General features: G+C 42.0%; 2 protein-coding genes across 2 annotated transcripts in view; both read right to left on the bottom strand.

Moving 5' to 3' along the window:
* RSPH3 (radial spoke head 3) overlaps positions 1 to 20350 on the bottom strand; it is a 23086-nt gene extending 2736 nt beyond the window's left edge. The window contains exons 1-8 of the mRNA XM_050949805.1: positions 20089 to 20350; positions 19166 to 19253; positions 15970 to 16111; positions 14538 to 14683; positions 13427 to 13630; positions 11767 to 11929; positions 5789 to 5875; positions 2715 to 2896 (exon numbers count right to left, since the gene is read on the bottom strand). Of these exons, the coding sequence (XP_050805762.1) occupies positions 2742 to 2896; positions 5789 to 5875; positions 11767 to 11929; positions 13427 to 13630; positions 14538 to 14683; positions 15970 to 16111; positions 19166 to 19253; positions 20089 to 20225 (1122 nt within the window). The 5' untranslated portion in view covers positions 20226 to 20350 and the 3' untranslated portion in view covers positions 2715 to 2741. The remainder of the gene's footprint in view (positions 1 to 2714; positions 2897 to 5788; positions 5876 to 11766; positions 11930 to 13426; positions 13631 to 14537; positions 14684 to 15969; positions 16112 to 19165; positions 19254 to 20088) is intronic.
* Positions 20351 to 39586: 19236 nt separating this feature from the next.
* TAGAP (T cell activation RhoGTPase activating protein) lies at positions 39587 to 49809 on the bottom strand. Its single transcript, XM_050949663.1, has 10 exons — positions 49699 to 49809; positions 49141 to 49225; positions 48984 to 49037; positions 48223 to 48289; positions 46742 to 46911; positions 45425 to 45586; positions 44827 to 44936; positions 43876 to 44071; positions 42976 to 43093; positions 39587 to 42124 (listed from the first exon to the last, which is right to left on the bottom strand). Exons 2-10 carry the CDS (start codon positions 49165 to 49167, stop codon positions 40830 to 40832), a joined length of 2199 nt encoding a protein of 732 aa, XP_050805620.1. The 5' UTR covers positions 49168 to 49225; positions 49699 to 49809; the 3' UTR covers positions 39587 to 40829.
* Between the last annotated feature and the right edge of the window lie 22280 nt (positions 49810 to 72089).

The following is a 72089-nucleotide window of genomic DNA, read 5'->3' as shown; positions in this document are numbered from 1 at the left end:
GGGCGGCTTCAGCTAAACATAGAAGCTGCCGCCGAATTGCCGCCACTGCGGAAACGCGCCTGCTGCCCTAAGGGTGCAGGGACTGCCCCCGCTGCCTGTGGCGGCAATTCGGCGCGCTGCTTGGGGTGGCGAAAACTGTAGAGCCGGCCCTGCCTAAGGGGCACACTAATAAATCTGACAAGGGTTCTCTAAGTAATCTCTTACCTATTTCGTGCATTCAGTAAGAGTATAGTTCATAAACCAATGTTAGCTAAGTCTAGGGAGGTTCTAGCAAAACTGTCACACAACTCAAAATATATGACAATCAGGAACAATACTATAAGAATTTTACCCTGAAATAGGCTGCAAATTACAACTGCTAAATTAATGTGTATGCAGCCTCAGCCATGCATGGAAACCAAAAAAGGAACAGAATTGATAGGAATGTGTATAAGAGAAAAATGTTTAACAAGAGGTAAAGTTTATTTTAGTTTCAATGATACTACTGACATCTAATGGTAAAACATAGTAACTTTCAGCAAAGGTGTTTAAGCTTTTTAAAAGATACGTATTATAAATTAAATCGCTAATACCTATTAAATGATATAACAGCATTTACAGTTTCATAACCTTTGTTTGTGACAAACACATTAAAAGTCAAAACACAAATGTAATTTACTCTTCCTTATTATTTTAACACTGGCTGAAAAATAGTTTTGTTTTCTACCTGTCTTGAAGAATCACCAATGAAATTAAGATTGCTCTCTACATAAATTATTAATTCCTATAATTTTAGCACTATGTAGCTATCAAAACCAAATGAAAATTAATATTTTGCAAGTTAGCATTTTAAAATTTGATCTTCATTTCCCTAGAGGATACTCTTAAGATGTTCTGACATATTATCCTCCAAAACAAACATGATTAGATAGTGACAACACACCTCTTTCATTACACCAAGGCTCTGATGTCAGGAGGGGTGGGGGTAAATCAGTTGTACTCTGGAGGTACAGTTCTTCAGGTTGGTTTATTTACAATATTTACAGAATAGACCCTGGGGGTTTCTTTAAATGAAAAAACAAAAACAAACCCCCCCTACCATTTCCTAACTTCCACTGGGGTATTGCCTCGTCTTATGCTGGCCCTTCCCCAAACAGAAATACAGGCAAGATTTCCCTTATAGAGAAAAACAGCTCTTTACCTAGGAGTAGCCTTTTCCCCATGCTCTACACAACCTTTCCACAGCTTGCTTCTCTTTCCTTCCCTCCTATCCTCTCTTTCTCTGGAAAAGGTTTTGAAAGGTCACAGGCTGCCCTTAATTAGTCTCAGGTGTCCGTAATTAACCTGAGGTAACCTCTTTCAGTTCATAGAAAACAGGGCTTTAACCACTCTAAGACCAATATACCTGCCCCGTTCCAGACTGTCAGGTCTGACTTTAGGGTATGCCTACACTTACAGAGTTTTTGCGCTGTCAGTTTCACCAGTGATAGAGAACCAGTGAAAGTAAAGCGCTGGTTTGTGTACTCACTCAATTCCTCAGGTGTCAGAGAGTGTTTACACTACAAGCACTTCCATCATGGATGAGAGCAGCACTGTAGGGCAGCTATCTCACAGTGCAGCTCTCTCGATAGGTCTTGTGCCAAGGGGGCAGAGGATGAGCAGAAAGCATTCTGGATCCCTGCTCAGTGCCCCGTGCTGCCCTGCTTCATGTCTCAGGAGCCCCATTACTTCCTTGTTGCTTCCGTGGCATTTTTTTTTTTTTTTTAAAAACTTCCTGCTGTCTGGCTGCTTTCCCCGCCACATCTACAAACAAAGGGAAAGGGAGCTTCAAACTTCCTGGACCTTACGGGGGAGGGGCGGATGTCTGTGCGTCAGAGCAGTGGAGATGCTGGCCAGAGTGGTCGCTTTTGGAACTGTGGGATATCCTCCGGAGGCCAAAAGGTGTTTACACTGCTAGAATGTGTCTTCACTTTCACAACAGCACAAAAAGAACAGCAATAAGAGCTGTATGCCTCTTGTGAAGGTGGTTTTCTTTTTGCGGTGAAACTTCTGAGTTTCACTGCAAAAAGTCATTGACAAATGTAGATGCTCCCGCGGTTTTAGCATAAAAAAGGGACTTTTTGAACTTCAAATGGTAAGTGTAGACATAACCTTAGAAAGATAATGTGGGTGAGGTAATAGCTTTTATTGAACCAACTTCTGTTGGTGAGATAGACAAGACACAGGTCTGACTTTATCATGCTGAGTCTTAAAGTGAAATAAATGTAGATGGATTGAAATTTGAGGAATTTACATTCCTGTTCTGAGATTAAAAATATTAGGATAATAGTATACTGTATTGTGGCATGAAAACATGCAAGTTACTTTTAGCAAATTAGTGTCTATTAGTGTAAAGTTAATACAGTCCCGTCCCCTCCTTCACCCGATTACAGGTCTTCGTATGAAGTGTCAGGCAGCACTACTTTTTTAATTTAAAGAACCTGCACTTGGGCTGGTTATATAGAAATGCAACCTCAATGCTGAACTGAACACTTTACAGAATTTCACTCTCATCCTTCTGTAGTTTGCTAGTAGTAACCTCTCTGCAGTCTTCTTTAGTCAAGTTAGCTATATCAATATTTTGAAAAATTATTTTAGGCTTTGCTAATCTAATTGTTTGGTATCCTTCACCAAGGCTAGTGTATGAGATTCGTGAACGCATCTTTTGACTAGGCCAAGTGCTTATTGGCCATTACCTGATTACTTGATGTTTGGTTTGGTCTTCACTTAGCTTCAGGCTCCTGAGTTTCTGTTTGATATAATGCTTCTATCTGAACAGAGCCTCGATGAGACGCTTCTGTTTGCCCAGCAGGCTGACCAGATGCTTCTGGATGATCAAACGCATCTAACCTCTTTTCAACCACCTCACGAATCAATGCTGAAATGACAAATGTAGTTACTATTGGGCAGAACAGAAATTTTTATAGATTAAAAAATGCAATATTTAGAGATGATTTTATACATTATTAGATTATTGATTGACTCACAGGGCAACAGTGAAATGTAATAGTAAATGCAGAAAATTTTACCTGAGATTGTGATATATGCTTAACCAAATTAGCTCTAGTTACCTCAAGGCAATTATTTTAAAAGGTTCTATTCAACTGTTTTATTATCATTCTTCTCTTATCTTTGTTCCTTCATAACTGCTGGAGCAGGTCACAATGCCAGAAACCAGTACTGGTGAGGGGACAGTAAATATTGAAGGCAAGGGATCCCTCCAAAGCAAAAAGAATCTAACATATCTCTGGAGAGCAGTGCAGTTGAAGATCACTTTAACTGAAACAAAAGCAGCAGCAAAATAATACTGTTTATTCCCTTAAAGATCAATAAATATCACAAAGTGTGGGATCCCACTTTAAAAAAAATTAATAAACATGACAAATGAAAATAGCCCCAAAAAATTAACCAAAAAAGGTTTTTATTTTTAAAACAATACAGAAAATGGAACAATATAGAGGTGACAGTAACAGCTCTATGGTTAAGACTGAGTTGAGTTTTGCACTTAAAGAAGATTCACCCTCTCTGTTATGTATCCTCCCCAAAACTGTAGCATTTACTCTTTGAGTACAGAATAAATTTTCTTTGAATTTACAAGTAAATCCATTCATTAATTTCCAACTTAAAATTAATTTAAAAATGGATTCCATGAGAAATTAAGCACTGTATTTGATCTTTTATTTTTGTTCCAAATGGTATCAGCTCATGCATTATCTAGCTAAACAAAAAAATGGGAGATGGATGATTTTTAGTAGATTTGATGCAATGGGCAATTTTTTAAAACAGACCTACTAAACACTGAAGGCAGGTGGAGGAAAACTAAGGTGGTGGAACAGAACGTAGAGGGTAGGAGGGCAAAGTACCTGTTAACCGGTGAGCATGCTCCAGCTACTTTGCACTGCTGTAGGATGGTGCAAAGCAGCTAGAACACATTGGTGAATCTGGCCCTAAAAGTTAAAAGCAAATCTAAATAAAAAAAAAAAAGATGGATATTACATATCTTCCAGTCATTAGTATATCACACGCTTGTTGAGTGTTCATGGATGAACTTTTTAATAATAATAAAAAAAATTCCCCAGACAAAATGTCATTAGTAAGGAGTTAAGTTTGAGAAACACATATGTATTTTACCCTAAATTACTGATAAGAAGAAAGTTGTAATTATCAAAGAAATAAGATCTAGATTATAGACCCAGAAAATTCAGAATTCAGACTAAATTTTAAAGAATCCAAAGTCAAGGTATAGAAATGCACAGTTAGGGTAGTCAAACCACCTTCCTGAGTCTGACTTGCAGTGACACCATGAGAAAGAGATATATGCAAAACAGGATGAATTTGTGTTTAAAAATAATGTTAATCTAATCTGGGACCACATATTGATATGCATGAATTATAACTGTAAGATTATTGCATGGTTTAAGATTGGTGCTTTAACTGCAGCCTGTAAAGGTAGAGATGTTTTAAAATACTGTTAAGCTCTGAGGAGCCAATCAAGAATCAGAGACTGGTTCATTTATCTGATTAATTACTGCTTTAGTTCAGGGGAAAGTACAGTATTATTGATTACTGAGGAGCCAAGCAGATGTCTCCATGAAAAATGTGACTGATTTACACTGTTCCAAACCACCACACTGATTATATCTAAAATTAATAGTGGAAAGTTGCTAGCCACATGACTTTTCAGCCAATCATGACCAAGAATTTTTCTTCTGTTCTTATTCTTTCATTTAGAATGACCTCATTGCTACATAGTTGGGATAATTTATACATGTGAGGCCACAGGCCTTTTGTTATATACCAATGGCCTTAAACAATGTATATGCTTTTCAATTTGAGGAACAAAAGAGCCTTCTGTTTGTTCAATGGAAAACTAAATACAGTAAAAACTTTGGTATCCAGCATGTTGCAGGCATGGGGGGTGCCAGTAAGTCAAAAATTTCAGTTAACTAAGAGGGAGGGAGTTTGGCTGCGAGAGGGGGCTCAGGGCTGGGGGTTGGGAGGGGTTTCAGGGTGCCATATCTGGTGTCGCTCACCTTGGGCAGCTCCCCACAAGCGGCGATATGTCTCTGCTGCTCCTAGGCAGAGGTGCAGCCAGGCGGCTCTGTGCACTGCCTCCACCCACAGAAGTCGCCCCCGCAGCTCCCATTGGCCGCAGTTCTTGGCCAACTGAAGCAGTGGAGCAAGCACTCAGGGCAGGGTGGGGGCAGCGCATGGAGCCTCTGTGGCCATTCCTGCGCCTAGGAGCAGCAGGGACATATCGCTACTTCTGGATATGGATATTAAAAGTCCAGTTGGATATCAGAAATGCCAGTTTCTAGAGCTTTCCGGTTGGTAAACTGCCGGATAACACAGCTTTCACTACACAAGAACATAGTTTTGTTGTCTGTGAAATAAATGAGGAATATAAACTATGTAAATAAAAAGAGAAAACAATTAACATTCATTAACCACTTCACTTCTGCTTAACATAACAATAACCTCTGTCAGAGACATTCCACATATGCTGTGTACTGTCAGCAGAGATGTGCTGCTGAAACACGCTTGGTATTTCTATTTCTTTTCACTTGACCAATAATTACAAATCACCAGCATAAAATGGGTCTGGGAATTGTCCAACAGTCAGAAGGTTAAAAAAAAGAAAATGGTAAAATACCATCCCATCTGGACAATTGCAACTGTTGTTAAAATATCATCTGCTTCTTTATTTCACAATAATCTGACTGAAAAAAGTTAAGCAGGGTACACTATATTCCATGACTTTGTAACTTACTGTCGAGCACTGCCCTTCCCAGAATCATCTTCTCCAATGTCTTATCTACTTCTGCCATCACCCATGGAAGGAATTCTTTCTCAACATCTGTAAGATTTGTGGAGAGGAAGCAAGATAAAGTATTTTTATTAATGATGTGTTATAGGATCTTAGGGTCTATTTTTACTTTATGTATGGTTGTTCCCCATTGTTGAATGATAACTGGTGCATTAAAGACACTTGTCCTGTAAAGACCCGATTTTACAAGGAATTGAGTCTGACTTTAGTGGTTGTTGAGAGTGCTCAACCTCTTGCTCAATCAGGCCCCAAGTTAGAAACGAAAAATTGCATTTAGTTAGATGAAAATAAGGTTCAGTAATTTAGGATAGTAACAGTTCTGCTTTTAATTTGAACATATCCTGGCCTCTGTCCTGTCCAAACTGTTTAATTATCTATGCCCAAGGAGTTCCTGCTTATCCTGGTATTCCAACATTACCTTATTTTAACAAGACAACCCAATGTCTTGCCATATTTGCAAGATATACACAGGTTTTGCTTGTGCCCAGTGACTGATGCTGTGTAAAAAACTTAGATTGAAAGTACTTTCAAGGCCCATGAAATGTCACTATGTTCAACATGATGTTTCAATGCAACATAACATTTGCATGTAATAGTTTTCTCACATTACTTAAGTCCTGAAAAGTGGCATTACTCAGGCAAAAATAAGTTGTACACCATAGCAGGCGGCTTGCAGCAAAAGGCCAAACAGAATTGTATTGGAAACCTTGGGGATGCTTTAAAGTCATCAATAATGGCAGCAGTTTACTTACTGGAAGTGCACTTAGGTTTTACTGGATTAATAAATTAAAAAGCAAGAATTACAGAATTGAACTCCTTGGACTTGACAGTACCTCTCTTCTTGCCAGCTAGACCTCTACTTACAAGTAGTCATAATAAGACTCTGAGTGTTTGTTTCTGAGATAGATAGGTCAAAGGGTTAGCCAAATTTACAAGTACAGTGTATGAATGACTGGACTGACCCACAAGAAGAATTACTGTTTGAGCTAAACATGTGACTGGGGTGATTTATTAGGCCAAATTGTTAAACCTTCTGGATTTATCATATGGGACCAGAAAAAAAGAGCATTCAAAGTTCAAAATTCTATTTCAGTAGTTTGAACTTCAGCCACTGGTAGTAGCCAAAATAATTCAGAGAGAGCATTTTCATTCAATTCTAAATATGTGATATCCACAGACATCCATGGTATCAATGTGCATAAAAATATGCCATAGAAACTTTGTTTTCAAGCAGGAACCCAAGGTAGTAGGAATTTGACAATACATCTTATCTGATTTTCTCATATCTTTTAATCTACCACTGTTTATCCCCATCACTCTCTTTTTTGGGGTAAGTGAATGTACTGTTTGTGAAAGATGGAATGATGGCATTGAGAAAAAGTCCTCTCCCCTTAGAAACCCAGGAAGGAGGGACCATTTCTAGAGCTGACCATCTGGCTCATTTCTATGGCTGTTCAGGCCTAGACCATTCTTCTTAGACTGCCATCAAGAAAGCCAAACATGATGATGTTTTCTGTGTCATGGACACCTACCACTAGATATTCCTCAGAGACCCACAACTCATATCACAGAAGCCGAAGAAGAGCCATTAAGTGGTAATGACCTTCACGGCCTAACTTTGAATCAAGAAGCAGAAGCACAGGTCTATATTTTGCATGTAATGCTGGATATACAGGTAGATGTGCATAGCTAAACAGATGCCCTCTTTTTCATGCATAGAACTGTATGCACCTACTTCTGGCAGAAAATCTGGCTCTCAGTCACTGTGATTCACAGGAGTGACCTAAAGATGATGGGTTTCATGAATTATTATAAATTCCTTGAGCCATCCAGTTCTGTCTCTTGCACTCCCTTTTCACATCCTTAAGGTGTCTCTCTAAGGTGACGACTACTGGTTTTCAGTTAGGAAGAAGGAATTGCAGTTTTATTTATAGCTGGCTTTCACAGGCACTCCATATGTAAGCTGCATGGAATTATAATGTCTTCACTACACTACAACTGTAAACATATTGTGGCAGCCAATTATAACATGGTTGCCCCACTCCAGTCATTGTTTTAATACTTTTTGCTTTTTCCAGTATAGAGGGAAACAAACTGTTATAACCATATTAAGAAAACCATACTACAGCTCTGATTTTGTCAGGTCTGTAGTATGGTTACAGCCAGGTGTGGTACACAGACTAGACCAAACTAAGTTATAATACAACCTGGGCATTAAGTTAGATAGCTGCCTGCTGGTACGATAAAATATTGTCATGCAGATGGTCCCTTGGGCAGCAGTTTGTGAAAGATGTTCACCTCACGAGCTGAGGAGCGTGACTGTAACATGCAATGACCCTGCTGACAGAGGGTGGAAAAGCAATTGTGTACTTTTTAAACACCAGTCTCCCTCTAGGCCAATAATTGCAGGTGTATCACAATGTTACTCTTCCAGGGACCTAAAAAGGTCAGACTTTGAAGCCACTGATTTGCATAACTGCTATTTCCTTTTTAACAAATTCTGAAACTTTCCATGCCAGAGAAACAATTCACTTTAGATTTAAAAATGTAAATTCTTGATTATCTTTCTAATAACATATCTCTTTGTGTAGTGTCCAGTTTGAATGGCAACAAGGTTTGCTCTGATTGCACTGGCCTGGAAGTCGAATGGTTATTTTTTTTAATACCATGTACCTAAGTTGCTGAAACTAGTAGGCACTTCGCTAACCTTTTCATGCCATAATCGCTGAGCTTCTAGGGTGATCCAAGCTGCCAGAAATGGAATATGCAATCAGTAGGTTCTCTTTTGTGGAGTTTTTAGTGCTCATGAAAGCTGCCAGACTGATAGCTATGGAGACTCAGTCTTCCATTTGTTTGAAAGGCAAAGCACAGGTGGAGCAGTGCTGTATCCTCATGTCACAGAAACCACGTTTAGTGCCACCGCCCATCACATGTGAAAGCAGGTGTTGGGGTAGGCAAAAGCCTATCCACAGCATCCTTCAGAAGTAGAATGGGAGGGTTTCAAGGGCAAGAGGTGAGGAATCAAGGAGCAAAAGATAGTATGAGACAGACTAAAGAAAAAGAGCAATTAGTGGAGTAAATCTAGGAGTTCTGCTCCCCACACTGTTTTCTCACTGTTTACTCCCTGTCATCCATTCTGCCTTCCGTCCTCTGTTCCCTGCTTGGCCCCTGCCTGTCTTCCATTCTGTCTCCACTTCTGCCCCTGCCTGATAGGCAAGATCCTTGTTCCAACCAATTTCTCCCCTCTTCTGATAATGTTTAACAGCATCAAATACCCCCAAAACATCTATGTGGGTGAAACCAGACAATCACTATGCTCTCGAATGAACTCACTCAGAAAAATGATAAAAGACAAAAACACCATCTCTCCAGTGGGTGAACACTTTTCACAAAGCAGTCACTCCATATTTGATCTTTCAATACTCGTTCTCAAAGGAAGCCAACATAACCACCTTCAAAAGGCAAGCTTGGGAACTGAAATTCATAACTCTGGTAGATACCAAAAACCATAGACTCAACAAGGACACTGGTTTTATGGCTGATTACAACAATCTGTAACACACTACACTGCCTGCTACCCCTAATTGCCCATTTCAAACGCCTTCCTTATGCATAACCATCTAACCCTCAATTGCCCACTTCATTTAGAGTGACTAACTACAACGTGTTACCCCTTATGCTTAACAATCTTTCCCACCTTATATCAGATACTGATTTCCTTCCCCAGACTTGAAGAAGAGCTCTGTGTAGCTCAAAAGCTTGTACCTTCCACCAAAAGAAGTTGGTCCAATAATAGATATTACTTCACCTATTTTGTCTCTCTCATATCCTGGGACCAGCATGGCTACAAGCAACACAGCAAACAAACAATCTTTAACAGGGTTTTTAAATGATTCTCAAAAAATCTGAACTCTTTGAGCGTCCCACCTACAGCTCAGCCTATTTTTGTCTGTGTTCCCATTAACTTTCCATTTAAATTAAGTTGCAAGTTTTTAATGCATTGAATTTAGCAATAAAACATAATTACTAGCTACTGGTGTAACAAATAGGATCTAGTTGTATATTAGCGACCAGCAATGTCAGTTTTAAAACTGACCTTTAAAAAAAAATACCAAATATGCCAGTCACAAATGTAAATAATGAATGAAATTTAATTTTATTGTTTACATCTGGATAACCAATAGGATTGTAAATGTCTTAGTTATTGTGAATTTTATGGTTATTTTATGTGTTAGATTTACGACTGTTAATTAATTGAAGTTAACTTATGTGATTAACTCCAAAAAATTCATCGCGATTAATTGCAGTTTTAATTGCACTATTAAACAATAGAATATCAACTGAAATTGGATGTTTTTCTACATTTTCATATAGTATTCTGTATTGTAATTGAAATCAAAGTGTGTATTTTTTATTACAACTATTTGTACTGTAAAAATGATAAACAAAAGAAATAGTATTTTTCAATTCACCTCATACAAGTACTGAAGTGCAATCCCTGTGCTGTGACAGTGCAACTTACAAATGTAGATTTTTGTGTTACATAACTGCACTCAGAAACAAAACAATGTAAAACTTCAGAGCCCACAAGTCCACTCAGTCCTACTTCATGTTCAGCCAATCACTAAGACAAACAAGTTTGTTTACATCGACGAGAGATAATGCTGCCCAATTATTTACAATGTCACGTGAAAGTGAGAACAGGCATTTGCATGACACTTTTGTAGCTAGCATTGCAACGTATTTATGTTCCAGATACGCTAAACATTCGTAGGCCCCTTCATGCTTCAACCACCATTCCAGAGGACATGCTTCCATGCTGATGACGTTCGTTAAAAAAATGTGTTAATTAAATTTCTGACTGAACTCCTTGAGGGAAAATTGTATGTCCCCTGTTCTGTTTTACCCACATTCTGCCATATATTTCATGTTATAGCTGTCTCGTATGATGACCTAGCACATGTTGTTCATTTTAAGAACACTTTCACTGCAGATCTGACAAAGCACAAAGAAGGTACCATTGTGAGATTTTTAAAGATAGCTACAGCACTCAACTCAAGGTTTAAGAATCTGAAGTGCTTTCCAAAATCTGAGAGGGATGAGGTGTGGAGCATTTCTGTCAGAAGTCTTAAAAGAGCAACACTTCAATGCGGAAACTACAGAACCCGAACCACCAAAAAAGAAAATCAACCTTCTGCTGGTGGTATCTGCCTCAGATAATGAAAATGAATATGCGTCGGTCTGCACTGCTTTGGATTGTTATCAAGGAGTATCTGTCACCAGCATGGACGTACGTCCCCTGGAATAGTGGCTGAAGCATGAAGGGACATATGAATCTGTAGCGCATCTGACACGTAAATATCTTGCAACACTGGCTACAACAGTGCTATGAGAACACCTGTACTCACTTTCAGGTGACACTGAACAAGAAGTGGGCAGCATAATCTTCTGCAAATGTAAACAAACTTGTTTGAGTGATTGGCTGAACAAGAAGTAGGATTGAGTGGACTTGCAGGCTGTAAAATGTTACATTGTTTTACTTTGAATGCAGTTTTTTGTACATTATTCAAGTTCAACTTTCATGATAAAGAGATTGCACTACAGTACTTGTATTAGGTGAATTGAAAAATACTATTTTTTGTTTTTATACAGTGCAAATACTTACAATAAAAAATAAATATAAAGTGAGCACTGTACACTTTGTATTCTGTGTTGTAATTGAAATCAATTTATTTGAAAATGTAGAAAACATCCAAAATATTAAAATAAATGGTATTCTGTTATTGTGAACAGTGTGATTAATCATATGATAAATCACTGTTAATTTTTTAATTGTGCGATTTATTGCGATTAATTTTTTTAATTGCTTGACAGCCCTAGTTACATTACATGCTTTCTGTAAAGAAAAAAATAGTACAAACCTCTTTCTACAGGATCATAGAAATATCCACTCTCACGAAGACTACTAAAGACTGAAGGAATGAGATCAGCCAGGTAACGCTGAGCAAATGCCCTTGCTGCAATTTTCTCTGAAGTCTCCTTCTGCTTTTGAAGCAATTGTGACTGTTGATTTTTGCGACGTTCCTGTCAAAAGAATGTTATATGTAAAATTTTCAGACTTTTAGCTGTTAATTCCAACTCCCCAAAAGGAGAACATTAATAAAACATGAACTTTTAAAACACACAACAGGCATTTAAACTGGGGGAGGTCAATTGTTCCTTGGATAAGTACACATAACTTATATGGGGTCCACCTGTGTGTACACAGACCTGTCAGATGGAAAAAAACGTTTTTTAAAATGGACAAATTATATTCAATACTGCTGAACGCCCAGAACCACATTATTCACAGCCATTTCAGCAAAATGGTTCCCTTCATTTACTTTTTTTATATTTGGTACATCTGTAAAGCAGTGGTTTTGCATTTGCTGACTTCATGCCCTTCTCTGGTGTCTCAGCATGAACTGGGCTGATGACATGGAAATCCCTATTGTTGATAAAGCAGAAGGTCTGCTTCTGGGGTGGGGAAAGGCAAATCTGGTTTTACTTAAAGATTTTCTAAAGTTTTCAGCGCTCTCATTTTCTGTTCTATTTAGTATAAAATGATAATATTAAAAATACAAATAAAAGTGCTGAATGTTAAACAGAAACAGTCACTATTGGTCAGAGCTCCCCAAGGGAAGAACCACAGGCAGAAAGTCCAGGTGGACATGCTGGGTAAGCACAGTCAATACAGAGGGGTACTGTAGCTGAGGACTTTGTCTAAGAGTGGGAGAACTGCAGAATTCCACCCAAGAGACGGTAAGGGCATGAGAATTGACATCTTATGGGGTGCACTCAGGGAAACCAGAGAAGGAGAAGGAGATGCAGCTAGTCCTGCAGCCATGACTATCGCCACCACTTTATGGCTGTCTGAGGATTTCTGGCTCTTTTGATGGCCACTACAGGATCTAAGCATTTTAAAAAAGATTATATCTAAAAAAATGTTACTATGGTCTATGGTGTAATTTTCTAAATACTGCCTTTTGTTTCCAAAAAATGCTTATTGCTGAGAAGTTAAACACAATGATGGCTGGGCACTTCAATATACCTCATTTGGTACATACAGACCATGAAAGAAGTGTTTGCACACTCAGGATTTTGTGCATTAAAAAGTTGGATGTTTTCTTTTTCACTTTAGAGCACTGCAAGCATTCATTTGAGAGGTATCTTTGTGGAAATTTCCAGTTAACTGCTTGACTAAATTATTTTATCAGATACATAAGGCAAAATGCTGTCAGGTTCTTTGCTATGTATGAGGTACATTTCTGTGAAGTGGTTACATTCCAGTTTGAATATCAGTACTTTACAGAAACCACAACATTCTGCTGATGTATGGAAACTACTAAAAATGCAGCAGTAAAGGCATTAAATCGAGCTATTTTTATAATGGTCTAACCTGAGGTTGCCCCTTTCAGTTAATCAAACTTATTTTAGGTTTTGTCTTTGTCTTCCAGTGGTGTAAAGCCAAATGAATACAAGCTTGCAGAAGACCAAAGGTCAAGACACTGACATTGCTGGACTGCTCTATTGTATTGATACCTTTTCTTCTCTGTGTCGTCTCTCCTGCTCCTCAAGGCGTTGTACTTCAGCGAGCTCAGCATTGCGTAGTTCCTCATATGCATACTGATGTGCCCGCAGATTGGCCAGCTCCTCTTCTTCCATGACTTCTAGCAAAGCTTGTTCAATGATTTTTCCAATCAAAACTTCTAGCATTGGTTTGACTTCAATGTCAAAGTCAAAGAGCTGAGGATGAAAGCAAATTAAGCAGAGATTTATGTATCCAGGTCCCAATCAATTTAAAGTCTTATCAAGGTGAACAGAAATGCTTACATCTGCAATAGCTGGTGAGATCACTAGTGTCTAACACAGGGCTGGGAAGGCAGTTTTGTGCAGCTGTAATGTTACCAACTGTGGCAAGGAATGTGTGAAATCTGAACTCAAAATGGGGCAAAAAGAGAAGCAAAGGATAAGGTGTTATTTGGGAGATGGGCAGTACCAGATCATATAGACGACTTAGGTTATTTCACAGTTTTAAAAAAGAATTAATCCAGTCCTCACTAAGTGATGTGTATGATCCAGACTAAATACCACTAAACATGAATACTGGTAGTTCTGTAATTCTCTCCCCTCCTCTAATGCTAGTTCCTGCCACCTCAGCAGCTCAGCCTCTCTGTCTGAGACCCTTTCAGGCTCCCCTCTTTAAGAAAGCATCCAAAGCAACATGCAATAGGTCTAAGTCTTTCTGGTGGGCCCAATCAACAGACCAGTTCAAAACAGAGTCACTTTTGCAGCCTCCAGTCAGAGGCAAAAGGCTAGACTGGACCCAAACCATGCTCACATGCACATCCCTAGTCCCCTCACACTGAATTTTATTATTCAGACATGCAGAGAATTTCTGAATGTTTTAATTTTTACTGCAGAGAAGTAAACCATTAGCATTCGGGGTGAGGCATTTTCCTTAACATTATCATTATCCTCACAGTAAAGTACTCTAGACATTATAGGGAATTTTTAATCTCTCTACAAAGAGTAGTTCCTCCATGTTTCTGAAATGTTTCTTGACTGAGTTAAACTCTTAATTTTGTATCACAAACTTATTTCGTACACAAGAAATGTTGCTATGGTTGCAGACCCAAATTTGCATTTGTACCTCTCCTTCTTCTATCTGTGTGGCCACGTCTCTCCCTGTTTTGGCTGGGATGAAGAGTGGAGTAGGTGGTCTGTCCAGAAAAGCATCTGTTTGACACTCCACATCAACCTCTATTATGCGGTCACCAAGCTCTTCCAGATACAACTCTATGAAGCAATAGTGATGAATACTGTATGTAGGGTTCTGTTTTGCACAAAAAGCCAATGTGGCAAACTTATTGTTAACAGAAGTAAATTATCATATTAAAATAATGTACAGTAAAATGATTACTACAAAGTTAAAGACTCAATATAATATTTACACCCATTTTTTTGTGTAGAAGCTACCATTCTCATATTGTCCATAGTGTCTATGAATCATTTATGATTCATAAAGTGATATTTCATTTGTTAGATTTCAGAAGTTGATGAGGTCACTTTGATGAAGTGTAGACTATCAGGTTTTAGCTCAGTTTGTGAAATACTGTTGCAGGTGGAATTAATTCCGATAAAGCAAGTTAAAAGAAAGGCCACAGATAGCATATCTATTACTAGCTATGTTTAAAATGTGTGTGTGTTTTAATTCTCCATGGTATGTTCATTCTGAGAGGCAGTGGCTAAGTGGATGAGACTAGGTCTGCTGCATTGACACCTGGGTTCTCCTTCTACCTTTTCAGAAATAACCTTCAGATAAATGAGAATCTGAGTAGTTTCTCATCTGTAAAATGTGTGCGTGGAGGGGAAGGGCTGAGATACAAGACCTTGCTCAGTAATAAGGGCTGGGAAGCGTACAAGATTATTAACACTATTCAGTGGATAAAGTAAGACACTAGAACTAATTGGGTCAAAAGAAATGTAAATGGAGGAAAAGCCATTGCTGCTGCAATTGGGAAACAGGAAGGCAGGATGCTCACTTGAGCCTGGGAGAATGTTCAGTGCCACTGGAAAATTCAAAAAATTAAGAATAAGTGTCCTGTGACCATGTGCAAATGGCATTTTTCCTACAGTGTACAGCTCAGGCAAATCTGAACAGATTTTCAGGGGCAGCTAAAGACACTGCACTGATCTGAAATCTATCCTCTTGCCAGATTTCAAGTTCCTGCTACAAACCATTGAGGGCTAAAAAAAATGTAGTTTTTCTTTATTTTCCTAACAGTAGCCTTAGTTTTGGAAATGGCTCCACCATTTTTGTCCAAACTTTCAAAAAAAATTTCAACCTGAGCCAGATACCAAACATGGCAAATTTGAGCCTGAATGGATAAACTTGTTAAAGTTGTAAACAACTGAAAACAGGACGTTATAATCGGAAAGGACAGACAACCTTAACTACTGATGTTACTATCAGCTCCTCCTACAATACTATTAACAATATGAATTAAACTAAGTATGTTAATATGGCTCAATGAAAAGTTTTTTGTTTTTAATGTTAGATCAAGATTTTTTCAACATTCTACCTGTCTGCACATCAACATGCTTTCTGCCCTCTACAGGCTCTGGAGTTCTTGACTGAAGCTGCTCTTTTGCTCGTTTTCTGGCAAGTGCTTTCCTGTGAGCCTCTCGCTGTCTTTGGATCTCAAGAGGGTCAGGCTGAGCAGTCTGGGGATTGATAAAAAAAAGTTGCTTAGTTTTGCAGGGAAAAATTCTAGCACAAATTGTACACAAAATGACTACTAATTTCTAAATATAGGTGATTTTTTAAAATTTCTACAAAACAAATAATTTAGATCAGCTCTAAGATATGGCCCCTGCAAAGACTTCCATAACTTCTTAACTTTACATACTGTGAGTAGTCCGAGGGACTTCAGTGTATAAAATTAAACGGGTGTGTAAATCTTTGCAGGATAGGGAGCTAAGGAAGTAGTGTGCTATTTGGAAATATCCAATAGCTTAAAAGCGTGGTTCTATTTTGAAAAATAAGCTGTTTAAAAATGGCATGAGTTTACTAACAGACTTGCTCTCTGAAATTTTTCAGTCATGCCTGCCGGCTTACTTTATTGTCTAAAGCAAATCTTTACTCCAGTTAGCAGAGCATAGCCCAGACAGTAATGAGAGTGAAAAGGATTCTGTTCTAGGTTGCATATTGTCAACAGAATTGTTTACTAGCTTCTGATTACAGAATCTTTATTGTTGGAGAAGGGTGAGCCAGAAGGTACCCATGACTTTTAGATTCAATATTGCATTTGCAGAATTGTCAGTTAGGAAATCATTTTTTAAACTTTATAAACAGAGCAAATTTGATATGTAATCAGAAAGAGATAATAACCATGGAACCATTTCCACAAAGTCACTTTTGAGTTCAATGGTTCTTTAAATCCTAAAGTTGATCTACTCTAAAAATATCTGTTAGAGAACATTCTCTGGAAACTAAATATCTCTAAAATATTAATCAGAAATATCACAAGACATTGAATGCCTCTGCTTCAAATAAGCATTGCTTGTGAACACTAGGCCCAACAATTCTCTGTAAAGGGCTATAATGTATCCACATAAACCAAATGGAACCAGAATGCTGGCACTTAAAATTAAAATGGTCATAGAGCAGTTTTTAAACTAAGGGCTGGCGGAAAGCCGAAAGGTGCGGAGGAGCACGTGGCTCGGACAGAGACATCCCTTAGGGGAGGATCTATTAATGGAGGTTCTTTATGTTCTAGTAAGGAGAAGAGGATGGAAGATGATAAAATACGGGTAGGATCTAATGAGAAACAGGCAACTGAAAAAGAGACCCATTCAATGACATCATGTAATGGCAGACAGCTAAAAAGTGACATGTTTTTAAAGTACTTATATAAAAATGCTAGAAGTCTAAATAATAAGATAGGTGAAATAGAGTGCCTCATATTAAATGAGGATATTGATTTAATAGGCTTCACAGAAACTTGGTGGAATGAGGATAATCAATGGGACAGAGTAATACCAGGGTACAAAATATATTGGAAGGACAAAACAGGTAGTGCTGATGGGGGAGTGGCACTATATGTGAAAGAAAGCATAGAATCAAATAAAGTAAAAAACTTACATGAACCAAACTGTACCATAAAATCTCTATAGATATTAATTCCATGCTCAAATAATAAGAGTATAGCAATAGGGATATATTACTGACCACCTGACCAGGATAGTGGTATTGACTGTGAAATGCTCAGAGAGATTAGAGAGGTTATAAAAATAAAAAACTCAATAATAATGGGGGATTTCAACTATTCCCATAGTGATTTGGTACATGTCACATCAAGATGAGAAGCAGAGATAAAGTTTCTTCACCCCTTAAATGACTGCTTCTTGGAGCAGCTAGTCCTGGAACCCACAAGAGGAGAGGTAATTCTTGATTTAGTTTTAAGTGGAGAACAGGATCTGCCCCAACATGTGACTATAGCTGGATCACTTGGTAATAGCGCCCATAATATAATTAAATTTAACATCAGGGAAAACACAACAGCAGCCCAACATGGTAGCATTTAATTTCAGAAAGGGGGACTACACAAAAATGAGGAAGTTAGTTAAACAGAAGTTAAAATGTACAGTGCCAAAAGTGAAATCCCTGCAAGCTGCATGGGAACTTTTTAAAGACACCATAATAGAGGTTCAACTTAAATGTATACCCCAAATTAAAAAAAATAGTAAGAGAACCAAAAAAGTGCCACTGTGGCTAAACAACAAAGTAAAAGAAGCAGTGAGAGGCAAAGAGGCATCATTTAAAAAGTGGATGTTAAATCCTAGGGAGGAAAATAGAAAGGAGCATAAACTCTAGCAGGTAAAGTGTAAAAATATAATTAGGAAGGCCAAAAAAGAATTTGTAGAACAGCTAGTCAACGACTCAAAAAGTAATCACGAACAGAATTTTTTTTTTTAAGTACATCAAAAGCAGGAAGCCTGCTAAACAACTAGTGGGGCCACTAGAGGACTGAAATGCTAAAGGAGCACTTGAGGACGATAAGGCCATTGTGGGGAAACTAAATGAATTCTTTGCATCGGTCTTCATGACTGAGGATGTGAGGGAGATTCTCAAACCCGAGCCACTCTTTTTAGGTGACAAATCTGAGGAACTGTCCCAAAGTGGTCATTTTAACATGTTGATAGTGTCACTGTTTATCCCAATTTCTATGGTAATGGCACCACTTCACAGCTCCACATCATACATCATCTTAACACCGACATAAGCTTTCAAATGATGTATGATGTGTGTGTGTGTGTAGAGAGGCTGTACTAAGTGTCTACTGCTCACTTACTGGAATAGTCCTGCATCTACAGGATAAGTGAGCACAAGTTAACTTAGAAACAATATTCCCAGAGTTGTGCTAATGTCACTGAGATGCTGATGAACAAACCAGGAAGTAAATAAAGTTGTGCTGGCTTATACTCAATAGCATATACACAAAAAGGAAATGAAAAAGGAGAAAACATCTTAATCTAAAGTTTTCCCAACACTGTTAAAACAAAATCTGAACAGTGGAAGTTCATATGAAAATACATTACAACATTTCTAGAAACTAAAACTGTGAAAACACCCACATATTAATCCAAAAGGAGAACCCATGATTGTGCTTTATGTAAAACTGAAGTACAAATGGGTAAAAATTATTATTCTATAATAGTTCTATGACTCTTAGTTTTTAACAAAGCTATAATAAGATTTATGTAAACAGAACCTACCCAAGGTAATGTATGAAGAGCATAAGTGTTGCCTCGTACCACTCTCCTATCGTACATGAGGTTTGCATAGTGAACAGGTTCTTCCTCTCTGTAACACATCACATCATAAAGGAACAAAATCAACAGAGCTAGTTATGGATTGTGTCACATTTGGGACCCCCGCAACAAGCCAGTTCTGAGAGTGTGCGGAGTCGGTCGACGCTGCGCCCTGCTCATGAGACAGCTCATGGTGTCCGACACCATCAGGCGGTCCAGAGACATTTATATGGAACACATCATAGGACACAGTCAACAGGGCCGGCTCTAGCCATTTCGCCGCCCCAAGCATGGCGGCACGTCGCGGGGGGCGCTCTGCTGCTCGCCGGTCCCGCGGCTCCGGTGGACCTCCCGCAGGCGTGCCTGCAGATGCTCCACCAGAGCCACGGGACCAGCGGACCCTCCGCAGGGACGCCTGCGGGAGGTCCACCGGAGCCGCCTGCCGCCCTCCCAGCAACCGGCAGAGCACTCCCCACGGCACGCCGCCCCAAGCACGCGCTTGGCATGCTGGGGCCTGGAGCCGGCCCTGACAGTCAATACCACATTGAGTAACTGAGACTGCAGACCAGGGAAATAACCCACTTCCTTCCCTGACAAACCAAGGGTCGCACCCCACCCATTCACTTAGTCACTACACTGATACTGACTTGGGGGACAGGACAGGGGGCAGGGGATCCTGGGGATGGGGGTCAGGGGGCGGGGACAGGAGGATGCTGGAGGATGGGCTGGGGGTCAGGGGCCGCTGGGGGCGGGGACAGGGGGACGCTGGAGGACAGGACGGGAGAAGGGGCAGGGGGCGCTGGGGGCGAGGGACGAGGCTCACGGGGGCGCGGTTGGAGCCGGGCTGAGCAGTGCGGGCTGCAGGGGGCGCCGCGGGCCGGACTCACTGCTCGCTGGGTCCCGGGGCGCCCCGGTATCTCCGCCGGGCGGGCAGGGCCCGGGGGCGGCTGCAGTAGCTGTAGGTGCCGCTGGCTGCAGCCGCCGCCTCCTGGTTGCACGCGGGGAGCATGGAGGCCGTGGCCATGGCCGCGGCGGGGGCTGCCGGGCGCGCGGCTCGGCTCAGCTCAGCCTCAGGGCCCCGCGAACAATCCTCGGTCTGTTGTTGCCCAGCGACGCGGCGTTCGCTCCTTGACAACCGTCTCCAGGATAAACTGCGACCCGGCCGGCAACAGGGCACTTGCGGTTCGGGAGGCCAGCCCAACGCAGCGCGCATGCGCACGCCGGCCGTCACGCTTCACTGGGCTTGTGATGGACGGGGGACGCTGTCCAGACCCCGTGCAGCTCTGTCTCTCCGGCTCCTTAAACACCTGCCAGTGGCACACGCGGGCGTGTGTGCGAGGGAGCGAGATGCAGTCTGTCCCCTCTGTACAAAGATTATGAGTCAGGCCCTTTAAAAATCATAAAATAGCCTCAAATATGAAATTCAACAAAGAATAATTTGTTGGTGCTTTTCATATCTGCTGTTTTCCCCCCACCCTTAGGGTTTTCTCAGGATAGCTAGAAACGTACATAATAAAATAAAATAAAATAAAAAAGCTGAGTCTCATATAAACACCTGACTCCAGAAGCTGGGTCATTAAGAAAAATATTTGATTCTCCAGTGACTACCCCTCTTTCTGCACCGCAGGCTAATAATCCTTGGCTGTGCTTCATCACTTACACAGACACCCATTTGGTTTTATGAAGAGGCCTTCTTGGGTTATCACAAAAACATGTTTTCTTGGAGCTAGTAGAAGTAGTATCATCCTGTAAAACATTAACTAAAGTCAAAACAAGTTTTGAGCCAAAATTAACTATATTTTTTCTGTTTTTGGCAAAGCACAAAAATGTGGGCAAAAATGGAAGCTGGATAGAGTCCCCTTGAAAAATTTGGTTCTGTAATACTGCATTTCTTCTGAGGAGTTATGGTTTACATAAACAATAAGATGAAACCTTGTGTGGCTTGTTCATGTTGTTAGATGCCAACTGGCCTGAACATGCATATTTGATGTACGGATAGGTTGTCTAATATACAATAGAAACCACACTAATCCATATAATTTGCACACAAAAATTGCAATCTTTCACCCTTTCTCATCACGTTTAAAGACTCTTATTATAGCTTCACAACTACTTTTACAAAACATATAGTATATTGTGAAGTATGATCATAATTAAACTGAACAATTGTCAAAATAACAAAATATGTGTTGTGATGCATTATCTTTGATTTTTTAAATGTTCACTTATGCTCAGAATTCAGTAAATCATGATTCGTTTTGCAAATTAATGAAGTTGTATTGTAAAAAAGATCTCCCTGTCACATTCTTTTCTTCTACTCCCCATTGCTGTAGGTCAAACCCACTCACGTAAGGTATGTCTACACTGCAATTGGGCTAAAAATAACAGTGTGTGCCCCTCCCCCCCAACTGGATCACAGATCCTGGTCTCCAGCCTAAGCCCGAACATCTACACTGCAATTTTACAGCCTGGTAGCCCAATCCCTGTGAGCCTGAATCAGCTGACTTGGGACAGCTACAGCCATATCATTGCAATGCAGACATACCCTTAGACTCTGATCCAGTGAACATCAAGCTTGATTTCACTGGGATTATTCATGGAAGTTGTCGTAAATATAAAGGGAAGGGTAACTACCTTTCTGTATACAGTACTATAAAATCCCTCCTGGCCAGAGGCACAAAATTCCTTTTACCTGTAAAGTTGTTAAGAAGCTCAGGTAACCTAGTTGGCACCTGACCGAAAGGACCAATAAGGGGACAAGATACTTTCAAATCTGGGGAGGGGGAAAAGGCTTTGTTTAGTCTGTTCTTGGTCTGTCTGTTCGGTGTGCTTGCCGGAGACAGATAAAGAAGGCAAGCAATCCAACTCGATTAGAGTTAGTAAATAATAATAACAAAATGTGTTAACTTACTTTTATTTTGGCTTGTGATTTTCCTTGTGTAAGCAGTGTCAGGATAAGCTCTACACTGACATCTGGTGGAAAGAATTTCAGAGAGTGTATTTGCATAGGCACGCCTACCCTATCCCAGACTGCCGAGCTGTGGGACTGCTTGGTGACAAATGACTCACCCTCAGTTGGGTGGTACTTGCTAGACAAGGGACATGGGTTCCAAAACCCAGAGAATTGAGAGAGGCTGGGGATAGGTATTTGTGCCTGGTGGTGCAGTTGCCTTGTGGAGCCAGAAGCACCAGTTCCACCCCCTCCTCTCTCCACTGTAGAATGTTAGAGTTGATTTTTTTTATTCCTGTAAGAATCTAGATACAGGTTACTGAGCTGAACTCACTTTGGGCTAATGGTGCACTAACACTGGGGCTCCCCTACTATGAGCTGGAATCACTAAGAGCTGAAAATCACTAAAGAGTTGAAATTACTGAGCTGAGAGCACTGAGTACTGTGCTAACTAGTGGGGAGCCCAAAGCTATACTGTGGAACAGAGCCACTGGTGGAGTGGAGCAGTTTGTGGGGATGGCTGGAGCGGATCACAGGACAGCTGGTGGAGCAGAGCGGCTGGCAGAGCGGAGTAGCTGTGAGACAGGTGGAGCGGCCCACAGAGCGAGCAGTTTGCAGGGACAACTGGAGCAGCCCACAGTACAGCTGGTGGAGCAGAGCAGCTGGTGGAGCGAAGCAGGTTGTAAGGATGGCTGGAGGAGCAGAGTGGAGAGGCTGGTAAAGCGGAGCAGTTCGTGGAGAAGGCAGAAGCAGAACCCACGGAGAGGCAGGACAGTTGGCCCTGGACCACGTAAGGTGCCCCTTTCTACCCAGGCTGGGGGGAGGGACCTCTGCAGATGGACTCTCGAACTTTGGGGCTGCACTGACCCAGGACAGAGACTTTTGGGATTGTGGGACTTTTGGGACTGTGGGTGATTTGGGGGTTGCTGGACTCAAGAGCCCAGGAAAGAGGACACAGCCCAATTTCCTGGGGTGGGTCTTTGCTCACGGTTTGGTCTATGAACTCTAGTTGAGGTGTTTTTCCCAATTTAGTGTTTGTTGTTTATCTCATGTATTAAACCTTTTCTGCTACACCGAGACTCTGTGCTTGCGAGAGGGGAAGCATTGCCTCTTTGAGGCGCCTAGGGGTGTGTGTAAGATTTTCCCAGGTCACTGGGTGGGGGCTCGAGCTGGTTTGGCATTGGGTTATTGAAACGGAACCCCTGGATACTGAACCCGGCCCTTGTTGCTGCCAACTCAGAGGGGCAGAAGGGTTACACTTGTCTAGAGGGAGGTTTATCCCTGGATTTGTAACTTTAAGGTTTTGCCTAGAGGGGAGATCCTCTGTGTTCTTGAGTCTTTTGTTATTCTGTAAAGCACTTACTATCCTGATTTTACAGAGGTAATTCTTTTATCTTTTCTTTAATTCAAATTCTTCTTTTAACAACCTGATTGTTTTTTCATCGTTTTAAGATTCAAGGGTTTGGGTCTGTGTTCACCTGTACCAATTTGTGAGAGATTATTCTCAAGCCTGCCCAGGAAAAGGGGTGTATGGCTTGGGGGGATATTTGGGGAAGGTAGGGCTCCAAGTGGCCCTCCCTAAATGTTTGTTTAAATCACTTGGTGGTGGCAGCGTTACTTAATCCAAAGAATAGGGGAGTTTTTAACCTAAGCTGGTACAAATAAGCTTAGGGGGTCTTCATGTGGGTCCCCACGTATGTACCCTAAAGTTCAGAATGGGGAGGGAACCCTGATGGCAGTAAAGTTAGGCACATGAGTAAGTGTTTAAAGGACTGGGCATTTACTGTGTATTTTACCAGCTTTCTTGTACATACACCCACTTGTTTCTGGTCCCCTCATTAACTGACAGTTTTCTATTCATTCATTCACTGACAATTTTTCTATATATCACAAAAGACAAATTACTTTTCATTTCATCATGTACCTTTATAAAGTAACCTTTTTCTTATCATATCAGCACTTGAACAATGCTAAGATGGAAAAGCTCAGTGTTTACATGTCTGTTGTAGAGTTTCATGTATTATCTAGCACTGATAGAATTTTCACAAGGACCTTTTAAAATAATAGTTCCATATGTGTATGCATGTTAGAAATTAATAGCTCTCATATATGCATATAATCTTATCAACTTTATTACAATTTTAAGAACATCATATTAATATTGTTTTCTTCTAAATGTTTCAAATATTTTTCCAATTGCACTGATACTTTAGAATTAATACATTATTTCTTGTCTTTTATATCAGTTACAGAATGATCCCTTATGTTGTCAAAAATGAATGGAAAACACATACAGATAGAACATTCTAAAGGAATTGAAAAATTGTATACAAATAAAATTATGATTATTAAAATCCAACCAGAAAATAGAGGAGCAGGATCTGTTCATACATGATTCTCCTTGTTAGAATGAGTTAGCTTATTTGAACATTAGGAAAGTTCAGGCCCAGATTCAATTCATTGCTTGGCTCCATCTCTACCAAATTTATGAGACCACCTCCTAATCAAATTCACTAACAACATAATATAAAGTAGACTCTAACATTAAAGGATTGATTTTGAAACCTAATCTCAATTTTTATGGGTATTTAACAATCTGATCTGTAAGCAAATTTAGACAGTTGCACCTATAAATATTAACACAAACTCCTAAAATCAATTCACTAGATCCAGCTGCCTCTCCAAATGATGGATGAATGAAGAAACATATGTTTCCATTCAATGAGAATAAGTGGTAATTTTTATATGTTTGATTTATTTATTTTATTAGTCATGTTGAAATATTAAGTAGAAGCTATAGTTCTAGTTATGCTTTTGGTTCAAACTCCTGGCCAGCTGGCTGCTTAGATTATTTTTAGAAATAATCTTTTTAGTGGATATAATTCTACTTACAATACTGTATCTTGTGTGTTTTTTAGAAAACTTCCATGGAGCAGAAGAAATACGGTATTAGAAGCACAAGTATCAGCACCTTGTTGTCAGACAAGTCTCAAGAATATCATAACTGATGTAAAAGGATATTTTCACCACAAGGTGTCACTGTAATTCTTTTGTCTTTACAGGAAAGTCTCTTTCACTACAGTGAAGGACTCAGACTTCAAGGTCAGAAGGGACCATTATGATCATCTAGTCTGACCTCCTGCACGACGCAGGCCACAGAATCTCACCCACCCACTCCTGTATCAAACCTGTGTCTGGCCCATGGAAGTCCTCAAATCATGGTTTGTGTGAATCATATTTAAAGTAATATTTACCTTTGCTCTTTGGTAGAGATAAAATTTAACAGTAGGGTAGGCTCTGATGCCAGCCATCTGACAAGTATGAGCATAAGCTTGACAGTCAACTTTTCCAGCTTTTCCTTTTCCTTTTATGGAGTTCAATCTGTTTAATATATCAACAAGAAGACAGAAAGGTGACTTGATTACAGTGTGTATGTACTTTCTTGTGGAGAAAATACTGGGAGGGCTCTTTAATCTGGCAGAGAAAGGCATAAAAAGAACCAGTGTCTGGAAGCTGTAGCCAGACAAATTCATTTTAGAAATTAGGCACAAATGTTTAACCGTGAAGTTAGTTAAGCATTGGAACAAACTACCAAGGGAAATGGTGGATTCTTCATCTGCTGATGGCTCACATCAAGACTGGATGCCTTTCTAGAAGATCTGCTTTAGCCAAACACAAGTTACTGGGCTCAATACAGGGTAACTTGGTGTAATTTAATTGCCTATGTTATACATGAGATCAGACTTTTGGCCTTAAAACTCCATGAATCTATGAAAAAGCTTACCTGACACTTCCTATGATAAGATCCTAGTTTAAATTGCTTATCATTTTGCCAAACTTTAACCATTCAGACTGAAAATTTCCATGACCAGTGTCTTCCCCAGGCTGAGGTTGTTTGGAAGGTTTCAGCAAAAATGGTTTATCCATTTCAGAGAACAAAATTGGGAAAATAAGTTGTTTTGCCCATATTAATGAATTGGTTGTAAGAATTTTTGGGAGAAACTGTGCAGCATTGCCAGTTCTCATGATTTCGTCATGAAGAATGTGTTTTTGGACCCTACTTGAGCCAGTCTCTCAATGATGCCGCAAGTTCCAGCCTCCACATGAGTTCCACCCCAGAGGGAAAAACTCCTTCGGATTGGCTGCCTTCCCCACTTCCCAGCCTCCTGTGGAAAGGCAGCCAAATTGGGCTGCTGCAAGAGGTGGGCAGAGCTCCCCCTTAGAAGCCCAGAGGAGATTTTTGGGAGGGGAGAGGTCAAAGGGGGCAAGTACCATTCTCGGGGGGGAAAAGCAGAAATAGCTCCTCAGTCTGGCTTTGCTCCCTCCTCTCCCTCTCCTCACGTGAACAATAGGTCAGTCTGTTCATCCTTCCCTCTCCATTCCGGCAACAACAGACTTGGGGTGTGTGTGTGTGAAGAAACACTGCAACTGCAGAGGGAGTGGAGGCGCTTCATGGGACAGATGTGGATTTGGGAGTTTGAGTGCATAATACATTGATGGGCTGAAGGATGGGCAGATAGAGGTCTGGGGGTGCATAATTATTTCTGGGCTGGTGGGGCTGTGATAAATGAAGGTGGGGGGAGCTCCCTTTTATGGACACTCAGCCAGTTAGTAGCTATGAAATCCCTCTTAGTAGCTGTCCTCTAATTGCTATACCTGTAAAGGATTAAAAAAATCTCACTGCTATGTATAGGTAAAAAGAAGTGAGTGGGCAATTGGCCAAAAGAGCCAATGGAAAGGCTAGAACTTTTAAAAATTGAAACAAGACTCCTCTTTTGTCTATCTGTCTGTTGTTCTCGGGGAGAGGCAGACAGGGAGCAGTTATGCTGTGAGAAGTGTGGGCCAGGTATGAAAAATCATCCATATCATACCTAGAAACTACTCATCTAAAACCCCAGATAAGTAAGTAGATCAGGACATGTCTAGGAAGACACGGTTAGGTTTATCCCTTTTAAGCTGGATCTCAAGAGAGCTATTCTTGATGCTTAATCCTTGTAGTTGTTTTTTTTTTAATCTAGCAAAAGCCTAAATTCCCAGATGTATTTGCTTCTTTTTTTTTTACTAATAACATTTACCTTTTTTAAGAACAGAATTGGATTTTTGTGTCTTATGAGGTTTGTGCACATATTGTTTAATCAGCTGGTGGCAACAGCTGATTTCCTTTTTTTTTTTTCTCAGATCTTCACTGGAGGAGGGGTGAAATGGCTCGAGGGTACCCCACAGGTAGGAATTCCCAAGTGTGCCTTCCTGAGTTCTCAAAGGTTTTGCATTTCGGTGGTGGCAGCATCTACCAATCCAAGGTCAGAGAAAAGTTGTATCCTTGGGAGTTTAATACGAGCCTGGAGTGACAAGTATTAATTTTTAGGGTCCTTGTGAGCCCCCCACCTTCTGCACTCGAAGTGCCAGAGTGGGGAATCAGCCTTGACAGGAGCACAAAATTAATTAATTAAAATTTTGGGATTTGGGAAGAAGCTGGAAACTCATCAACCAGCCTGCGAGAGCTCCAGTTGCAGCAGCCAGATCACTGTGCTCTTACTCTGAGAGAGCTGACTACTAGGGTTGTCAATTTTGAAATACAGTAGAACCTCAGAGTTATGGACACCTCAGGAATGGAGGTTGTCCGTAACTCTGAAATGTTTGTAACTCTTTGCAAAGTGCAGTTCGGGCTCCAGATCCAGCAGCTGACAGTCCAGGCCAGGCTTCAGCAGCAGCTGAGCTCCCTCCTCAATCCTGGCATGAGTTTGCAAGCTTGTCCCTCTCTGGGCAGAGGGCTGTGTGTGTGTGTGTGTGAAAACAGCTTGTCCCTCTCCCTTTCACATGGTGTCTGGTTGACCAGTCAGTCTATAACTCTGGTGTTCGTATCTTCGAGTTTCTACTGTATTTAAAAACTGTACACTCCAGCAGGAGTGCCAGAACCTCCCTCACCCCGCCTCTTCCTTGAAGCCCCACTCTTGCCCTGTCTCTTCCCCCTAAGGCCCTGGCCCTGCCCCACCCTTTCCCTGAGGCCCCATCCCTGCCCCACTCCTTCCCCCATTCACTCATCTTCCCCCGTCTCCTTGTCACTTGCTGCTTTCCCCCTCTCTCTCCCCTCCCCCCCAGGTTGGGAGGGACTCATTTGGAGCTGGGCTGGGAGCTGTAGCCACCCAATGCAGGTAGGAGGCAGCCCTCATGGAATAGGGGCTGGCATGGCACGGGTGATGACCTGGTGCCTCCCTGCCTCTTCTGCCCACAGTAACTGGACTTTGAGTGTCTGGTTAGTAGATCTGATTGGATACTGTAACTGTCACACAGAGTTAAGAGCCTTTTAAAAATAATTACAGTTTGCATATCCTCAGTAGAGACTTGTCAGAGTTTGGCCACTGAATTCTCCAAAGATTCTGTCTGTACTGAGCATGCACCAGCCCCTCTTCTCTCCCGTGTCATCAGACTGCGCACACCATCTCTCCAGAGCAACTGAACATGCTCTCTCCTGGAGCTGTAGTAGCAGAGCAGGACTTTTAGCCCACTACCTGGCACCTGAACTAAGCAAGGAGACTGTTTTTCTTATGCTCTCAATGACCCTCTTGCTGGTACCCAGGCAGTGAGAGGAAATAAGGAACAGCCTGATCTAGCATGCAGAAGGGTGAGGAATGGTGTGTGTATATTTTGGAAAAAAGTGGGGAAAAAAGAGTAGAGCATTGCTTGGTACTAGGTCTCAGTTTGGTCCCTGATCTTTAAAGTGCAAATGGCACTGAATCTCCCTGTCCACCCTCTTCTCAACACTGACAAGAAGGACATTTTCATTTCCCCATTGAAACACTCTGTTTTCTTCTGCCATTAAGGAATCCTTGAATTTGTATTCCAGCTATCTTTTTTCTTCCTTTCAATTCCACTGCATCTATAGATAGTCCCGGGGGAATTGTGCACCACTGTGTGTGTGCAGAATTCATTTCCCCCGCAGATTTCTTTGCACAAAAAATGACTTTCTGACAGGGAAGCAAAGGGAAGCTGCAAAAGCAGTCATGCACCATTCTCTAGAAGTGCAGGTACATAATTTCAGGCAGCTGGCAGAGAGGTAAATCACCATGGGGCTATGGGCTCCCCAGCCAGTGGTTCCTACCCTGAGCTGGGATCAGCTGCTAGTCCAGGCTGGACTGGAGGCAGGAGAGGATGGGATTTCCTCTTCACCTGCAAGGAGTAGCTGGGGCTGTGTCAGACCCACCCGCAGAAACCTTCCCCAGCTGCAGGAAGTTCAGTATCCCCCCCTGCTTCCTGCCCCCATTGCTCCTCAGCTGCAGGGGTAAGAGGTCACTGTATGGGGAGTTGCTCCCCCATCCACTCAACCCTGGTGCATCTGGACCTGCTGTACCCAGACACCCACTCCAAGTCTCACCCTGTACATCCAGAACCCCCCTCGTCCTCCATACCCAACCCCTCCTCACTGCATCTGGAGCTCCCCTGCATCCAGACCTCTTGCCTCTTGACCCCTACCTCAGAAACCAAACCACCCCCCACTGAGTTCCCTGTACTCAAACCCCACCCTGATGAGTCCCACCTCCTGCAGCACCCTGAGCCCCCACATACAGACCCCTAAGCCACTGACACCCAACTTGCTTCACCCAGATCCCCACCAAGCCCTACTCCTTCAGCACTCAGACTCCCTTGCTGAGACCCCCACACCCAGACCCTTCCACTGAGCCCCAACCACCTTCACCTGGAAGCCCCTGAAGAATTCCATTGCCCCTGAACCTGGAACCTCTCCCAAACAAGCCTCTGTGCATCCAGATCCCCCCCACACATAGATCCCCCCCCCCCACTGAGCTGCCTGTACCCAGACTGCCCCACACAGAACCCTCTCACCCACACCTCGATCCCCCCACACTGGGCCTCTCCACACTTGGATCCTGCCTCGTTGAGCCTGCCTGCCCCACACCTGGTGTGCCTGGTGCAGAGAGGCAGGGCCCCAATATGTTTCTGGGACAGGTCCAGGCCTTGTGTTGTGTCAGGGTTGGGTACAGCATCACTGCTGAGTCAGTGTCTTGGGGTGGGGATGTTGCAGGGTGATCTCCCACCTCTGTGCAGCCAGTGGCCTGTGCTCCCTAGTGCCATGCTGGAGCCTCTGCATTTATTTATTGACAAATAAAACTTGCAGAATTTTAAAATGTTATGCACAGAATTTTTAATTTTTTGGCAACTAATGCCCTCAGGAATATATAGTCATTATTCACCTGCATTATCTAGGGACAAATTTGTAGAGCATCAGTCTTGCTTATCCCTCTGTCTGTAGGCTGGGAATGAGATCTGAATATCAGTTTACATGACTCCTGTCACTGTAATGTGATTGCCTAACAAGTTTCTAATGAATTTATCTTTACAAGTTCTTTGGAAGTCAGAGGAATATAATCTTCATTTTAGAGATGAGGTACCAAGGCATAGAGTAACTAAAAAACATGCCCAAGATCACACAGAAAGTCTATGGTTGAGGCAGGAATTGAACTCCTATATCCTTAGTACTATCTAGGACCTTAACAACAAGACTACGCTTCTGCAGTCCTACAGCATGGAACTATGCTGCACTACACACCGGAAGGTGGTGGTTCTCTCCTATTCCCTAGATCATATGCATAAGGTCTGAGAGGCCTCAGCATGGGAATGTACAATGCAGCAAAATATTGCAACATTTGCAAGAGGACATCTGTTGAACTGAGTATGTAGTGTTTGAGCTTTGATCATAGTAATCATGGAACCTGGAGGGAGGATCATGGATTGCTGATTGAATAAAGAGCTGTTTTTCTTTAATAAGTCTGGAGTTGTCTCATGTCATTATCCAGCCTGTGAAACATAGATCAGAAGACAAACCTGGCTTTGGATTTTTGCCTGAACCATTTGTTCACCTGTACACACCATAGGTGCTGGAACTCGAGATGTGGGACGTGCTGCTGCACCTGCTGGCTTGAGGTGGTTTCCAGTAGATACAGGGTTTACAGCTTGGTTCAGTGGCTCTCAGCATCCTCACTATACAAATTGTTCCAGCACCCCTGGTACACACTTGTAATTTTAGTTATTATTTGTCACATTTACCTAGAGAGTGGCCTTCTCTCTCCTTTGTGGAAGAACATGAAGAATCTAGAACTGGCTGCACTCAAAGTGAACAGGAAATGTGAATCAAAACACATAGCAACGGAGAAAGGTTAACTTTAAACAGAAGTGAGGCACAGGTATAAGCTCTATAGAAAAAAAACCAAAGATAATTAGATAATTTCTATTTCAGAGTCCCCAGTGGGCACACCTATCTGGTAGTCTAACCAGAGGACAAATCCAGGGAGAGTTGAAACTGGGTGTGTGTGGATGAGAGAGGAATGCACAAGGAGGATTATCCTGACTTTCACATGATAGAGTCTGTAAACCAAATAGATTATTGTTATTATTTAAACTGTAATCACCCCTCCTGAATTCTAGGCTTTAACAAGTTCTGCTGGAAAGTAGTCACACATTGCTCTGATGACAAAAGAGATAAACACTGAATGAACAAAATTCTGAGAAACCAGAAAGTACTGTGGGTTTCCTGTTTCCTTTTAGTCAAAGTGAGCTCTGCTGGAGATTTATAAAATAGAATTAAGAGTTACTGTTGCTAACAAAAATTAATGGAGACACTAGGTATAATAGTTGCATGTGATTTGCACTTGGACTTCGTGATTTATAGGTTTGAAACACTTGTGAGGACAGAATATCTAAATGAGTCACTATGTCAGTGACAAGGACATGGGTGATCATTCCCATTGGTTGGAGCAGGAGTCAGGCCTCATGGTTAGCACAGGAGTTGGTAATTAGGAATCGGAGCCAAGGGTTAGAACCAAAGGCTAGGGGTAAACAGGCACAAGAAAAATCACAGCCATGGTCAAATGTTTTGAGCAGCCATTGAACTGCTGCTGGGCTTAAGACCCAGTCTGCTAATTCTGCTAACCAATCAGACAGCCTACTGCTGGCCAGATATGCTCCTTAGGTTACCTGCAGACTGGCTCTGCTGTAGTAGGCCCTGACCTGAGAGTTGGTTGCTCCACTTCCTTGCACCTCATGTAGTCACTTGCAAAGGGAGTGCAAAATTACTACCGGAACAAAGTGATAGCATTTGCCACCCACTCTGCCCAGGTCTAAGTGCCCACATGAGGTGAAAGCAGAGGGGAAGTAGTTCTATTAACAGAATCCATTCTGCAGCATTAGTAGAGAGGTGGAATGATTAGAGTGTGTATTACCTGGCAACGTGCTTTATATTGAATAAAAATGTTAAATTATATTGAATCATAGTTTTTCATTTTTTCTATTTCTAATTTTCTTTCCATTAGAGGGAATGGATTAAGGGATTTATTGGAGTGGAGAGACTATGAAAATAGTATTTTTGCTTTGGAGGCTTTGGCAGTATGATCTACTCAAATTTCTTTTGTGTGTTGGTTTTGTGTGTCTTTCTGTTAGTTCAATGTAGGTGGCTTTTTTTTTTTTTACTTTCTGGGGATCCTGGGGAAAGGAAGTTCTCAAGAGAAATCCAGTTGATAGAAGCATAAGATGCCTGACAGCCCTCATGTTGTCATGTTTTTTCCCAGGGAATGGTTGAGATTGGAGTTCCTAGAAAAGGAGAGTTGGAGTTCCCTTTTCTTTTCCTCAGGATCCTTTATTTCAGTTTTAAATCCTCTGCAGTTCAGGGAATTTTTCTACTTCATTCCACTCAAGCCTTCATCTGTGTATGAGATGTGAGTATGCTACTTTCCGTTCCCCTTTTGTCCCAAATCTCTGTGGCATTTCCCATCTTTGGTTCCCCAAGGTGGAAATAAATTATTCTTCTTTGTCCTTGTGTGCTCTGGTAGGCCCTCCAAATGCAGCTCAGTGACTCACTACTATGCCATTGGAGGCTAGTATGTAATTGTCTTCATGCTTAATCTTTCTTGTAGGTCCTGCTACTCCACTCAGGTGCCTAGTTTATGTGCTAACACTTCTATATTGGGCTCATTTCCCATTGGCCTGCATAGTACTCAACAGGACAATAGTCTCCTTCTCTGAGTCAAGAACTCTGTTCAGGTGCAGTGGAAGGCTGCCTAAAATTGTGATCTGCAGCCCATCGGAGTGGTGTCAACATGTACTGGTGTGCAATCAAACATTGCAGCACAGCTGTGATATAGAGGTCAGGCAGCAGAAAGCAGAACAGATTGGAGACAGAACAGCAACTCCTGTTGTCTGTCTACAAATAGCTCAGACAGGGGTTTTCCTTTGGGGTTTAAAATCTTTTTTGTTTTATGTTGTACTTCTTTATATTGGTATTTGATGCCTTAGGTTAGGAGAGAATGCTGTATGGAACTGTTTTGTGTATGTAAATAGGTGCACTTAGTAATTTTGAGTTTGCATTTTTCAAATTTCAGAAGTACACATGAGTCTAAGCTGGAACCCTGGGTAAGTATAGCTTTGTACTTTTGGTAAATTTGTCTCTGGAACTAGAGGAAAACTTAATTTCTCAGACTCCTTTCCAATCAACATTTTATGGAGACCCCAATCTCACTTTAAAAAAAAAACTTGAGAAAGTACTTAGCTTCATTTTAGTCCACAGCTCAATGGAGTGCATATTAGCCTATGAAACCCTCTGTGATAGGATCAGAGTACATGTCTACACTGCAATTAAACCCCCCCAGTTGGCCCAGGCTTGTGCTAAGGGGCTGTTTAATTGCTGTGTAGACATGTGGGCTTGGACTGCAGCCCAGGTTCTAGCACCCTGTGAGAAGGGAGGATCCCAAAGCTCAGGCTGCAGCCTGAGCCCTGACATGGACACCACAATTAAACAGCCTCTTAGCCCAAGCCCCTGTGAACCTGAGTCAGCTGGTATGGGCCAGCTGTGGGTTTTTAGCTGCAGTATAGATCTACCCAGAGAGAGTCCTTGTTGAGCCAGCAAGATGTTAGTGTTTCCTATACTAGCCGGTTTAAAACTCTAGTGGTCTTTGTCAGTGCAGGATGTAGAGTTCTTTTGTAATGTATATTATATAATGTAAAGTAAAAAACTTGCAAGCCTACTTCTTGAAATTAATTGGATAATGACAAAATCCAAGAGAATCAATCTTTAAAGCAAGGTAAATTTATCAAAATAAGAAACTTATTTGTCAGCATTATCAGATTCAGAGGGGATCAGACATGAATAAAATTTGGGTAGTAATGCTTGGATAGTAGTAATGTTGTCAGATGGCACCAGTGTGGTGCTCTGCTGTGTCCACTGTTGATAACAGTCAGCTGCGTGCATGTGTTCCCTTTGTCTGCTGCCCCGGATATGCGCAGATTGCTGGCACGGCAGACCCCAAGAGAAGCCTCAATGACCACAGACTCTGATAAGGTATGAAGGCACCTGGCCAGGTTTATTGCCAAACAAAACACAGTCTAGCTCCCTGGATCAGATGTCTACAGTTCTGCTAGCTCCCTGACAATGAAACGGCTTAGTCAGTGACAGGATTCTCCACTGCCCCCTAGGCCAGACAAAGGCAACCACTCAGGGGTTATACACATGTACAACCAATTACACATCACTCCTGATGTATTGAGGTACAACCCCTCTATGTAGTAAGGTGCTGCCTATCACCTTGTACATGTTGGTTCGATCAAAACAACCCCATCCATCATATTACTGTTTTGCCCCTGTCTTTAGGATGGGTCTTTAGGATGGATCAGCATGTTCCTTGTTATCTATGTGGAATGTGCTAGTATTGGAGTGTTCTGGTACCATCCTGGCACGTGTCTATATCTCTAGTGTCCAGTACCTTTTAGGCATGTGTGTTTTTGCAACATCAGGCCTCTCCTTGCCAGACTCTGAGCAGGGCTTGCCTCTTGCTCACAGCTTAACTTTGCTTTATGTTAACAAAGTCTTTACCATTACTGTAATTCAGGCCTTAGGCCTCATACCGGGCCTCTGATACAAGGGTTTATGTCTCGGGGCCTCATCTTACTACATAAGGAACTACTGAATATAAGGGTATTAGAATCTGGCTGTTTTATCATTTACACCTCCTTTGAGCAGAATTACACAACACAGTAGTTGAAAGCCAGCGATGGGTCTTCACTAGTGCTCCCACGGTTGCTTCTACTGGAAGAGATGCACAGGTAGTAACCATGATGGGGAAATGTTAGGAAAAAGGGGCAAATGTAGACAAGCCAAAAATGGCGTTATGATTCCAAAGGCGGGAGGTCTGTCAGAATTAAGAGTTTTATTTGGAATCCTTGTGAAGCAAAGTGAAAAACTTTCTAGGGGGACCTCATGGCACTGTGACAGTGGAAGGAATTCAATGCATTTGTTTGCTGTACACAAAAAATCTGACATATCCATGATAGTAACAGTGTATCATCGTTAATTATTCACATGCAGCATTAGATCTTTCAAAAAAAGAAAAAAAAACAACCCCAAGGAATTCAGCATCTGTTTGGTTCTTCCATTTCCCAGAAGTAGGTGTGTTCCCCAGACGACAGGGGTGAGCTAGAATGGGAGAGAGCTGCTACTCCGTGACTCTGACTGGACAGATAGCAAGCAGTGGTGTACTAGATTATGCTGGCAATCAGTATTCCCTCTAATTTTTTATGTCCATGTGTGGAATGAATTTTGTTATGTGCACAAATATGGAGGTGATATGTGACATATCAACTTCATATTGGCGCACATAACAAAATTCATGCGGGGGGTGAAGCCAAGGGTTTGGAATGCGGAAGGGGGATCAGGGCTGGGGCAGAGGGTTGGGTGCAGAGGGTGAGAGCTCCGGCTAGGGGTGAAGGCTTTGGGGTGGGGTGGTGATGAGGGTTTTGGCATGCGGGAGGTGGCTCAGGGCTGAGGCAGAGGGTTGGGGTGCAGACTCTGAGGTGGGGCCAGGGTGAGGGGTTTGGGGTGCAGGCTTCCCTGGGCTGCAGTGGAGAGAGAGGACTCCCCCAGCCCTCTCTCGCTGCAGCAGCTTGGGGCTGAGGGAGAGGTGCCTTTCCCCTGCTGCGGCAGCTCCGGTGGGGCTGAGTTGGGCTGAGGGAGGGGCTCCTCTTCCTGGCAGCTCTGGTGGGCTCGGGCCGGAGGAGGGGCTCCTCTTCACCAGCTGCGGCAAGTCCAGGGCAGGTCCGTGCTGGGTCTAGTGGGAAGGGGTGCATCGCCTTGCTGTGGCAGGTCCAGGCATCTCTCCCTGCTGCAGCCCTGAGCCTCTGCATGAGGCTTAATAGCTGCAAGGCCGCGTGGCCATGGAAATTTAGCTGGCAATGCCTTGCCTCAGAGAAGAGAAAAACATAACAGGAAAGATCCCAAAGAGCATGGTACAAGAAGGCGACATTGCTTCGGTGAGACTGAAGAAAAAGTGGCTTGTGATTTCAGACTAATCTTTATTTATTGTAATAAAGCATACACCACTGTAGCATATAAGGCTTTGATCTTTCAAACAGCGATGTGTGGGTGGGCCCTTTCAGCTTCATGAAGCCCCGTTGAAGTCAAGGAACTCCATTTGGATGCATGGTCTGCCTGTATTTGGTACCACATGATATTGTCATTAAAAATTAGAATAATATAAAAATAACATAGCCAGTTTTTAATTTGTTAAATCTGTGCCAACTGATAGGTCTCAAAATGTAATTGTAAAAAGGGAATCATCATCAAACAGGTGTATTTCTAGTGGGGTCCTGCAGCGATCAGTTCTTGGTTCTATGCTATTTAACATTTTTATTAATGACCCGGAAGAAAACATAAAATTACCATTGATAAAGTTTTCAGATGACACTAAAATTTGGGCAGTGGTAAATAATAAAGAGGACAGATCACAGATTCAGAGCAATTTAGATTGGTTGGTAAACTGGGCATTAGCAAACAATATGCATTTTATTATGGCTAAATGCTAATGTATGCATGTGGAACAAAAAATGTTGGTCATACTTAAAAGATGGAGGACTCAATCCTGGGAAGCAGTGACAGAAAAAGATTTGGGGATTGTGGTGAGTAATCAGCTGAACATTAGCTCCCAATGTCATGCTGTGGCCAAAAGAACGAATGCAATCCTGGATGAATAAACAGGGGAACCTCGAATAGGATAGGGATGTTATTTTACCTCTGCATTTGGCACTGGTATGACTGCTGCTGGAATACTGTGTCCAGTTCTGGTGCCAACAATTCAAGAAGGATGTTGATAAATTGGAGGTGGTTCAGACAAGAGCCACGAGAATGATTATAAGATTAGAAAACATACCTTATGTTGATAGATTCAAAGAGCTCAATCTATTTAATTTAACAAAGAGAATGTTAAGGGGTGATGTAATTACAGTCTATAAATGTCTACGTGGGGAACAAATAATTAGTAATGGGTTTTCAGTCTGGCAGAGACAGGTATAACAAGATCCAGTGGCTGGAAGTTGAAGCTAGACAAATTCAGACTGGAAAGAAAGAGTAGATTATTGACAGGGAGAATAATTAACCATTGGATCGTGTTATACTTTTCTCTGGTAGATTGAAGAGCCATTATTAAATATTTGTTCCCCATGTAGATACATTAAAATCAAGATTGGTTGCATTTCTAAAATATATGCTCTAGGAATTATTTTGGGGAAGTTAAATGGCCTGTGGGGATCAGACTAAACGATCACTAGTGAGCTGCAGGATGGGAAGAACACTGTGCTTTCTAGGTAAGCTCCAGGCCTCAGTTAGATCATTATTGGACTGCATGAATATTCTGCCTTTTCTCTCTTCCGTGATAGGGAGATGCTGCTTGGGAGATACATGTATGTATTTTCTCCGTGTCTGCCAGCTCCCATTAGTTTGGCTATGGTGGGAATAACTGACTATGAGCAGGACCAGTGCCAGGGTTTCTCGCGCCCTAAGCACACGGCCATTTTGCCGCCCCCTGCACTGATCCCGCGGCTCCAGTGGAGCTGCCGCAGGCATTTCTGCGGAGGGTCTGTTGGTCCGTGGCTCCAGTGGAGCTGCTGCAGGCATGCCTGTGGGAGGTCCACTGGAGCCGCGGGAGCAGCCGATCATCCGCAGGCATGACTGTGGCAGCTCCACCGGAGCCACGGACCAATGGACCCTCCGCAGGCATGACTGCGGCAGCTCCACTGGAGCCACGGACCCTCCGCAGGCATGCCTGCGGCAGGTCAACTGGAGCTGCCTGCCGCCCCCCCCCGGCAAAATGCTGCCCCCCCCAATAATCCTGGTGCCCTAGGCGATTGCCTAGGCTGCCTAAATGGTAGCGCCGTTCCTGACTATGAGCTCTGGATCAAGAGATTTTGGGTAGAATGGTTCTCGTCTCAGTGTATGTGGACAGAAAACTAGCCAGTTGGCCAAGATAAATTTTTGCTTGAACATTCCTCTGGCTGAGTTTGAAAAAACATTTATATAGCCCTTGTAGAAGTGTGTGCATATCTATTATCAAATCTTTATACTAAGGTGGGGCTGGTAGCACCACCTGTTATTAAGGTTGCCCAGTATTTCCCATTATAAGACACTGTTTTCAGTTGCTTCTAACTTTGCCTAACTATAACCATTTAACCATGAATTTTTCCATGCTGTGTGGCTGGTCTCAGAAAACGTCAGCCAAAACAGTTCAGTTATTTCTGAAACCGAGACTAGGGAAAATACATTTTTTGTCCATGTTAAAAAATTATGGTGACTTGAACTTTGGCAGGGAGTGACTTGTATATGGGGGGATGTGCCTTTAAGTGTTCCTATGAAAATCTGCCCAAATTTAGCAGTTGCGAGCCTTTGAAAAATTGCAGTTTACACATTATCAGTGCAGACTAGCAGCTAAAATCTCAGGCTTCTGCCCTCACTGAGCATGCCCAATCTCTCACAGCTTCTGCTGTGATTGAACCACACATGTGCCATCTCCACAGAGTGACTCAGAATATTGCAGCCCAGGAATGGCTGCCCCAGGCTGGAGTGGGTCTGGGCACTGGAACAGAAATCAAAGAACCTCTGCAATTATTAGGGCTAGAGTCTTAAGTTTTTAAAAATGAAAGCTGAGGTTCTACATATCCACTTGTGTTCAGGAGCTGGGGCTTCAAGTAAAACACCAAGTTTCCCAGGACTTGTGGTAAAACCATAAGATCTGACAACTCTGGAGAGCTTTGCTGGAGGCAAGTTCTCTGGAAAGCGGCTGCCTCAGCAGTCTGCCATCTCCCTGCCTGCACCAACATTCTGACAAATGTTACCAATCCTTCCCACAGCAGCAGCCCCTTGCAACTCTCCCACCCCTACCCAGAACTAATGCCGCTTTGTGCCAACATAACCTGGTTCCTTGGTAGAGATATTCTGAGGGCCAGACTCAGCTCTCAATTTCTGAAAGCTGCAATAGTAGTAGTAATGCTAATCAATAATTAGCAATTAGTTGCTATCCTATTACTTGGGTATGTCACATTATGCAGATAGTATGTGAACGTTTGTAAAAAGAAAGAGACCACGAATAAAATATCATAACAATTAGACATGCAGAAGAAAGTGCTTTATTGTAGTGAAATTACATGGGAGGAAAAACCAAAAATTCTCCTCAGTCCTGGTTCAAGGCACTGAACCCTAAACTGGAGATAAGTGCTGTTAACATGTGAGTTACTACATGTGAAAACACATTACACTTCCAATCATTTTTATTCTTGTAAGGTTAAAAGACACTGTCAAGTATTTTTTATAACAGAAATGTCCCTCATTGTAGGTTTTAAAGAGCTATTGGAAGCTCGAGTGTGAAGTGTTTTACTTGCAGGATTTTTCTTGTTCATGTGCTCTGTAAAACGGGGATAAAAATGCTTCCTTTCTCCCACCTCTGTGCGCCCTGACTATAGACTATAAACTCTTCAGGGCAAGGACAGTCTCTTACAGTGTATATGTACATGCCTAATAAAATAGGTCCCTGATTTTGATTGGAGATCAAGACTGACTACATCATAATACCGATTAGTTGTTGTAAGGTTGCACTCCTAACCACCAAGGAGGGAGAGGGATTGTTTAGGAGGGCAACAATGAGTATAACTGGAAGTGATGAGATAAAAATCAAGAGAAAGGAAATTTAGCTTGAATAGTAGGAGCAACTTCGTAAGAGTGAGGGTTATTAGAGAGTGAAGTAGTATCCCAAGGTAAGTGGTGGAAACATTGCTTGAGTCATTTAAAACCAGACAGAGCTCTAGAAAAGTATGTTGTGAGGCGCAATCCTGATTTAGGAGAGGGTGGGACTGGACTAGATGATGAAACAATTATTTTCCATCTTTAATGTCTCAAATTCTGGGACTAAGGGATTGCTGACCCATTTTTTTGAATTAAAAAAAAATCAGCAATTCATTATGTTAGAGGGGAAAAACATATAGCAAATTACACAAAGCCTTCATACATATATAAAAGAAAAGGCAGGTGGGCTAAATTTTGGCCCTCCCAGCCCTGAAAGTGACCTCTGAAGGATAGAAACACAACACTCTATCACACAGCTCTCACATTTCTATTATTTTCTTTCAGTGTAATATATTATGTGCAGTATATACACTTTTTTACATTATAATGCACCACACACACCCAATGCTGAAAAAACATGATATGTTAGGCTGACACCCAGTTTCAGAAAAGCTTTATGCAAAAGAAGTGTTCACGCCAAGCTAGCTTAATCTTGGTCCTTTTAAAGTAAAATGTTGTGGAAGATGTTTTGCAAGACAACTATTTGTACATTGTGTTGAGAATGGACGGTCTATTTAAACATAGGATTCCTTAGCATATTTGATCTGGTCAACCTCAAAGACTGGCTGACTGCATCGTCGTATCAGATACTCTTGTTTGTTCTTTTGATAGGACTCAGACATAGTCCTGAGACGATAAACTCGAGGGGTTACAGGTAAACTTGCACGGGAATTTATTCCAATGTCAATGGTTTCAGTTTGTATCTGAGAATCATTTACCACAAAAAGTCTGTCAGAGGGTAGATCCTTCTGATCCATATCTGTTGTAACCTCTCTATTGCTGAGACATGGATGAAGAGGCAAAGAGTCTTGATTTGACACAGTTGCTCTCATATTCTGAACTGTTAAGGTACTGTATGAGGGGACCTTAGCAGCCAGGCAGTTTTTAGTAGCCTCTTCATACGATGGTGGTTTGCCAGGATTTTTCTGGTCCACTTCTCTAAACACCTCATCAGCTGACCTGAAACGAGATCTTGGTTGATATACCATACATAATGGTTTGCCATTGTTGGTACAGTGTTCCTGGACTATTCTGCCTGAAAACTGATTTTCTTTCTTTGAGTCCTTCTTGAAGCTGTTTCTTTGAAAGCCCGTAGCTTTTCCAGGCTCCCAACTTTGGGTTTTTGTTAGCACTTTCTTGCGGGTTGCAAAAGAAAATGACATGGAGTGCTTTTTGATCTCTCTAATGGGTGTATCACTTTCATCGGCAGTATTGGTGGAAAAGGACTGGGGTCTGGTTACGAAGTTTCTCTTGGGACTGGAAGGAGAAACTAATGGTGAACTGGTAAATACAGAGCAGTCAGAATTGGATAAGGAGCTATCCAAGGAACAGTTGGAGGATGTTTTGGGTAATGAGCCACTTGATAATTCTGATGGCAAGTTGGTTTTCACACTTAGATTTAGTGGCTTTTTAGTCCTATAGTGACCTCCAGGAAACAATTCCCCTGGCAGGTGCTTTTCCAGTTCTTGACCTTGCAATCTCAGCTGTTCCTGCTGGATGGTGAAGTTATCCTCACTTTTGGTTAGCTTCTGGTTCCTTATCTTGCCTTCAAGGCAGTCCTGCAAGGACATGTCTGGCTCAGAGAATCTCCTATCCGGTGTGCTTATGGAGTTTTTAAAAACGGTTAGTGAAGAGGCAGAAGGGGGCAGGTCCTGTGTTTTTTGGCATTGTGGGTCTCTACTCCTCAGGCTACTGGTTTTCCCTTTGGCCTTCTGGAGCTCCTTGATTTGAGAAATGCTGGAGCTGCATTCAGCCTCGGGATCAGTGCTTTCGTAGGCAGAGTCATTTTGCTGAGTGGGAGATAACAGTTCTGTGGGAGAGGAAGAAATTGTCAGTACATTGCATGCCAAGCAAAAACTACTTGAAAATAACCATTATTGATGTGCTGATTTCCATTTATTCATAGTTTTGGTGCCAGATCCTCAGCTGATGTAAATGACTTCACTGGAACTACAGCAACTTATACCAGTTGAGAATCTGACCAATGTAGTTCAGTCGAACACCTCAAGAGTTCTTATCTGACAAATTCACTAAATTCAGGTATATACCCAACTAACTGTAGCATAATATTTTTTAGAGGGCTAAAGGAGGAGAACAGAAGGTAAACAATTTTACGAATGGGGATAGAAGAAAACAAGTAGAAAACCCCCCCAGCTATGAGCAATTGCTATATTCTAAAGCTTCCTAATGGGGCACATTTGTTTCAATTTTCATTGTTCTTTTTAGGAACAATCTTCTTAATCCATTTATATAAAAAAGGGTGGTGGGTCTCCTTAAAATCCATGGGGTCAGACTTCAGTGGGAGCTGAGGGTGCTCAGCACCTTGCAGCATAGGGTCCTATCAAAGGCTATGAATATTATGAGTTTATAAACTGTATGAGCATCTGATGCTCGGCATTGGGAATGAGTCTAGCCTTGTGGATATTGTCATTTTATGTGATTTCTTTAGCATGTAGAGCATGCTCCAATAAAATAACATTGTCAGTTTGTGTCTGGCACCCAGAAAACCCCTGTACTTTCAGAAAAATTTTAATATAAACGTGCTTCGATAACTTGATAGATCAGATACCATGCATAAATATATACAGGGATGTTATTTATCCAAATCTGGAGTGGGTCCAGTACACCCAATATGTAAAATACATCAACACATCATAGTACCTGTGGAGCTGTCTGTGTATTCCAGTGAATCATCAGCTGATGAACTGAAGAGCAGAGCTATATCCTCCCCAAATACTTCAAAGTAGTTATCAATGAGGAATTCCACTAATGTCTTAACCTGTGAAAATAAAATAAAGTATTTGTGTGTGTGTTAAACTAAGCATTTGAACTGGCAGTTTCATAACTGGCACTGGTTTTGTTCTTATTTTGCAATTTAAGATCTAGGTTAACTAATTTATTTTAACCAAAGGGGTACAAAGAACATGTATAGTATATACTAATCTTTCATAATACGGTACAGTACTTTTGCATATAATACTGCAGCAGCTGGGTAGTTGCTACAACATTAGGTTAAGCTACTCCTTTATATAGAGTTCCACATATCGGACAGCAAGATACCTTTGAACAGAACCATGCTGAACGATGAAGGGCTTGCAGGAATAGATGGATCATGTGAAAATGTTAGTTTCATCCTACATAATGGGCCACCTTGGAACAGGAGTCCTGGACCTATGGATATGTGGATCTGCTCAGATTTATCCAAAAAGACTTAACTCTCAGTTGAAGACTGCAACTCAAATATTGTATATCTGTGTGTGTATATCTAGATATATAGATACACACACACACACACACACACAGTATATTTTATTGATATATATGTGTTCAGTACATTTGTGTTCAGGAGTTGGAAATATGAGTAGCGTGTACTCTAGGCTAACTCATTGTTTGTACAATGTAGATGATGAGTCAGGGAGACTTGATGACCTGTTTCTGAATAGACGAGTGAAGGGCTGACCCAGAGATGGTTGGTAGTGGTGCCTCACTTAGCTTCTGAAGGCAAATAGTAATGGTAAGGGTCTGTTTAGGGAAGCGGCAGAAGGAGGAAGCCAAACTAACCTTGTCATTCATCTGTTTCTGGACTTCGAGTGGTAAGGTTTCAGCTTGCTTTGGAGTCAGCAGGTTTGGCCCAATGCAGATAGCAAGATTGCTGGAATCCATCCGGTTGACCTCAGAGGTTTTGCTGAGATGGTGAAGCACAAAGACCAAATGCTTGAGCAAGAGGAGATTTGGTCTTGGTAATTTGTCTGCAACCCTAAGAAACATGAAAAAATGCAAAATTAAGTAGGTGACGATGACCTCTTCTTTATGGGAACAAGTCTCAGTTTTGCTCCCATGCATGACATTTCCTTTAAAAAGAGGAAAATGATTTTCTTAACTGTTTTACAAAACTACCATTCAAAAATCCCCAACAGCAGCTGACTGTGTGTCTAACCATAACGTCTTGACTGACAAGCAAGCGTTAGAATACTTTTAAAATAAATTAACAAACAATGTTGTTAAATGATATGCAATCTAGAAATATCACTGGAGAGGTTCAATAATATTGATCCTTAACACATCTAAAGTCATGTTATGTAACTTTACAGTGATTTCATATGTCAGCTGTTATAATTTATATTTTTCTGTTTTTCTCCCCCCACAAGAATGAAAAATTTTCTTTTGTTTTCCCAGGATCAGGTTCAAACCAATGGAAGCTTTTCCATTGACTTCAATGGGCCTTGGATGAGGCCCCAGTTGACTGTCAACTGTTGATGTACAGCATTAATCACCAAAACATTGCAAGTCTGTTTGTTCATTATTCTGGAGGTCTTATGTTTTTTCAATCAATCTCACATACATTAGGATGGTATTGTTACTAAAGAAATGCTGTTCTGCACCATTTTCACTCCAAAATTAACCACTGGAGGAGTTGCACCAACTTTCTACAAATGACATGAGTGGAAATGTTTCCAGGCAGGTCACTGGATTTGGATTCTCCATATCAATGGGACTGATTGCAAAACTTACTCTTTCAATCCTTCAATTCTGTCAGGATTGCTCTGCTTCTCCATCACTGTCATCCACTCATCATAAAGTTTAGATGAGAGTAGCTTATCTGGGATATTTCGGAGGAAATCCTGCAGTGAAGAGACCTTTGGTTTAGCATTTGGATAATACCATTTACCATGGAATGAACATAAAGATATTTCTTGCCTTTTGATTATTACCATGACTTTGACTCAACACAATGCTCATCAGTTTTAGCTATGTGGTACATATATACACACACACACACACACAACCATTTATGTATGTTGTATGAATATATACAAAACAGCATGAAGTGCTTCACGAAGACAGAAAAAATATAGCTACCCCCATTTTACAGAGGGGAAAACTGAGGTTTTGAGGTGACTTGTCCAAGGTCACATAGGAATTGGAAGTCAGTGGGAGAAAAATAAAATAAGAAATGAAAAAGGTTATCAATTTTTTCTGAAGCTGAAAAAGTTTAGTCTAGCTTCACTTTGGTTTTAATTTTGATTCCAGGTTAGGATCTGTTCTAGTTACTAGTTTGCCCATTCCTGTTAGAAATTTACTCTCACAGCTAGGGATCAGGTGCATTTACCTTAAAGACCACTGCTAACAGATGCACGGGTTTGCTTTCCAAGTCAACCTTTCCTCCTGAGTTCAGTTCTTCCTTCAACTCCTTGCGTGCCTTTTCATTGGCAGCTTTTCTGAATATTCCTTCAGTGAAAGGTCCTTTTAAGTACAGTGTAGTAAGGATATCCTATAGGAAACACACATACAGGAATGGAAGAATGGTAAGGAAGGCCATATAGAGCATAACTGTGTCATTAAAGATATAAGCAGGTTTAACTGGGAGCTGCACTGTTCTTAAAGTGGGATACCATCTAGTGTCGGTTTGCAACAAATTACACTTCAAGGGCTTGACTGTTCTTTCACTTTAACTTTACATCAGCTTCAGTGGAATTACTCCTGATTTCCAGCAGGAGATGAATTGGGCACTCATGTTTTCGTCCCCACTCCCATATTGAAAGTCTAGTGAAGCTCACTTTGGAAAAAAAAATCCATTGCTTGAATGTGGGCCAAGTCCAGTTCTGAGCTTATCATACCGTTGACAAGGGGCCTCGACACATGCTTCCTTTGCTGAGGAAGCATTTGTGTGAGTCAGAAGTTGTTTGCTCAAAAGCTGTGTGCTTTTGTCAGGGAACTCCGTCATGCATAATGTCTTTATGCTTCTGAAATATTTTAAAGGTGAAGTGATTTCCTCAAGATCACACATGTCAATGACATGATCAAGAAGGTAACTCACTTTTCCTGACTCCCAGATCAGTGCCCTCGCCAGTGGACCACACTTCTAACACAAGCTACAGGGGCTGAACCCAACCCCCCACATCTGAATACCCTCAAACTTTGGATTTGCATCTGAACTCTGCTACTAACCCCTTTTTCTATAGTGAATCAAGCCAAGCCTCTCCACCACCCTGAACTTCACAGCTTTTCAGCTGCTGCTTTTCTACTGACTTATGATGGTCTAACCCATGCAGTTTTTTGTATAGTCCCTTAGTCTGTAATCCTCACGTGTGTAATTGAAGACAATGGGAGTTGAGGGATTGGATTTTTCTAGGACAGAGGAAAATCCCTGTCTTGCTTAGTAGCACTATTATTTGCACATGAATATTAATACCAAGCTCTTATACAGAGATTTTAATTGGTAGGTCTCAAAACACTTTACAAATTGAGATATCATCAGCCTCATTTAACAGATGGAGAAACTGAGGCAGAGTGAAGTGACATGCCTAAGGTCATCAGCAGACCCAGAAGCAGAACTGAGGTCTCTTGAATACTAGTCTAGTGCCCTACCTACTACGAAATATTGCCCCTCATTAGACATAAGAAGTACCAAATGATTATTGCTTACCTGGATGGGTCTGGGGAGTGTGTCATCTTCACCACAGACAATTGACAGAGGCTTATCAAATAGAGAAGTCTTCAGATCAGATTCTAAGTGTCCTGAGGACTCTGATATGGTGGAGTTCCATCGCAGCGCGAAGGGCCATGCTATCACCTTCTTTCTTTTCTTATTACCATCTATTACAAGCAAAAGCAAAACAAAAATGAAAGGAAAGTCAGTGTGAGAAAACTACAGTGGATATGATCTGGTATGCTCTGTGACAGAGGAAATAATATCCACCATACACATTAAAACAAGGATGCCAAGCTAAACAGAGCAAAGCTAAACTGAAAGACAGCTAAGCTGTTACTAAGGAAACAAGTCCTTAAACTGTAACACTCTGACCATCTCTATAAAGTCAGCACCTTTCCTGTTTCTATGTCGTACTCACTGTTTCCTCTTAGCATTAGACTTACAGCAGGAATGTGCGCAGCCCAAGAACTGCTTTTGTGGTTGATTCAACAGTAGCGGATCCCCAGTTTGCAGTGTTACGAATTTTCTTTCACTACGTTATTTGACCCTGCTCAATGTCCCTATTAGTGGATTCATGGAAGTGGGGGCTCTTTCTTTCTTTCTAGCACCTTGCGAAGCATTGATTAAAAGTACATCCTTTCATAGCTTGCACCTTGTGGATACCAGTGCTCCAGGCCTCTCATAGATCACTCACTGGCCCTTTTTTCTTTAGTAGATATGGACTTTTTTCTGTTTGGGGGTTGTTGCTGGCCCGCTGGATGCAAGCTATGGATATATGCCAGGGATCTCAACTCTTGCGGCAACTAGTCTGGGTAGTAGGTAGGTCCAAATGTGCACAAATTCTGTGTCTATCTCCATTTCAATGCCCTCTTTTTATGCATCAGAAACTCAAATACAGTGACTCAATGGGTCAACAGCTGCTTTAAGACTTTAAAGTTTTGTTCTAGGCAGCCACAAGGGGGTGCCCTAGAACACAGCACACATGCCTGGAGGATATCAACAACACTCCTCGCCTTCTGCTATTTGAGGTTCCTAAATCTCCCATGGTTGGACTTGAACCTGGATCTTAAACATGGTGGCATGTTGGGAACTTGAAGATTACAGTGTACTGAAGCTTATGTTTTCCTCATAAAGCATAAATGGGAGTGTTTTCTAAACAAGTTGCCTTCTTTGCAGACGTTGAATATCCCCACTCCAAAATGAAATGGAAAATTTGCTATGTGTGTTAGAGGTTAGCAGGACCTGCACCTGAGGCTCACTAAAGTCCTGATAATTAAGAGTTAAAAAGAATAACAACGTCACATAATGTGATATTAACATACATAATATCAATTAACAATAAACTGTTTTTCTGCTTCCAGTACTATATATATATATATATATATATATATATACATACACACTCACACCAACTTCAGTTTTGCAGAAATACCAGCTTTCAACACTTAGGAGGAAAATTTATGTTCAAAACTCACCAATCAGATGGCAAAGCCCATCTTCACTGTCACATGACACCAACAAGTGACATTTCTTGATATCACCCTAAAATAAATGTTAATCAGTTATGAAGCAGACAAAGATAAAAAAACAACAGCCAACCACATCTGTATCTCAAAATCCCGTGATATGTTTCATATACAAAATGGAAAAATATAGCATCACAGAATTAATTAAGTCTAGCAATTAAACGTAAACTCTGTATTATATAGAACTATCCAGTCCTAATGTTTATGTTGCTATTAGGAACCTAGGAATTTCCAGAAGGGTCATACCCAAGCCTGACAGTGGCTAGCACCAGATGTTTCAGAGGAAGGTGTAAGATCCTTGCAGTAGGCAGATGTGGGATAATCTGCCTTCCACATAGTGGTAGGTCTTATTCTGATCTCTAATAATTAGAAATCTGCTTAAATCCTGAAACATTCCAAAATATTTTCATTAACTATTATGACTGGATAGTCTTGATATCCTAAAAATATCCAATCTCTTTTTGAATCTTGCTTAAACTAACTTTAAACATCATCACTGCTGCATATTTGTTCTTTAGATGTAATACCTAAACAAGGTCCAAATTAAACACACAACAAGGTCTGGATCCTCAGCTTGTGTAAATGAGCAAACTCCACTGACTTCAGCAGAATGATGCCGGTTTACACCAGCTGAGGATCTGGCCCCAAGTTTGCCAGGGCATCACACATGAACATACAATAGGAATTGGATGGTGTTAGAGATTGTTTACCTCAGACTGGCACTCAATCAAAGTCTCCATATTGCTGGCATTTAGAGGTTTTGGCTAAGAAAGAAAACAAATACAAAACGTGAGAAACTATTCCAACATTATTTGTAAAAATTAACATTTTGTAAAGTAGATCCTTTGACTCATTAAACACACTTACAGCATTGCAGCTGCTTAACACCTTCATTAGGAATTTAGTTGATGGAACTTTAGTGATTCTGGTTCCCTTGGTTTCTTTTGTTTGCCTGTGCAGAATGAATGGACAAAGAAATAACGATTACCCACCATAACGTTTAATCATTCTTTTGTGCCTCTGCTGCAAGCCAAAATATCATTTAAAATATATCTTGAAATAAGTCAATCTCTCTATCCTTAGCAAACTATAAAACATTATTATGAGAGTTGAAATTGTATCTGTAATGCATTTAGTACAATTACCATAGATATGCCTTCCTTTAAAAAAGAGCTTTTCACTTTCACTACATGCAAGTAGATAATAAATGCTGAAAGCTAGACCATATAACAAAACTCTAATCTGACATCAGTGCTAATTTTCAAATCTGACACTAAACTCGCTCAATCAGCTATGCACAACAGCCACAATGGCAATGGGTGACCACCTCCTCCAGCACGCAATTTCTGCAGTCTAAATTTGTAGTATTACACTAACTTTAATATTCACTGGGTACCTTCATTTCATAGGCAGAACAGGGCTTACCAGAGGATGGTATCCAGCCAGAGTTCTTTCACCTCGAGTGAACTATAGAGAAAAGGAGGAACAGCATGACTCTTTCTGCTGATACTAATCCTCTGCAGAGACAGAAGGAGACTAAACAGTTCTGCCCCACGTGTGCTGCATTATAAACGGAGAATAGGGGAAGGTGGAAATTCACAAACTGAGACAGGAAGAAGCATCATGGGGCAGGACAAGATTCTCTGACCGACACTTCAAAGTTCTAGCTTCCTCTTTCCTTTTAGGGCAGCTGCAGTGCTTTTATTTTTTTTAAACCTTGTAGCTGTTATGGATGGAAAAGACCAGTCATCCGGCAGGTAAAGGTTCCGTGTAACGTCACTGTCACCAGGTAGGATGTGTGAAAAGGATGATGCAATGTAGACAGGTTAAAATTAATTTTAAAGGGCAATTTGCACTGTTTAACACCCCCATGTGAGTAGAATGCCATAGCTTTCACAATTAAAAAGACACCATCTGTTTAAATGTGATCCTACATTTAGGTTTGTCAAACTTTTCATGACACCTTAGATCAATAGACATGTTTCTATGCATTATTTTTTAAAAACTATAATAGAAACTGTTTTTCAACAAGTGCAACAGCAACTTTTGCAGCACTGGGCCAGTTTCTGAAAAATCTAAAAAAATGAAATTGACTAGAGAGTGACAATGAGTTTTTCATTGTCCCAGTTGAGTGCAGTTCAAAAGATAAATACACTGCACAAAAAGTGAAAGGTGTGTTACCGAAATATTGGGTTTGCCTAGATGAGAGCCAAATAACAGCCTGACAGAGATAAGGAAAAATGCTTTATTTTGCAGAAAAAGGAGAGCCTGTACATTGGTACAAAAGACTTTGTTTTACACAAATTTTACAAATCTTTTATACACATTCAGACAAAGACCCTTGCGTGTTAATACTTGATTGGTAAGTGTAAAATGTTATTTTTTTCATTATATGGGTAGTACTGACTGGTTTGGAGCAGAATCTTTCTGCTTTGAGGCAGAGGAAAAGAGAGAGTGCAAAAATTTAGGCTACTGTGTTTATGAGCAGTACTTATCCCCACCCTACTTGCCGCTTGTAATTTATTAAGGGGAATTTATTAAGGTGAATCTGAATTTTAAAGACTTTTCCATTTTAATAATCTAAGTTATTAGTAGCAGTGGTAAGTAAATCTGTTTATTAAAATTAAAACCAGTTTGTCTAGGTAATGAAAAGGGATTTGAATAAAACTGATGAAAAGTCAAGAAACTTGCAGTAAGAGCTCACTGTGCCCTTTCTTAACAACAGCTTCTTGTAAGAAATAAATCTGAGCCTGACACTGACTTCTTTTGTGGCCTTGGAGAAGTCACTTCTCTGCCTCAGATTATCTGCAAAATGGGGTTAGAATAAGAGACTCATAGGATTGAAAGGGACCTTGAGAGGTCATCTAGTCCAGTTCCCTGTACTCATGGCAGGACTAAGTATTATCTAGATCGTCCCTGACAGGTGGTAACAATGCTCAGATATATTGCTAGAGATGTTGTGCAGATTCAGTAATGTTTGCAAAATAAAGATGAAAACTGCTACATAAGTGTGAAATATTATAAAGAAAGTAAAAGTTTAAATTTATTCCAGACAGGAAGAGAGAGGGGCCATTTTTCTCTCTTACTCATCAAAGGTGCATACATCCATTTCAGTGTTGTTTTTTTTTACAAGTATTAGAATAGTGTACTGAACACATAATCTGAACTTTCCTTTTCTTTAACTAGTAACTGGGCCAGGATACCTGTAGATCAAGGGTTCTCAAACTGGGAGTTATTAAGTGGGGGTTGCGAGCCGTCAGTCTCCATCCCCAGATCCCGCTTCATCCACCAGCATTTTAATAGTGTTAAATATAAAAAAAAGTGTGTTTTTAATTTATGGGGGATCACACTCAGAGGCTTGCTGTGTGAAAGGGGTCACCAGTGCGAAAGTTTAAGAACAACTGCCGTAGATTGTAGTCTGATTAATAGGTATTTTAGACTTTGCTTTACCTCTAATGCAAATTCCATACTACTTGGTGCAGCACCTCGTATTTTCACTGGTTTATCACAGCAATCATGCAAGCTGTTCTGCATGGGTGGACCCTTTTCGTGCATGGAATTGTGCTGAAGTCAATGGGGCTTCATGTCAGGGTAGGGATCTGCTCACAGAGAATAGGTTGCAAGATCAGGGTCCATCTTTGTCCAGTACCTGACCCCATGGAGTCCTGATACTGACTGGGGCCTTTGGGTGCTACCATAGAAACAATAATAGCAATTAAGCCGTGCAAAACAATTGCAAGGGAGGTAACTGCTGTTCATGTTATAAACAACAAAAGTGAATCACAGAGAGATTAAGATACTGGCTCAAGGTCACTTAAGGTATGTCTACATTGCAAAAAGAAAAGACCTGTGACAGTGAGTCTTACAGCCCAGGTCAACTGACTGAGATTCACACTATACTGCTAAAAATGGTAGTTTAGGCATCCGAGTTCAGGCTGAGACTCATAGACTTTAAGGCCAGAAGGGGCCATCGTGATCATCTCATCTGACCTCCTGCACATTGCAGGCCACAGAACCTCACCCACTCACTCCTGTAACAGATCCCTAACCTCTGGCTGAGTCACTGAAGTCTTCAGACCCTGGTTTAAAGACTTCAAGTTACAGAGAATTCACCATTTACACTAGATTAAACCTGCAGGTGACCCATGCCCCATGCTACAGAGAAAGGCGAAAAACGCACAGGGTCCCTGCCAATCTGACCCAGGGGAAAAATTCCTTCCCGACCCCAAATATGGTGATCAGTTAGACCCTGAACATGTGGGCAAGACCCACCAGCCAGACACCTGGGAAAGAATTCTCTATAGTAATTCAGAGTTACTTTGTAGTAATTCTAGTGCCCCATCACCAGCTATTGAAGATATTTGCTGCTAGCAGTCACGGATCAGCTACATGCCATTGTAGGCAGTCCCACCATACCATCCCCTCCAGAAACTTATTAAGCTCAGTCCTGAAGCCAATTAGGTTGTTTGCCCCCACTGCTCGTCTGCTGTTCCAGATCTTCATTCCTTTCATGGTTAAAAACCTTCATCTAATCTCAAGCCTAAACTTGTTGATGGCCAGTTTATATCCATTTGTTCTTGTGTTCACACTGGTGCTTAACTTAACTCATCTGCTTCCCTGGTATTTATCCCTCTGATGTATTTATAGAGAGCAACCATATCTCTCCTCAGCCTTCTTTTGGAGAACCTCCCTCTCGCTGGGTTTCAGAGCCCAGGGTCCAGCGCAAGCCCAAATGTCTGCACTGCTATTTTTAGTCATGTAGTGTGAGCTCCATGTGCCTGAGTTGGTTGACCTGGGCTCTGAGACTTACTGCTGAGGTCTTTTTTGGCAGTGTAGACATGCCCTTAGTGACTCATTGGCAGAGCTGAATTAGAACCAGGACTTCTGGCTTCCAGTCCCTTGTTCTAAATCATTAAGGGTATGTCTACACAGCAAAAGCTGTACACAGGTTAGCCTACCCAAGCTAGCTTGAATCCTACTAGTACAAGTAAAGTAGCAGTGGAGACAGAGTACTGCAAGCTTCAATACAGATAACACAACCTGGCACAGTCTCTGGGTGTATGCTCAGCCCCCTAGCCTGGTTTGAAGCCCATGCTGTGCTGTCTTCACTGCTATTAGTACCCAAGCCAGCTGGATTCAAGCTTGTTCAGACAGGCTTACCTGTGCACAGCTTTTTCTGTGTAGATATCCTGCAAGCCGCAAAAGGGGACCAAAAAGGATTGGAAATAGGCCCCAGGAATCTTTCATCTTTAGGCAAAGTCACATCTGGTAGTGCCCAAAAGTTATTTGAAATGAATTGGTGGTCTCAGTTCAGTTCCTAGTGGGCAGATGTCTGCAAAACTAAACCCACTATCTTAGCCCATATTGAAAAATCCTATAGAATGTATTTGGGATGAAACTAATAGGGATAAAAAGAAATTATTCTAAAAACCTTAAATATTGATTAGTGATTTTTTAAAAATCCTATGGGATTTTATAGCAGATAAATGATTCCCTATTAACTTCTAGGTATGCCTTACAATTTCTATGGAAACATTATTGCTCTGTATTCAGTGCTTTTCCATAACAATGCCAGGCAGCGGCAGGACCTTTGCTGGCAGTCTCACCAGAATATCCAAGGACTGATGCTTTGGGACAGGGAGCATGCTCTTTTTAATCCATCTATTAAGCACATTGGCACATTATTGGGTGCGGTATAAATATATTAATATGTAAATAACAATGATTGAACAGGCATGACCAGAATAACCCTCTCCTCACTCAAAGTGGTCCCTCCAGGACAAGTTTCAGACACAGAGACAGGCCAATGTGGGGAATTTTGACCTGTTCCATGGGTAAATGAGGATGCTGAAACTGATCCTTGAATTCAGTGGTGTTTCAGTGTGCAGTGCTTTGCAGGACCAGACAATTAGCTTAGAGTAGCCAGACATATGGTGTAAGCCTTCTAATTTCCTAGAGGCAATATTTCTCATGGGGATTGGTAGGTTGTTAGTACTTTCTCAGATCTTTAGTTAAGATACATTGCTACACCTCTCTATCTAACCACACTCACTATGTTAGCAGGCATCCTGTGTGTATGGCAGATCTGCTTTAGAAAATTATGGGCATGGTTTGAGCAGTGGGTGTGTATAAAAATTAACCAATGTGGGTTCAGATTTAAAATCCCCAACTATAACCCTCAATTATCATCTGGTGTAATTCACAAGCATTGAATTCATGCAGCAATAATATAAAAGCAATGTCTTTCACTGTAAGCAAACTCACTCCTGAAGAGCACGCATCCCAAATAGGCATGTCTCTGTATAGCTGTTATATTGTCACATACAATTCACAGGATCACATTCACGGAAAGACAGCATTAAACTGTGAAATCTCAGCTTCTGTTCAACCCCACAGATTTCCCTCCTTCCCTTGAGATCAGAACAGTTGCTACTAGGGATGATATCTCAGGCAGCACCAGGTGGATGAAGGAAAGAAAGCCAGTAGGGTTCGACCTTCCCTGGCAAGCAGCGGCTGTGGTAGTTTCACAGCTGGCTCAATGAGAGTGTGAAGAGTAACGCAGTACCAGCAATCAAAGCTGTTTCACACCTTAGAGGTAACAGATGCAGGATAAAAAAATGCACTATCCATGTGGAACGTTCCCAGGCTATCATAGAAAAAGCTCTAAAAGAACTAGACCGCTATTTTTTTGGTAAGTGAACAACTCCCTTCCCACCACAGATATAGAGCTAAATCTTGAAGGCCTTTGGCATGGTGTATGCACAGCATTTGTGCCAGTATAACTACAGGATGTCAGTTAGGGGTGTTTGTTTTTGTTTGGTTGGGTTTTTTTACTGATATAATTATACAGTTACAACCCCTAGTGTCAGATGTCCCAACAGTCCTGGGTTTCGTGGGACTGTCCTGCTTTGACCCATAAATCCTGGTGCTTTTGAAATGGCTCCTGTCCTACAGGGCTGTCTGGGCTTGGATCACTGCTCCCAGCACTGTGACCTGGCCTGTGGTGCACAGGCTCACAGTGCAACTCAGGTTTGGCCCAGCCCACAGAGCGGTAACTGGGCCAAATTTGAGTAACCAGTGCTGCAACCCTGTGTGCTAGGGTCAGGTTGCAATGCCTGGAGCAGGAAGCCATGCCCAGGCAGACCCACAAGACAGGAGCTGCTGTTGCAGGGTAAGTTCAAGGTGGGCTTGCTTTGCAACCTCCCAGGCCTCCCATCCCTCAGGGGAAGGATCCACTTTAGCATATGCCTAGAATGGATGCAGTTATGCAGGTATAAAGGTGCCTTATATCGGCATAGTTTAATCTCTTTTCCATATGGAAATACTAGTACAAAGCACATTTATATCAGTGTAACCATGTCCGGGGGATGGGGGAAAATGGAGGGTTTATAAGGTGTATACTTTGTGTAGAGAAGGCCTGAGAGTTGGGACACAAGCCTTTAAAGTATATGACAAAGACTCTAAGGTTGTGTCTACACAACAAAGCATATTTTGATTTAGCTTTGTTGGCTCAGTTGTGTCTACACTGGGGGTTTTGCTTGCATAGCTATGTCCCCCAGGGGTGTGAATTTTTCACAGTTCAAGCTGACATAGGTTTGCCAGCAGAACTCTGTAGTGTAAATCAGGCCTAAGTTTGGTGTGCAATGTGAAATAACAAAGGGGGAAGCTTGCAGTGAGGTGAGATGAATGATTTTTAGTTTGCTGCTCACCTTAATTTTTTTCTGACTACTTTCAGTGCTTCTTCCTCATTGTGTGCTGTGGTGATCTCATGTGCCGAGGTTTGCTTCTCAGAGAAGTAAGAATGAAAAGACTGCAAGTTCATCCCCCGGCCAGTGCCTGTGGTACCTTTCTGAAGCCAGTTTTAAAGGACTTGAGTGACGGGCCTTCCAAATCATTTTAACCAAGTCAACTATATGCCAACTTTTTATTTAGTTATTTATGTTAACATTTTAAACCTTCACTTTGATCAGTGACGTCACCTTCCTGCAGTTCAAATGATTGCTAATCGCAGCTCACTGACGTGCCCCATACTATGACAATAAGAGGGAGCATCATTTGGGGCAGGAGAGAGAGAGAACTGATAAACTAATAGTCAACAATAGAAGGTAGGAGAAAATAATCTGCTAAAGTTCCTTTCACGGAAGTGTCTGATTTTTTCCCTTATCGAACCACAAATGGGAAAATCCCAGCTGTGGTTTGCTTCTGTTTGTTTCAGTAGGACTTTCACAAATGTGACACGTGATGGCTTTTACAAATCGTTCATGTAAACATATTGAGAAACGTGCCTTTGTTCTGATGTCTTACTATTTGGAAGATTGCAGAGGTTTAGTTGTGACAAGCATACAACAGGATGCTACTAAAGGCGGTGGCTCTTTCAACCTTGTATATAATCTAGCAGAAAGAGCTAGGTTCTGCATCAATGCCTCTGAATGTTGAAAACTGGTTGTATTCCAGCTTTCTCTCAGCTGGCCCAATTACTGTCTCCCTGGGGACAATGGAAACATCAGGGCCGCCAAGAGCGGGTTCGGGCCCCAATGAAAAATTTTTTTCGGGCCCCCCAGCAAGGGCTGACTGGCTAAACAGGGCTGGTGAAGCCAGGGAAGCCGGGCCCCAGGCCCCCTTCTGGACCGCCAGGCCCTGGAAATTTGTACTGGCTCCCCCCCCCGTCTCGTTGGCCCTGGGAAATTTACCAAAATAAGGGGCGCCATTACGCAAAAGCTAAGGACTGCTTGCTTTCTTTTCTTCGGGGGGTGAGGTGGATGGGAAGGAAGAGACTGGACTGCGTGACCTGGCAGTAGATTCACACAGAACAATGCTAGTGTAGCTAATCGGGACAGGCACACTCACACACACTTTCTTTAGCTCTAATCTTGTTCTGCTCTCTAGCACATATCAGATGAGTTTGGGAATGTTCACATATGGAGCCTCAAGGCACAGAGTGTAAAGGCACAAAGCACCACCAGATCTGATCACCTGTATATCACAGGCCACCAACACCACCCAACACTTGCACATGAAACCCAACAACCAGAATTAAACCAAAATCTTACAGCCCACAGGAGACTAAACTGTTAGCACCACAGGGAGAGAATAGAAGGGACTGAGATGCACCAATGCCTGAAGCCCCCCACAGTGTCAGGGAACTGACTGAATGAGATATACCCAGATAACCCTGGCAAGTAACCCCCACTCCATGATGCAGAGGAAGGTGACAACTACCCAAGGGCCCTGCCAATCTGACCTGGCTTTTTTGTCCTACCCCCTTTGGTTCAGGCTTTTCTCTACCTGAAAAGATTCAGAACCAGCACTGTTAACCCAACCAACCCTTGCCACTGCTGAACTTCAACAGTGTGGATAAGTGGGGCTTAGATGTATACCAGTCTTGGTTTTGCACAAAATCCACCCTCCGTTTTTCAAATCTCTACTTTACAGGTTTTAACCCTACTTATATATCAAGATCAAACAGAACTATGGGCTCACCACAATTCCTCACTGTTTCTCAATTGCACAGGAGAGCATGTAAATAAAAAATAAGCTTCTAAACATGCCCTGGGTTTTCTGACCCCTTCCAGTGACTCCTTTCCTGTTTGCATTAATTTTGTAATATTACTTGCATTCACATTATCCTTTCAAGGTCAGTATTAGATCTAGACTAAACTGGAAGCTGCTTTTTATACCCACCTCTAGATTTTTGTCCTGGGACTTCCACCACTAGTAGGCTAGTCCCAAACTGCTCCTCTCAGGCTCTGGCTGTCCTGGCCGTGCAGTTCCTCATTCCAAAGGGTGTCATTATTCCCCTTCAGTTATGTGTAGTGGGTCCCTTGTGTCTCAGATGTGCTCTGGAATCGTTTGTCCTTTTGAACCACCACTACAGCCAGCATAAAGGATTCTGGGATGCATTTAGCAATTTAAGGTGCCCACCATTTGTGAGTGAGGAGACACAAGAGCACACTTATTAAATAAGAAATATCAGATGGATGATTAGATGAGCTGATAGGAGAAAAGGAGCAAATAACAATGTCTGGGCAGGCAAATCTCTTCTTCCCATAGGATGCCAACATACCTACGATTGGCCCTGAATGCTGTATATTGGTATCTGTTACAGCACCCAGCAGCAGAGGAATTGTGACTGGAGTAGAATTTAACTGTTTGCTGGATTATGGCAAACAACTAAAACTAAGAAGGGTGAACAATAATAGTTTAATGCCATTATGAATTGAACTTTCTTCTTAGAGATGCCAAAGGGATGTGCTGCTAGTTCTTATTCCAAATGTAATGGTAAAAATATGTCTCAATGAGAAGTTACTCTATCACTTTTTTGTTATATCCACAGGTTTAGCCTCTTATTCTCTCAGGTAAATAAATTCTGCTTCTGCACATTAACCATTTAGGTACCAGAAACCTAGATATAGTTTTTTTGCCAAGCTTAGTTGCTTTGAGGGATAGACGGTGTTCTCTGTGCCACCGAAACCAGAATGGTGTGAATCTTAGTTTTGATTTGCAGCCATTCAGGTTAATATTTCCTTTAGATTTTGCTATATGTGGGTTTGTTTCTCCTCTGCCTCTACACCTGAGGTTTGCTTTCAATTTAGGCATCAAACTAATCCAAAATCTCCAAGTGAGGATCAGAGAGAACTTGATTTTCACATCAAATTGCAACTTGTACTTGATTTCTGGCCAGAAACTGGCCTACTTTTACTCAAATGGTTTGCAAACTTTCACAGGCCTTTGAACAAATCTGGTATGAGTTTGTCACAAAACTAAATCTCAGTGTAATTTGGGGTTTTGTTATGAATATTTCACATAGATCTAATAAAAAGAAAAGATGCCAAGGACTCCGTGGCTCAGGAAATTGGTGATGGAACACCATCTCAATTCACTCGTTCTTAGACTGGAACACAGGTCAAGCTACCCTATGCCTACCAACCACTTACCACCACCAGACAATTGCTTAAAAAATATACCCAGGTAAGGAATCTCCAAGGGTAGTTAGAGTCTCATGGAATGTGGCTTATAGTATGAATAATCTTGCTCTGGTTTCCAGCGGACAGGTGATGACATCTCAGAAAACATCACCACAATTAACACTGGCTGTCTCAGAAGAGCCACATGGAATGCCATAGAGACCAGACATGCCCTGAAGAAAAAAGTTTTAGACACAGAATCCCTGAAGCTAAAGGACAAATACTACGAGCAATATAGCAAGGTGCACCAGGAGGTCAAACGCCTTGTGAGAGCAGACGAATGGCATTATATTGATAATCAGGCATCACAAGCAGAGGATGCAGCTGCTTGTGGTGAACAAGGAACTGTCTACAAACTGATACGGCTTATCAGTGGTAAATGGCAGACACCAACAAACATTCTTATCAGGAACAAACAAGGCCACCTACTAACAAACGAAAAAGAACAAGATATGCACTGGACAGAGCATTTCAAAGAATTGCTGAACGGGAACCACCTAAAGAGGAAGCAAACATCCAGGAGGCAAAAGATCTTGATATCAACACAGATACCCCAAATAAGGAAGAGATCATTCTAGCCATCAAATCCTTAAAATATGGGAAAGCTCCTGGCAAGGATAACTTGAATGCAGAATTGTTCAAGGTAAATCCTAAATTAGCAGCATCTATCCTGACCCTTTTATTTACATCAGTCTGGGAAAGGGAAAACGTGCCAGTTGAGTGGACCAATGGAATTATAGTGAAGAAACCAAAGAAAGAAGCTTTCAGTGATTGTAATAACTGGCATGATATCACACTTTTATCTGTGCCAAGTGAAGTATCGTGTAGGATCATAGTGCAGCGTATATCAGAGGCAGTTGATAGCGTTCTCAGAAAAGAACAAGCTGGTTTTTGGAAAGGGCGTGGCTGCACAGACCAGATTTTCATTCTACGAAACATAATAGAACTATGCTTAGAATGGCAATGGCAACTTGACATACATTTCAGAGACTTTGAGAAGGCTTTTGATAGCATTCACAGGGCCAGCCTATGGCACATTCTGTGGGCATATGGAATTCCTTTCTGTATAATCAGCAAAGAATCCTGTGGCACCTTATAGACTAACAGACGTTTTGGAGCATTAGCTTTCGTGGGTGAATACCCACTTCTTCAGATGCAAGTGGGTATTCACCCACGAAAGCTCATGCTCCAAAACGTCTGTTAGTCTATAAGGTGCCACAGGATTCTTTGCTGCTTTTACAGATCCAGACTAACGCGGCTGCCCCTCTGATACTTTCTGTATAATAAACATCATCAAATTTCTATTTCTATTTCAACTTTACATGCAGTGTTGATCACAGTGAGCTCTGTTTTGAAGTCAAAACAGGAGTATGCCAGGGGTGTGTCATGTCTGCAATCCTCTTCAACACTGTCATCGACTGGGTAATGCAGTGTACAACAGAAGATATGCCAAGAGGCATTAAATGGACACTCTTCTCATCCATTGAAGACCTGGACATCACAGATGATGTTGTTCTTCCATCACATACCCAACACCATATACAAGAAAAAACAACTTGACTCAACGCGCTCAGCCAGCAAATTGGACTGAAAATCAACCACAATAAGACAGATATCAGGACCTTTAATATTGCCTCACCATCACCAGTACGGATAGAGGATTATATTCTCACCAATGTAGAAACATTCACATACTTGGGCAGCACCATCAGCCAGGATGGGGGAACAAGCCAGGGCATCTGGAACAAAATCAATAAAGCCAGGAACACCTTCAGGAGCTTAAATACAGTCTGGAAATCATCAAAATACAACACCAAATCCAAACTCAAGATTTATCAGAACTGTGTGCTTTCAACACTACTTTATAGTGTGGAATGCTGGGGAATGAGAAAGTATGACATGTATAAACTGCCTTCATTCCATACAACCTGCCTCAGAAAAATCCTCCATATCTTTTCTCCCAGAACAATCTCAAACCAAGATCTATTGACACAGTGCAGGTAAGAGGATCTGAGCACCATCATTGCCAGGAGGCATTGGAGATGGATCGGCCATGTGCTTCGGATGGAAACTGATTCCATCAACAGAGTAGCAATAACATGGACTCCTGAAGGTAACCAAAAATGAGGCCGCCCGAAAACAACATGGTGAAGAGCTGTGGAAGCTTAGCTGAAAAGCCTGGGGCAGAGCTGGGAAACCATTGAAAGACTTGCCAGAAACAGACAGGAGTGGAGGGGCTTCATCACTGTCCTAAATGCCAGAGGCATAATAGGAACATAATGATGATGATGTCTCAGGAGACAGTCCAGCAATTGACTCTACTGAGAGAGACTACTGAGGGAGATTAAGTTAGCTTCTTACCCATAATAGTTCAGCATTGAGGCCCATTGTTGAGTAGGGTGGGGAAACCTGCCCTACCACTGCCTGTGTGGTTCCAGTTTCCTGGATAACAAACAGAGCCATCCACGACAGAGCTCTTATAAGCACTAAATTTTAAATGGAAAGAACTATAATCCCATGGACTCTCTCCTCCAGCACTATCCTCCAGATAAATCCCATGCTGAGGCCAGTTTATTTCTGTCATAACTCCACTGTCTTCAGACAAGCTACCCCTAGGTGAATTTGGCTCAGTACCTTTAGATATTTAGGTGCAGTGACCAGTTACGCTTTTTGTGCATGCACACACACATACACAGAGCAGAGCAAAATGTTCTGAGAGGCTTTTACCACTCATCAAAATCAAGATTACAGATTAGAAACAAATATCCCCAGATTAGATTGTGGTCTCATACTGTTGCCACTAGCAACTGCTGCTGCATTACTTAAACACTCCAGGTTTGTATGGCTGTCAGCATTTTAAAATAAGACGGCCCTACATCATTTTTAGAAAGCAAATTCTCCTTATAGGACAGATGCTGACCTCTGCCCCAGGGCATGTGAGAATGCTCGGGGGCATGCTGAGAGCAGGAAAGGGGGAGGCTGGAGTACACAGTGCTGATCCTCAGCTAGTGTAACAGCCCCATTGGGAACATTACAAACTGGCAGAATCTGGGACATCCCTGATTTTGCTCTATGTTGCACTAGGGGAATCGGTCTTTGATAGTTCCAGAGATTGGAGGAGCATAAAGGTGGCTTTAACTCACCATCTGGAACTCTGACACAGATGAAGTTATGGCTGCATATGTTTACTCAAATACAAATCACAATGTGTGTGTTGTGAATGTTTTATTTGATCCCAGATTTGGTACAACTGACCAGAGATGATGATTATATATGGTATAAAAATGGACTTTAGCTGCAACTCTCTGAAACATTCCCTGGTTCAGTAATATCCTGCCTGAGGTTTGCAAAACAGAGCCAAAGGTTTGCTTTTTTTCAGAACTTTCCCCCCTTCAACTGCCTTTTAAAGTTTCATTTTGGTTTTACCTTTTCTCTCACTTACGAGATGAATGAATTACTTTGGGACTTTTCACTCTGCAGACAATTGCAGTTTGTGGTCTTTCAGTCAACAACCGTGCCTTATTCGGTATTGACATAAAAACTCCCCAAAACTATCCGTCAAGGTCTTCTCAATGAGATAGCTACCAGTCCTAGAGTGCAAGCAAAAGCTCCATTATAAAAGGTAAACTGAATGTTGGTTCAAAATTCCAACAGTCAGCCTATATGGTCTAGTGACTGTTATGACATTTATGCAGTATGACTCAACTGCAATATGCGGTTTTAAGGTCAGTTGTGCAACAGAGAGGTCCAGTTCTGACCTTGTGTAATTCAACTGAAGTCAATGTTCAGAGGATAGAAATGAATATGCATTATAATATACGTGACAAATCCTGAGAGACATAAGAGAGGGATCCTACTGGGTTCCAGGAAGTGGGTGGATATATCAGCCCTAGAATGGTGAAGGCCCTGTTGCCTATGAGTGATAAAAGGTTACCTCATGTTAACCAGAGACACCTGAGGCCAGTTAAAGGCTGGCAGTGACTTTTAAAAATCCCTATTTTGGTGTGAGAGGGAAGGGGTGAGATGAGACAAAAGCTCCAGCAAGAACTTGCCAGGTTGCCAGGCTGTCCTGCTTTCCTACACAGAAAGAAGCTTAGGCCTCGTCTACATTAAAAAGTTAGGTCGAAGGAAGATGCCTAAGTCAACCTGTTAATGTATGTGTCTCACTACCAGGTCCTTTATGCCGACTGAAGTCGCCTCCAGTTTCAACTTCTGTAATCCACCTCTGTGTGAGATGTAGTGCTTAGTTCGATTTTCATAGGTAGACTGCGAGGTAGTGCAGATGCAGCATTGTATAATTCGACTTAATTGACCTCCAGGTGGTGTCTGCTTTGTGCATTGATGCAGGCATTGCTAGTGAGGACACACTCCATCAAGACAATGAGCATGGTGTGGCCATGCACAATCGACTTCATTAATTCGGAGGCTTGAGGTTGAATTAGATAAAGTCGACTTAATTTTGTAGTGTAGACAAGCCCTGAGTTAACAGCTGCCTGGGGAAGGACTGGCAACTAGGAACCAGTGTAGTAAGACAATATCCCAGAGAAGGGGTAGGGAAAAGTATTTCTGTTTGTGAAAAACTTGTCATAATTGTCAGAAGACTGAAATGAAAAGACATAATATTTCTGTGATAGCCTTTGAGGAAAAATCCTACAGAATTTTCTAGAGTTGAAAAAAGCAGGGTTTCTGTAAAAATTAAATAGGATTATTCTAAAAATCCATAGAGTTTAATAGAGAATGATCTCCTTTCCATAGAATTTTAAATCATATTCCTGTGACAAAATTCTACAGGTGAGTTTAAAATTTTGTACTACAGTTGTTATTCTATAGACTGCCCTATAAGGGGCAACACAGAGAAAAGTGTTTGAGCTAGTAGTTCCCTTTCATCAGGTAGAGCTGTGGTCCAATGGATGAAGTTCCTGGCTGGGTGTCACCTCTGCTCCGAATTTTCTGTGTGATCTTGGGCATGTATAACAGGGAGCTAATATAGCTTATCCCTTTGTGCAAAGTGTTCTGATATCTTTGGGTAAAAATAATAACTGTTGTAAAATCCATTAAAAGTCAACATTTGCCAGTTATCACTGATAGCTTTTCCTGAAGTGGCCAATGGGAGCTGTGTTAATTCTAATGTCACTGTGAAACTGTTGACAAATGTAGGCATTCTAACTGCAACCACCATAAAGGCAAAGTATTGTTAGGTTGGGTGTATACTGTGTTTATGTGCAATCATTAACCCTGAGTACCATATCTTGAGGTCTTTGCAGCTGTATTATACTACATATCCACTACAGCATTCTTCACACTTTTCAAATGATCTGTTCAGAAAGTGATGGTCACCCTCTAGCCAGTTCAAATACTATATTATTTTAAACACAGAATTTAAAATAATGTTTGAACAAATCTTTTTTCTCTTGTTGCATTTTTGTGCTGGAAAAGCCTCCAAGCACGGACTCCCCTTTGCTTGGTCTGATCCCAAGCAAGGTGCATGCCATGGGAACTCTTGCCTACTCATGGCAGTGACCTGTATTTGGACCACTCTGAAAGTATGAGTTAAGATAAGATTACATGTCATAAGGCTTCACCTTCTTCTTCACATCTGGCTCTTTTTTCCCCTGGGTGTGGCACAGCTACCTGCACATTGAGGTGTTAGAATGGATCAACTCTGCACATACACCAGTGCTTGAAAAGTGCATGTGACAATCAAGTCCCTTAAACCTCTAAGAGAAAAAATTTGTAGGCTCAAATTTTCAAACTTGAGTTTCAAAGCCCAGCTTTAAACACCCAGTTTGAGGCCCCTACGTAACAGATAGCCTGGCTTTCAGAAGTGCTGAGCAGCTGCAAGGATGTAAATGGGAACTGCAGCTGCTCAGCACCTTTTAGAATGAGGCCTCTTTTATTTATGTCTACATACAGATGTAAGTGCCTAACTTTTGGCAGCCATGTTTGCAAATGTTGGCCTGTAATTATTAGCATCCTTGCGCCAAATTCTGAAATCACGGGTATATTTGCACTGCAATCAAACACCTGTGGTTGGCCCAGGATAGTTGATTTGGGCTCAGACTGCAGGCCCATAAAATTGCAATGTAGATGTTTGTGCTAAGGCTGGTGCTCAGGCTCTGAGACCCCCAGGAGGCAGGGAGGGTCTCAGAACCTGGGCTCCAGTCTGAGCCTAAATATCTACATTGCAATTTTATAACCTTGTGAGCCCCAGCCAGCTGAGCTGGGCCAGGCACAGGTGTTCTGTTGCAGTGCTGACATACCCATTGGTTCTTCATCAAACAAAACCTCTCCCAGATTTAACTGGATAACCGCTGCTGGGTTGAACTCCTTTATAACACATTTAATATATCACGTATTGGTTGGGTTTATGAGATCAGACGTACTGGTAGGCATATTGAAACATTCTTGAATCCTAGGCACTGGCACTTGTAAGCTTTAATTAATTGCAGTAGTGGTGAGGGCAGGAAATAATTGCTTCATCTTTAAAAATATCTCTCCAACTGCACTATTGCACATACAGAGTTAAATTCTGCGGTCCCTGCTTAGAACTTAACTCAGACAACATACTGAGATCACAGCCATGTTGTCTGCATTAGCATGGTGGCCTGACTTCAGCCAAGTATTTAAGCAGGGACTTCAGTCCATCCCTCTTCAGTAAAGCACAGAAATGCTTTGCTGTAGCAGGATGAACTACAGAATTGATGCAAGAATGGCAGGACTTCATCCATAGATCAGAGTGACTATTTTGTCATTGTAGCCAGTATCTCATAGTACTTCTGTCACCTCTCATCTTTTCATCATAATACAGAAAAAAGTCAAAGGCACTTATGCACCTAACTCACTTAGGTTGTTTCCATAAGTTTTTCCTGTTTTCCACACACTGAGCCATCTGGCCAAGGAGCTATGGCCCGTTTTATGTCTTGAGGAGTGTTTTATTTATGTTGAACAGTTAAAAGGAAGCAAAGGGAGAAGAAACCAGGCCATTGGTTTGATGGTGGTATGGGGTGGCAACTAAATGATTCACCCCATGAGTCTCCCACAGTTCTTTCATGGTCCCGGCCAGGAAATTAGTCCCTGAATCCATAATGATGTCGGAGGGCCAACCTACCCTGGCAAAAATGTCTATTAGGGCTTGGCACACAGTTTTAGCCCTAGTGTTGCCTAGAGCTACTGCTTCTGGCCATCGGGTAGCAAAGTCCACGAAAGTCAGTATGTACGGCTTTCCTCTGGGGGTCTTTTTTTGGGAAAGGACCCAGAATATCCACAGCTACTTGCTGAAATGGGACCTCTATTATGGGGAGTGGCTGGAGAGGGGCCTTGACCTGGTCTTGGGGCTTTCCCACTCTTTGGCACATCTCACAAGACCGGACATACTTGGCAACATCCTTGCCCATCCCCTCCCAGTGGAAGGACTTCCCCAACCTGTCTTTGGTTCTGTTCACCCCAGCATGGCCACTGGGATGATCATGGGCCAAGCTTAAGAGCTTCCCCCGGTACTTAGTTGGAAACACCAACTGTTTTTGTGGATGCCAGTCTTCCCAGTGTCCACCAGAAAGAGTCTCCTTATATAAAAGCCCTTGTTCTATAACAAACTGAGATCGGTTAGAAGAGTTGAGAGGCGGTGGGGTGCTTCATGCTGCTGCCCAAGCTTTCTGAAGGCTGTCATCTGCTTCCTGCTCAGTCTGGAACTGTTTCCTGGAGGCTGGAGACACCAATTCTTGCTTAGACTGTGGACTTGGGCTTGGTCTTTCAGGAAGCGATGTAGGTGATGGGGTTGTTTTTGTGGCTGGTAAACTGCTCTCCGCTGGTGCACCAGTTGGTATTTCAGGCTCTGGCTGAGCCACTTGGGTATGGTTGTCTGCTGCTTCTGCCAGTTCAGGTTCACTGGCGCCCTCTGGCATTGGGGTTGAAGATGCGTTTGCAAGCGCTGGCAGCAGTGCTGGCAATGGTTCTGGTGCTGGTTGCGTTTCCAGGTCCGGGTCTGGGACTGGAGGTACTGTGGCTGTTGCAGTTGTTGGCAGGGGATCCGAGTCCACTACCTCTGTCTGGGTCTCTGGTAACACAGACAGGGCCCCTGTGGACGGCTCAGGAACAGGGATGGGTCTGGAAGCTTGCCTGTCTTGGCTGCATGTAACCATTCCCATCCTCTTGGCCCGCTTTATCTGGTTGGCCAAGTCTTCCCCCAGTAGCATGGGGATGGGATAATTGTCATAGACTGCAAAAGTCCAAATTCCTGACCAGCCTTTGTACTGGACAGGCAGTTCAGCTGTAGGTAAGTCTACAGCTTGTGACGTGAAAGGGTAAATTGTCACTTGGGCCTTTGGCTTGATGAATTTGGGGTCCACTAAGGATTGTTGGATAGCTGACACTTGTGCCTCCGTGTCTCTCCACGCGACAACCTTCTTTCCGCCCACTCTTAAAATTTCCCTTCGCTCTGAGGGTATTTGAGAGGCATCTGGGCCTGGGGATCTTTGGTGTGATGGTGGTGTAATGAACTGCACTCGGTTGGGGTTCTTAGGATAGTTGGCCTTTATATGTCCCAGTTCATTACACTTAAAGCATCGCCCAGCTGACTGGTCACTGGGCCGAGGGTGGTTACTGGAGATTGGTGAGGTGAGAGAATAGGGAGTCTGCGGCTTTCCTTGGGTTGTAGGTGGGGTCTTGGGTTGTCCTTGGGATTAGAGTTTATTGTCGGTGTGACCCCTGTGATATTCGCTCCCCTTGATAGTAGCTTTTTTTCTTTTCTGCCACTTCCACCCATCTGGCTCCAATTTCCCCCTCCTCGGTGACAGTTTTGGGCTTCCCATCTAGGATGTACCTTTCTATTTCCTCTGGAACACCCTCTAAGAACTGCTCCAATTGTATTAGGAGGTGCATGTCGTCCAGAGTTTTAACATTGGCTCCTGATATCCAGGCATTATAATTCTTTCCAATGTGGTAGGCGTGTCGGGTGAATGACACATCTGGTTTCCACCTTAGGGCTCTGAACCTCCGACGGGCATGCTCAGGTGTTAGCCCCATTCTGATTCTGGTCTTGGTTTGAAAAAGTTTATAATCATTCATGTTCTCCTTAGGCATTTCATCCGCCACCTCTGCTAAGGGTCGACTGAGCAGTGGCCTCAGCTCTATCATGTACTGGTCTTCAGAGATGCTGTACCCATGGCAGATCCTTTCAAAATTTTCTAGGAAGGCCTCAGTGTCATCACCTGCCTTGTAGGTGGGAAATTTCTTGGGCTGTGGAACAATAACTGGAAAAGGGTTGCTAGGGTTGGCTGGAGCATGCTGCCTAGCCTGCACTAATTCCAGTTCATGCTTTCTCTCTCTTTCTCTCTGTTCCCTCTCTCTTTATTTTATCTCCAGCTCTCTCCTGTGGGCAGCCTCTCTTTCTCTTTCTTTCAGCTCCATCTCTTTTTGTTTTATTTCTAGTTCTTGTTATTTCTCTTCCATGTCTCACCTGTGGTCTGTGTCTTTGATTTGTTCCTCTGCATTCAGTCTTGCCCGTTCCTGTTTCAGGGTGTCCTTGGTAGTCATGGTTTCTGCTTTCTTGTGTTGGGGCGCCCTCTGGTGTTTACTGCCTGAAATGGTGCTTTTCTGTTGCCTTCTTCGGGTTGCTTAGCAACAGAGTCTTTTTTAACTCCTTCTACCTAGCTATGCCCTTACAGAGTTAGAAAGAAAAAAAACCATTCATTTTCAAATGTGTTTTGCTGGTGTATGGTGACTCACAGATGGAGTCCCTTTGTTTAACAAAAGACCCTTGTTAAACCCTAATGTCTCTGCCTTCAGGCAGTTTCTCTGCACAACCAGAAAGGAGAAAAGGAAAAAAATTTCTGGCTGTAGTTTTAAAAACCCTCTCTCCTTCTTACAAACAGCTAGCAGAGAGAAAAGAGAAAGAAAAAATCCTACTAGCTTTTGCTTCTAAACCCAAACCTCTCAGTCTGCCTGCAGATAGTTAGCAGGGAGAGAAATAAAAACCTCACCGGCTTTTTGACTTCTATCTATCTATCCCACCGCTGCCACCATGTCATGGTATAATTCCCCACTCTGAACCTTAGCGTCCAAAAGATGGGGTACCAGCATGAATTCCTCTAAGCTCAGTTACCAGTTTAGTACTTGTAGCGCTGCCATCAACCAGGAATTCCAGTGCCTGGTACACTCTGGTCCCCCTAAAACCTTGCCTGGGGACCCCCAAGACCCAGTCCCTCTGGATCTTAACACAAGGAAAGTAAACCCTTTCCCTCACCATTGCCTCTCCCAGGCTTCCCCTCCCTGGGTTACCCTGGAAGATCACTGTGATTCAAACTCCTTGAATCTCAAAACAGAGAGGAAAATTCACCTCCCCCCCTCCTTCTCTCTCCCCCTCCCAGACTCTCCCTGAGAGAGAAAGGAATCCTAACACAGAGAGAAAATTAACCTTTCTCTCCCCCTTCCCTCCTTTCCCCCCACCAACTCCCTGGTGGATCCAGACCCAGTCCCCTGGGGTCTCATCAGAATAAAAAAAAAATCAGGTTCTTAAACAAGAAAAGCTTTTAATCAAAGAAAGAAAAAACAGTAAAAATTATCTTTGTAAATTTAAGATGGAATATGTTACAGGGTCTTTCAGCTATAGACACTGAAAATACCCTCCCAGCCTAAGTATACAAGTACAAATTAAAATCCTTTCAGCAAAATACGAATTTGAACTCCTTTCAGCCAAATACACATTTGCACTCCTTCCAGCCAAATACACATTTGCAAATAAAGAAAACAAACATAAGCCTAACTCGCTTTATCTACCTAGTACTCACTATTCTGGACATATAAGAGACTATATCAAAGAGATTGGAGAGAAACCTGGTTGCATGTCTGGTCCCTCTTAGCCCCCAGAGTGAGCAACAACCAAAAACTAACAGCACACACAAAAACTTCCCTCCCTCAAGATTTGAAAGTATCCTGTCCCCTGATTGGTCCTCTGGTCAGGTGACAGCCAGGCTCGCTGAACTTGTTAACCCTTTACAGGCAAAAGAGACAGGAAGTACTCCTGTCCTATTAACCCTTAACTATCTGTTTATGACAAAACCAGTAGGTGATTTAGTGGAAGCAGAGCAGATACCCTATCTGTGATCACATCCGACTATTCTTTATTAGAGGGCGGCTGTGCAGGAGTTTGGCTAGATGTTTAGGTGAATAGTTTTAAGATTTTAATGAAAGCAAATTGAACTTGAGATGCTGGTGGTTTTCAGCTCAGGTCCAAGGTGCTAAATCATGTAAAGGTGGTTGGGAAAAAAAAATCCCCACCAACATTTGAATGTGATTGCTTAAGTTCCTATTCAGAAATAACCCCCAAAAGGAAATTACAGTCACTCCCTGATCTATCCTCTTCCTTCTTGTTTTCTATCTTCTTTAATAGTGTTTAGCAGACCTTGGTTTTACTTCCTTAAAACGAACCTTCTCTTTTTCTTTAATTGTGTCACTTCAGTGTAAGTTGCAATAGTTAGCTGCAGTTTGAAGGTCTGAAGTTCAAAGTTCCCTGCCAAAAAGCCCCATTGCAGGTTGTGCTGATGTTTCTGTGACCCTGCAGATTTCTTAGAAGAGGGAGAGATGACAATTAGGGCCTGATTCTCCACTCCCTTGCCCTCTGTGCAGTCATTTATATCTGTGCTATAAAATACAACCATTCTAATTTGGGTAATGTTTCACATGTATAAGTGCTACAAGAGGTGCGGGAAGAATCAGGGCCTCAGTGTCCAGACTGTGCTGTCCTCAGAGCAAACGCATGCAAGTCTTTACTGCTTTGAAAGGTTCTACCATTTTCAGTTCTATAATGGAGAAGTCCAATAGACACACAGTGGAGTCTTTCAGAATGGTACATATGCCCCCTGTGTGTAATCAAGGCCCTACCTGAATCTAAAGGGACACTTGGAGCTGGAGGTGTGATTCCCAGCTCAAGGAGACATTCTCACACTAGCTCTCATTAAGGTAGTGCACTAAAATATTAGTGTCACTGTGGTAGCATGGGCAGCAGCAGGTGAAATGATGGTAAAACCAAAGCTAGTAACAGGGTCCTTCATAGGAACCTCCGCCCAGCCCTGGGGGGAGGGAATTAAGGAGACATTAAATTATTTTAATTGTTTTAATTATGTTACTCTTACCATAATGTGTCTGGGCTTGGAGTGAGGCTTGCTGGAGCTTGTGAATAAAGAATGAATAAAATTGATAAAAAGTATCAACCTATGAACTTGTCATGACGCAGCCCCTAAGGAATGGTAGTAATATCTTTCTTTCGTGGTCAGATAATAATGTGCTTTTTCATTTTTCTTGGCAGGCCCTTCCATCTTTGCTGGGCAAGAGGCAAGGAATTAGAAACTCAGCTTACGCAGGAAGAGGAAAAGAATCAGTGATGAAAGGCGGCAGGACACTTTGGCCCAGGTGAATGAATAGTTGCAAAGGGAGGAGAGGCAGTTGCAGAAGGAGAAGGAGGCAATCCAGCATGAGGAGAGAATGGTGACATAGTTCCTGGAACATGACCAGAGGTGGAGGGAAGCACAGCAGAAGGACCTTTTCAAGAGGTTGCTCACTCTCATGGCCACCAGACTATAGGCCCCAGCTCCAGCTACTGTCCGAGATTCATTCACTGAGTCCCCACTACGGTCCCCCATCCTGCAGCCTAGGCAGCTAATGGACGATTCTGGGGTTGACTGGATCATGACCCAAGCAATGAACAGTTTGTGGAACAATCAAATATACCCTTTGCAACAGTCCACCCTGTGCAATTGAAGCCCACATGTGCAGCACGCTCCAGAAGGGCAAGGAGAAAAGGCACACAGGGGGCATACACTTCTGCAACCAGTGAGACGTAGCAGTGGCACTGTATAC

Source organism: Gopherus flavomarginatus, chromosome 4 (assembly GCF_025201925.1).
Source record: "Gopherus flavomarginatus isolate rGopFla2 chromosome 4, rGopFla2.mat.asm, whole genome shotgun sequence".
In the NCBI taxonomy this organism is placed as follows: Eukaryota; Metazoa; Chordata; order Testudines; family Testudinidae; genus Gopherus; species Gopherus flavomarginatus.
Note: the sequence above shows the minus strand (reverse complement) of the source record. Positions and strands in the feature narration are given on the sequence as shown.

Bases quoted from the DNA above. Each gene is read 5' to 3' on its own strand.
- TAGAP (XM_050949663.1), bottom strand. From the start codon at position 49,167: ATGAAGGTGTTAAGCAGCTGCAATGCT. The intron at 49,038-49,140 runs GTAAGTGTGTTT...TTTCTTTCTTAG, and splicing joins TGTTAAGCAGCTGCAATGCT to CCAAAACCTCTAAATGCCAG. The intron at 46,912-48,222 runs GTGAGTTTTGAA...TGCTTGTAATAG, and splicing joins TGGGCTTTGCCATCTGATTG to ATGGTAATAAGAAAAGAAAG.